General features: G+C 48.9%; 1 protein-coding gene across 1 annotated transcript; it reads right to left on the minus strand.

The window, feature by feature from the left end:
* Positions 1–20,657: 20,657 nt before the first annotated feature.
* On the minus strand, positions 20,658–55,549 carry LOC142476781 (sialic acid-binding Ig-like lectin 13; the record flags this gene model as incomplete). Its single annotated transcript, XM_075581948.1, has 7 exons — positions 55,218–55,549; positions 49,060–49,168; positions 43,868–44,275; positions 36,726–37,055; positions 29,373–29,408; positions 20,893–21,159; positions 20,658–20,782 (listed from the first exon to the last, which is right to left on the minus strand). Coding segments are annotated over exons 1-7 (1,302 nt in total), but the record flags the coding sequence as incomplete, so codon positions are not given.
* Positions 55,550–61,820: the final 6,271 nt, after the last annotated feature.

A 61,820-nucleotide genomic window follows, 5' to 3' on the forward strand; every position in this document is an offset into this window, starting at 1 on the left:
TAGTGGTCAGCGAGGGTATAGGGTGGGTGGGAGCATTTCCCGGTATTGGTATGGAAGGTGACAAGGCAAGCAGTAAACCAGACATAGAGACCGAAATCTTGGGATACGTACAGAGTATTTCCAACTCAAAGGAAATAACAGGGGCAACAGAAGTTTCCGAGGGGGAAAAACATCGTTTCACAGAGGCAGAGAAGCACTCAGCAGTGGAGCTCTCAAATACTGGGGAACCCTCAGTGGGAGATAGTATTGTCTGGGGAGTAGGAATAGGCTTTGGGGCTTTAATATCAGAAACTTGAGAATCAGGCAGAGCAAGGGTAGCGGAGGGAGGGGAGCTAACCTCAGAAGCTGAAGTCTGTACTTCAGTGACAGGGACCTGAGAGACTACAAAAACAGCAGCGAGTAAAGGAATTGACTCCGGAGCTGGAGGCTCGGAATCCATAACAGAAACATCTCGCAAAGCAGGAGTACCGATAGGAGAACTAGCGTCAGGAGCTGGTGCCTGGGAATCAGTGATTGGTAATGGGAGAGTAATGATGGGAGTTAAAGAGACAATAAGCGGTAAGTTGGAACCGTGGAAACTCTTAATAGCAGAAACCTTTGAAGTAAAAGGAGTCTTATCCAAAACTGCAAGGGCCCTAACAACAGGGGTGCTTGTCATGACAAAAACAGATTTAGGCGTGTTTACTAGTGCAAAAATTCTGATAACGGGACTCCTAGCCAGTGGTGAGGGTGTCAGGGTTTGACTAGTGAGAACATCAGATATAGTGATAAGTGACTTAGAATCAATCACTGAGGTTCTAGGTTTGCTGGACATGTGTGAGAAAGTACCCTTTAAGACAGGAATTTTAATTTTTACCCCGAGTAACCCAACGGTTGCTGGAGCACGTTTAGCTGCAGTGCTGAGGGACTGAGGTTTAACAAGAGCAGTAAAACTAAATAGCTCAGATTTAAACACCAGGACTTGTAAAATAGGCAGAGTGGTCTCAGACTGTACTAAGGGGGTAACAACCGATATGCTGATCCCTGGAGGGTTTGCATGGGCAGAGAAATCAGGGGAAGTAACAGCAAGGACGACCTCTATAGAAAGAGATTCTGAATCTGAAGGGAGGTTTTTACCTCTCCGAGTATCAGGGCCGACAAGGCAAATTTCAGAGAGAGGGGAAACTGTGTGCAGGCTTCTAGCTAGCACATATGAAAAAGCGTCGCTTTTAAGTGATAACAGTGTGTCAGCAAACATTCCTGGGAACACAACATGAACCCCAGGAGGGGCATACTGACCACTGTACGGTTTTAACCCTAAGCTTTGAGAAGGGGAGAACACAGACAGTACACGGGGGGTAATCATAACTGTACTGGTCTCTGAAGTGGGTATTTGGTAAGGAGTGTCTGGCAAACCAGAAATGACTGCAGATTCCACGACGTGGGGACTATGTGCTGAAGCAGGGATCATCGCTCTCTGGGTGACAGACTGGTTCAGCGAAGTACCTGGAAATGGGAACTCTGCGACCAAGCTTAGGGAAAAACTTGGTAACTGAATACATTTAACTGGAATCAGAACTTTAGGCGAAGTTTCAGGGGGCACAGCAGCTGAAACTTGAGCTGAAGCAGGGGTTTTATAGCAAAAACTAACTAAGGATTCAGCAACCTTGGGGAAGTCATTTAATGCAACCTCTGCTGTAGGACTTGGGGACACATTCTCTGAGGCTAGAACGAAGGCATTAGCTTGGAGGCAGCAAGAATTTACAGGAGTTAAAGCAGATAATACCTGAGAGTAGAACATAGAGAGTTTTTCCTCTGTAATAGGTGAGACAAGGGATTTTTCCTCTGGAGCTAGGGACGTGACCATGGCTGGCGGAGAACAGGGGGTTACCAAAGGGTACTCAGAGAGCTGCCCCACAGGATTTAATACAGGAATGACCCTGGGAACAGAACTTAGAAATTCAAACTGAGTACGTGGAGGTAGGAGGGATTTGTTCCCTGACAGGGAAGGCATGCAGAACTGCCTAGCAGGGGTTAAAGCAGGAAAAACTTCGAGGGCTGAAAAGGGAGATTCAGAGTTAGGAATAGAGGGAAAAATGGACTTGTTCTCGGATACTAGAGCCTTAGTGTTGGCTAGAGAAATATACGTATACTCCAGGGGAACCTCACAGGACTGATCAGCAGGGCTTAACGTAGACGTATCATTGGTGTCAGAGTACCCGGGTGTACCATCAGGGCTAGGGACCGTGGCAGCTTCTATGTTAGGGGGCAGAGATAGTGGGTCAGTTTGGTCATTTCCTGGAGAGGGAGATACGTCCCCAGGTTTAGCGACAGGTCTGGCAGCACAGGTGGACTGCCAAGCGGCAGCGTAGCTGGCGAGGAGAGGGTCCTGTTCCTTTATGCAAATGTCCAAAGTCAGGGAAAGTACACGGAGTGTGTCTTGAGCATGAACCACCATGAAGAGAGGGTCCTGTTGTACTAGGTGAATGTCCAATGATAAGGCCAAGGCAAGGAGTGCATTTCGGGCGTTGGCAAGTTTGATAGGATGCACATTATCCCAGGTTAAAGGGGAACCAGAGGAGCAAACACAAGCGGCCAGAGACTGTTTTAAGTCCTTGAGGCAATAAGCCTTACAAATGAGATCGTTACGGCATTGTCTTTGCAACGGGGTTAAACCTTCATACATAATCTGATCTTCAATCAGGGGTAGTATTTCGCACAGATACTGGTTTTCAAACTGGGACTGGTCTACAGGCCGGGACAGGATTTCAGACAGAAACATACCAACCCTCACCACAGGGCGGTCCGAGTTTGTGGGGCCGAGCATACTGTCATGACTGTGCTCGCCACAAACCTGGGTCAGACCGCGTGGCTGAGGTGGGGTTGTAAAAGCACCGACCTTAGACCGCGCAGGCTGATCCGGATTGCGCAGTTCGTAGTCGTACGTAGCAGGATCAGGATAGGAGAAGACAGCATCGTCGGTGGACACGCCAGGGTCAGGACTAGAGACATCAGGGTAAACGTTGTTCAAGCAGGAGTTCGGCAACAGGTAGTCAGGAGAGCACCGCTTCAGCTTAGGAGCGCGGGAGTGGCCTCTGCGCGTGCGGCGACCATGGCCCATGGTACTGGTCTCAGGAGGTGGTAGACAGACCAGAGTATCACACCGCCTAGCTGCACTGGTAAACCAGTGCTTCAGCGCAAGAGTCCTGAGCGGGCTGGGGAATCCTCCGTTTCAGCGCAGGAACCAGGACACGGCCTCTCTAGATTAGGGAAAGAGTAGGCCCCAGGAACCAGGAAGCTTAAGATACACAGGGAAACCTCCGCTTCAGTGCAGGAAACCAGGAGGCTGAAGACGCAGGGGGAATCCTCCGTTTCAGTGCAGGAACCAGGACACGGCCTCTCTAGATTAGGGAAAGAGTAGGCCCCAGGAACCAGGAAGCTGAAGATACACAGGGAAACCTCCGCTTCAGTGCAGGAAACCAGGAACAGACCGCTGCATGAATATAGCAGCCGGTCACAGGAAACAAGAAGCTGAAGTAACAAGGAGAGTACTCAGCTTCAGCACAGGAAACAGGAACTGACCGCTGCATGAGACTAGCAGCCGGTCACAGGAACCAGGAAGCTGAAGACAACAAGGAGAGTACTCCGCTTCAGCACAGGAACAGACCGCTGCGTGACACTAGCAGCCGGTCTCAGGAACCAAGGAGACAGACAAGACAAGGCTTATGGCAGAACACAAAGACATCCAGGAAGGACTATGCTCGGCAGGGAGCATTGTGGGAAAGCAGTACTTAAAGGTCAGAGAACCAATGGCAGAAGGGGCGTGTGGCAGTATTGCTTTGGTGAGTGAATCCAGGCTGCAGTAAATATCAGGGGAAGTGTTCCAGGACTGCGCCTGTCTGCAAGGTAAGGCAAACATTAAACCGAGGAGCGGATTCCTTACAGACTACTGATCTGATTCGGCGAACCTTCTAGTGACCCAATATGTTAAAGGACATTAGAGCTTTAACCTCCTCTTGCCCAGTCTGCGCATAAAATAAATCTGTCCGTCAAAAGCCTTCCGGTCTTCTACAACCCCTCCCGGTCCTGGACCGTCCTTGGAATCACATTGCTATTGACTTCATCGTGGATCTTCCCCCGTCTAATGGTATGACTACTATTCTAGTAATTGTTGACAGATTCTCCAAGCAGAAAAAACAAAGGAGTACAAATGGTTGTACTCCTAAAAGAATTCACTATACTGCACACCACTGGAGTTAAAATATACCTTTTAATAATAAACTTAAAACATATATTACCAAAGGAGTGTGTAACGTAATTAAAAGAGAATTAAATCAACAATACTTGGCGCCTGGGTCACCTAATAATTATGATGGAGAAAAAACCCTATTACCCAATGGAATATAGTAGGGTATGAGGGACTCAGAGTACTATTAGTCAGGGTAAAAAAAACCTCTGTATCAGCTAACAGAACAGATGATGAAAAATATATGAAAAGCAGTGAGGAGAACAGTATAACAGTAGAATTAGTTGGAGCTCCACCTAGTATAATCAAAGACCCCAATAGTATATCAAATTACATCCAGAATCAGGGGTGTTGGCACCATGAGTGTAAAGTCAATAACTGACACTCATGGAACAGCTAACAGAGCAGCAAAATAAATTCACAGCAAAGGAGCTGCAAGGTATGTCCATAACTAGGTAGAGAGATAACAGCAGACCTCCCTAACTGAGCGGCACTAAGCTATAATAGAGTCTTGTCATGAACTGTATAAGCTGAAACAGGAGACTACAAACACTACATTAAAACAGCTCCAAGTAGGAGACTTAGAAAACAGAAAAGATAGGGTAGCAAGGGGTTAACACTATCCAGACAGAAACTTACAGATAATATAAGAACCACAACAGGGCTGATCACCCCTAATATGGGACCGATAAAACTGATGTGATGATGATATCATTAATAAACTTACACAGCCTTATGTAAGCGTAGGTATATAATGGTATCTGTGGTATATTCTCCAAACTGTTCCAGAAGGAATGGTAGGGGTATTATTGATATAATAGCAGAATACTTACACGGCTCAGTGTAAGTAAGGGTGTAGTATAATGGTCTGTGGGGTTCAGCTTAACCCTTCCAGGATGTAGACCAAAGTAAAGGCACCAGCATGTGTTCTTAAATAGGAGCTGCAATCAAAACTCCCCTTTTGGTGCCTGGGATCAGGCAATCCTATTCGTTCTCCCCGGTTCAACAATCAAGGGGTAAGTGAGGCACAGTTTCAGTATGAATTTTTTTTTTTTTTTTTAACTTGTCATTTTTATTGGTTTTTCAAGTAGGTTACAGTCATAATACATTGCCGGATCAAAATTGTGTCATGCATTTTCAATATCTGATCTGTATAACGACTGTGGAACATTCAATTAGAGTAGCGTTTTGACGGTGTATATTAAAAATAATAAAGAACTAAAAGAAAAGGGGACGGTAGGGAGGAGGAGGGGGTGGAGGGGGAGGGGTGGGGGGAATGTTGGATTGCCACGATACCATACCGGGTCTTCGGGGTCGCTCTGTTATCCTTAATTGCCTGGGATATAACTGTTCTCCGCTGGATCCTTGTGGGCGTTGTATGTGATTGAGCATCTCCGAAACTCCTATCTGATACTGCATTATAGGAAAATATATATATATCAAAGCAGTATTGTGGATCTTACTACCCCTGGGATGTCTGTCTGTGCCAGCCATGGTGACCAGACTTTTAGAAAATTTTCGCCAGAGTCGTTAACTAAACTTGTTAACTTCTCCATCTGGCAGACGAACCAAATTCTGTTTTGAATCTTGGGAATTGAAGGAATTTCACATTGTTTCCATAAAGCCGCGATCTCGCACCTCGCTGCTGTTGCAAAGTGAGCAATAAGTTTAAGGTCTTCTTTTGAGATTCCCCTATGGGCTCTGCCCAATAAGAAGAGCCCTGGGTCGAATGGAATTTTGAGGCCCAAAATCCTCTCTAGCCAATCTCTGATTGTATGCCATAACGGAGCCAGTCGAGGGCAGGACCACAGCATATGTAACAGATCCGCAGGATCTCCGCATTGTCGAGAGCACAATGGGGAGATCCCCTTGGAAAATTTCGATAATTTGAGTGGGGTCAGATACCACCTCATCAGGACTTTATATGCGTTCTCCTTCAATGTGGTACATATTGAGCTCTTGGCTGCTGCCGTTGCTATTTGAGTCCATGAATCTTCATCTATGGTCTCACCGAGATCTGCTTCCCATTTTAACATGTACCCTAATTTTTGGGTGACTTTGGCCGCTGAACCGACTACTTCTCTATACAACTGCGATGTGAGTCCCTTAGTTGTTGTCTCTTTGAGACAGAGCTTTTCAAATATTGTCAATGGGGGATGTGGGCTTGTTTTATTATAAAATGCTCTGATCTGGAGGTACCTAAAAAAATTCGGAGTGCGGGATCTTTTTGTGTGTTCTAACTTGGTCAAATGTTAAAATTTTGTCTCCTCCCTCCAGATCTTTAAGTCTTGAGATATTATTGTGTTTCCATAGTATAAAGTTTGCACTATCTAGACCTGGAGCAAAGTGTGGGTTCCCCCACAGGGGCGTCATCAATGTGTTTTTGGTGGTGAGGCCACATTTGAATTTGACAGCATCCCAGATTGCTAATGAATTGGTCATTGAGGATAGCGACTGATGTATAGCTTTTAATCTCGCTATTTTTGGGGTCCATATTAGATGGCTTAGCTCCAATGGGGAGCAGGACGTGCTCTCGACTGCTACCCATCTTTTCGAATCGGGGTTTATCTGCCATTGAGAGATTTGACATAATTGGGCCGCTCTGTAGTATGATACCAAGCAAGGTACTGCCAAGCCACCTTCTGTCGGTTGTTTCAGTAATGTTTGTTTGTTAATTCGTGCCTTTTTACCCCCCCCATATAAATTTGGATAAGGTGGTTTGTAACTTGTTAATTTCTGTCAAATGTAAGGGAACTGGGAGTGTTTGGAACAGGTACAAAATGCGTGGGAGTAAATTCATCTTTATGCTGTATATTTTGCCTATCCATGATATATTAAATTTTGACCAGCGCCTTAGATCTTCTCTCAGAGTTCGAATGAGCTTGGGGTAGTTAGCTTTGTATATTTCCCAGTAAGTACGGGTAATAAAGACCCCCAGGTATTTGATCGCTTTATTTTGCCACCGGAAGTTAAAATTAAGTGATATAAGCTTTTCTTCAGCTTTCGGGATCGTGATGTTTAAGGCCTCTGATTTCGTTTGATTGATCTTGAACCCTGATATTTTGTTAAATTTATCCAACAAGCTGAAGAGATTGGGGAGAGAGGTGAGGGGCTTGGTCAAAACCAAAAGGACATCGTCCGCATATAGGGCAATTTTGTGAACTTGGGATTCAATTTCAATCCCTGAAATATCCGGATTTTCCCTTACTTGAGCCGCGAATGGCTCCATACACATGGCAAAGAGCAGGGGAGAAAGGGGGCAACCCTGTCTTGTTCCACTTCTGATCTTGAAAGGATCCGAGGGGAACCCTTGATGGATAACTCTAGCTATTGGGCCTGCGTAGAGCGCCATTATGGCTGTGATTAAGTGACCATCGAATCCAAATGCTTCAAGCGTATCTTTCAAGTATGCCCAGTCGATCCTATCAAACGCCTTTTCGGCATCTAGACTTAACGCCATAACTTTTACTTTGTTGCAATTGGCTATTTCTAACAGATCAATGATTCGTCGGATGTTATCGGCCGCTTGTCTATCTTTAACAAAGCCAACCTGATCTGGGTGTATTAGTCTAGGTAGGATCTGACTTAAACGGTTGGCAATTAATTTAGCATATATTTTGATATCTGTATTGATGAGTGAGATGGGCCTATAACTCTTACAATCTAGGGGATCTTTTCCTGGTTTATGGATTATTGATATCGACGCTTGGAGCATATGTTCGGGGAAGGGGCTACCTGCAAGAACTGTGTTGAATACTTTGAGCAGGTAGGGGGCTAATATTTCACTATATTTTTTATAATATAGGCCTGAAAAGCCGTCTGGCCCCGGCGCTTTTGACGCCTTCAAATTACTAATGACTAGGGATATCTCTTCTAGGGTAAAGTCTCTGCCCAAGACCTCTCTCTCCTCTGCCATCAGTTTCGTTAGGTTAGAGTTGGCGAGAAAATTCCCACGTGCTCTGTCTGTTTGAGGATTATGCGCTATTTTATCCCCATTATAGAGATTTTCGTAATATGTTTTTAATTCCTCCACAATAATTTTAGGGTTACCTGAAATGATGCCTGATTTCTTCCTAATAGCTTGGATATTATAATTTGGAGTTTTGTATCTTAATTTGTTTGCAAGCATAGTATCTGGCTTGTTCGCTTTATCAAAAAACATCCTCTTTGACCAGTTCAATGAAGTGTCAGCCTGGGAGGTTAACAACAAATTGAGTTCGATTTTTACGTCTTTCAGTTTTGTAAGGATACTGGGGTTATTGGTTTGTTTATGATCATCTGAAAGCTGCTTTAGTTTAGATTGTAGTGACCGGATCTTGGCCATTCTTATTTTTTTCTTTCTGGAGGCTAAGCCAATGAGAACCCCTCTCAGGGTCGCCTTATGGGCCTCCCATAAGGATAGCTGAGAGTCCACTGAGCCTGTGTTGCTCTCATAATATTGCTTTATTTCTTCAGCAATTAACTGAGAGAATCCCGGGTCTTTCAGGAGGGACTCATTCAGTTTCCAGTTTGCTCCCGGTCTATCTAGAGTTAGTTGTGTGCATCTCAGCTCTATAGATGCGTGATCTGACCATGAAATATCATGGATCCCAGTATGGGAGATCTTAGGAACCAGTCTGCTAGAGACAAAGAAGTAGTCGATTCTGCTATATGTTGAGTGTGGGTGTGAAAAAAAGGTATAGTCCATATCGTGAGGGTGCTGTTCCCGCCATATATCTAGTAGGTGATTCTTTTTTAGACCCCTACGCAGGGCATTTGGTATAGATTTGGGATAACGCTGTGCTGGGCCCGATCTATCAAGTTTAGGATTAAGGGCGGTGTTGAAATCACCCGCTACTATTATTGGGCCTTGTGTGACTTTATGTAGCTTATTGAAGAAGGTTGTGAAAAATTGTGGGTCATGACTATTGGGGGCATATATCGTTGCTAATGTAAGTATTTGACCATTGATAGATCCTATCAAGATTAGGTATCTGCCCTCTTTGTCTTTGAATGTTTTCTCCACTTGGAATGGGAACTTATTATGAAAGATGATCGCTACCCCTTGCTTTTTTTTGGTAGAGGATGAGGTATAGAATTGCCTGAAGTGCTTGTCCAGGTATTTTGGTGCACTATTAGCGCTAAAGTGTGTTTCTTGGACTAGAATAATATCTGCCTGCCGTCTTTGATAATCCGCACACGCTACCTTCCTCTTACTCGGGCTATTCAGGCCTTTCACATTGTGGGACAAGATGATCAACCCCATGACGAGGTGATTTGGAGAACTAGTATAAGTGATATGTGTTGGTTGTGGTGTGGTGGGGTGCATTGTACCTTCACATCCAACGTCCTTGGTTTGGAGGAGTCTTTGGCATGGGCATCAACACCAAGCGGGCATCGCGGCAATCCAGCGGATAGGAAGGGGGGAGGAAAAGAGACAAAAAACAACAACAAAAACAACTGCGGAGATGCACTTAAGGTCAGAGACCTCTGTGGATCTCTTGCCTTTGGGAGAGCAAATTGTAGACAACTATCTGTACGCATTGTACAGCTGCCCAAGCTATTCTGGGCATGCTCTTCCCGAAGGACTTTGTGGTATGTCCTGTAGTTAGTCAGGGCATACCGTGTCGGCCACATAGCGGCAGCTAGGGAAGGGGGAGTCCCCCCCTTCGACTCTTTTGAGAAAAATAACCAGTACAAACTGTGTACTTTTAACATTTGAATGAGTAAATTTCTAACAACTCTGTTTGGGACAGGGGAAATCTAGGATTAGTTGGGTATACTGTGTGACATAGTCCAAAGATGTTAGGCAGCTTTCTGCCCCGTTTTAGAGCAGAAAGTGCAGGAATAGTTAATGATCCGTTCCACAGCTTCCCATTAACTCAGGCAGCTGGATGGAAAATCCAGACCACAGATTACAATGGCTCTAGTTCTCCCTCACCTGCTCTTCTAATCACATGCACAGGTACTTAGAGCAGAGAGGTTTTGCATTTCACTCTCTCTCCTTGGAGCCTGGGGGCTGGGGGTGTCGCTGCTCCCCTGCATCCAGTATCGGGGTTGACGGCCCCTCCACGTATCACAGTACCAGAGGATTTGCCTGGACTCCACGAACAGATAAGACAAAACAAATGGTTACTGCTGTTGCTAAAAGACTGTACTGTATCTTGTGACCCTAAATGAGAGAGCATTGTTTTAAGCTGGGGAACCAGTTTAGTTGGCCAGCAGCTGTTAGAGAGACTGATTCTGATGTGTAGTTAGATCCCTGAAAGGGATAGGATTTTGCTTATATGATTTTGGTTTTATTTCTTGAAATAACAGTGTGGGAAATATGGTAACACTGAAATATGTGAACTGCTGAATGAAAGTATCTGAGTACCTCTAACCTTCACATGTTAAAGCTGCAGTACCTTACTTGGATGAAAATAAAGCAGGCAGAAGCCTGAGTTAAGCAGCATAATACTTTGCATGATCCTGTTTGTTGTATAATTAACCCTAGAAGACTGTGTCGGGAAGAACCCAGACAGACGTCAGCACTTCAAAAGAGGGGCGTTTGTCACATATGGTGGAGAATGCGGGTAGACACTAAAAAGTCTGTGGGTTTGCAAATAAATGCGGGGGTTTAAAATGGCCGCCGAGCTGAACTAAAGTACAGATGCTATGAGTGAAGTCTGTCCCACTGTGTATATCAGTTGTGCTTCTAGCATACACAGAGAATGTGCGAAGTGTGGATGCAATAGCACCCTGAACCCAAACAGAAAACCAAAATGTTTTGCTGAAAAAAAAAAAATTTGCATCTAGCAAGTGCTGTTTGTAAAGCTAATGCCTTTTGCTGAAGTGAGTGAATTTGCAGCTAGCAAGTGCTGTATGCAAGTTGCTGAAGTGAGTGAAATTGCAGCTAGCAAATTGTCCCTGCCGGGTTTCTAAAATGGCCGACGTGAAATGTTTGTTGTGTAATGTACGTAACCATACAAAACAGTGTCCCTTCAGGCCATACTATGATCACGACCCTGGAGGAGAGCCGTACCCACAGATGAATTTAGTATGCGGGGCCTGTCGTGAAGTAGGTCACATGGAAGATGTGTGCCCCAAAATTTTCAAAGACAAACAGCTGCAAAAGCAAGCAACGCCCTGTGAGTGCAAGCAAGATGTGGAAGCTGATAACAGTGAGTGTGTGCCCAGAACCACTGATATCTCTGGAGCTAATAAAGCAAAAAGAAAGAAAACTGTTCCTCAAGTCACAGGGGAAGTGAACGAGCCACTTGAACCTGCACTGTCAGGACATGCGTCAGAAAGGCGCCGAGATGAGCAACAGCCCATAGGGCCTGGCGCAATCGTCCCAGGAATGACGACACGCCTAGAGATGACAAAGGCTACTGCTACCATCATAGGCAGAGAGCCAAGCGAATCAAAGAAAACAAGAACTGACTGGAAACTATGCTATGAGATGTCCCAGAAAGATGTGCAAAACTTCATCACAGAGTTAGGGGTTTCTCGGCAAGAGGCTAGCGCGCTTAAAGCAGAGCTGGAACTCTCACGCCATGAGGTCTACGCTCGCAGCACAGAGCTGTGTACATTGAAGGAAACCTATGAGAATACCCTGAGTAATTTAGAGACTGTAAAAAGAGAGAATGTAAGTCTGACACAGAAAAATTCAGACTTGACTGACCAGATCAGTGAAGGTGATGAGAAGCTTCACCAAGCAGAAAAAGTGGAGAAGCAATTGATCCAGGAAAAGTTAGAAATGCAGGAAGCACTGCAGAATACAGAATCAGCGGCGATCCAGGCGACACAAACTGCAGAGCTCCAAAAAATGGAGGCGCTGATGCAAACCCAGAGCAAGCACCAGATAGAGGTGAAGACCCTGAGGGAGGTCTGGCACGATCAGGTTGAAGAGCTGCAGAAGCAGATGGCTGAGCGCGAGATACAGTGCGCCAAGAGAGAGGAGATCTCCGTCCGTCAGGTGGTCTGCCTGACATTGCGCTATGAAAGCGAGATGGCCGATATCTACAAGCAGCTGGACCACACGGCAAATGAGGGGGCCCGGCTGCAGCTGGAGCTGGACAAGACCCAGAAGGAGCACCTGCAGCTGCAGGTCAAGAATAGAGAAAATGAAACAGAGTTAAACCTCGCTCTGAAACAGATGACGGACATGGGAGAAGCGGCTAAAGTGGTTCAGTCGGGCTATCAATCCTACCTCCTAACCAAGCAAGCTGTACGTTCCTATACGTGTATCTTCAATGCTGTTGCAATATTACGATTTGCTATAAAGATGAAGTTGGAGAAAGAGATTCCAAGGCTAAAAGAGACACGGTCACAAAAGGAGACCAGGGAACGTAAACTCAATGCCCTCACTGATGACAAAGAGGAAGGAGAAAGAATTGACTTTGATTGTGCTGCTGTTATTCCAGAAACAGATAGGCACCCTCCTGAGAATATTCTCCCTGATCTGGGATTCAAAAATCCAGATCCTCAATTTCATTTACGTTGTCCAGAAGATTATCAAACTAGTGGACACACCCAGGACACCACAGAAGATGTTTTAGCCAAGTGGGTGGCAGTTCCTGAAAACACAAACTTGTTGACAGATCCTGATGACGTGGTTAATATGGACTACGTTTGTACAGAGGCAACTAGGTCTCCAAAACCCAAAGGCCTGGTAATGGCCACAAAAGGGAAATCAAAGATTGAAAAGAAAAAACAACGAAGGTTAACACGGCGCCTGAATAGTTCCATATCTCACCAATCTGGACCACACTGTGGAGCCAAGGAGAATCCGGTCCAAGGGTCTCATCAGAAGCTAAAGAAACAGTCCAGTCATTTGCAGGTTGCAGCGGGCTATGAAATAAAGTCAAAGGATGCAATAGACTGGAAGTCAAAAAAAAAAATATGTTTGGGGGAACTGACCGATTTATTTTTTTTATTACACGTGTGGACTATGTCACGGACACTTAACTATGCAAATAAGCATTTTGTCAATATTACAATGTTATATTGGTTCTCTGTGTTGAAAATGTAGCTAAACTACAAATTAATATACAGGGTTGATGGCCCTTAAGATTACAAGGCTGTAGTATAAGGAAAAAAAATATTGGTTGCTTACAATATGGAAAAAAAAAAAAAAAAAAAAAAAATGCCCTTTTCGGTTGGTAAATTTATAATGAGGTTCATATTCTAGAGTAGAAAAACCCAGGGAGGTAATAGAAATTGTCTGGTTTTGTGAATATATTTAGCAGATCCTGGGTTGTAAGAATGTGTGCTAGACATTTATTTTTCAAAATAGTTCCCTAACAGAGAGCAAAAAAAAATATGTTTGCCAAGTATAGTCTCTTATGACGAAACCTATTGTCCATAATTGCCGTGGAAAAAGTTCATATTCGTGTCATGTGAATACTTAATGTTGTACTGAGGAGTTAGCTCAAGTATTTCAGGTAGGACGCTCACCCCAGTGAGGTCCATGGCCGCTCACCCCAGTAGGTGTGAGCTGGGGAGGGGGATATGTGACATAGTCCAAAGATGTTAGGCAGCTTTCTGCCCCGTTTTAGAGCAGAAAGTGCAGGAATAGTTAATGATCCGTTCCACAGCTTCCCATTAACTCAGGCAGCTGGATGGAAAATCCAGACCACAGATTACAATGGCTCTAGTTCTCCCTCACCTGCTCTTCTAATCACATGCACAGGTACTTAGAGCAGAGAGGTTTTGCATTTCACTCTCTCTCCTTGGAGCCTGGGGGCTGGGGGTGTCGCTGCTCCCCTGCATCCAGTATCGGGGTTGACGGCCCCTCCACGTATCACAGTACCAGAGGATTTGCCTGGACTCCACGAACAGATAAGACAAAACAAATGGTTACTGCTGTTGCTAAAAGACTGTACTGTATCTTGTGACCCTAAATGAGAGAGCATTGTTTTAAGCTGGGGAACCAGTTTAGTTGGCCAGCAGCTGTTAGAGAGACTGATTCTGATGTGTAGTTAGATCCCTGAAAGGGATAGGATTTTGCTTATATGATTTTGGTTTTATTTCTTGAAATAACAGTGTGGGAAATATGGTAACACTGAAATATGTGAACTGCTGAATGAAAGTATCTGAGTACCTCTAACCTTCACATGTTAAAGCTGCAGTACCTTACTTGGATGAAAATAAAGCAGGCAGAAGCCTAAGTTAAGCAGCATAATACTTTGCATGATCCTGTTTGTTGTATAATTAACCCTAGAAGACTGTGTCGGGAAGAACCCAGACAGACGTCAGCACTACAAAAGAGGGGCGTTTGTCACAACTGTTATTAACTTTCTTAGCTGCGGTAACGCCATCATGTTGTCTAATCAGCTTCTGTGTGGAGAGATTTAGGCCACGCGTGCCCCGGTGGTGAACCACGTAAACAGACACTAACAGGGTGGGTGGCATCGGGAGGGAAGGTAGTCCATAGGGTAAGCATCCCATTCTCTCTCATCCGGGTGCATTGATCAATTTGAGCCCTGTATATGCCTAGCGTATTGATATGTGGATGTGAGGATGTCACAATCTTATGCCCCCCTCCCAGATCTGCTGGTGGACCTGTCTGGTGAGATTCCCTCTCCCTCCCCAACCTTCCAGTAAATTACATATATGAGCCTGAGGAAGCCGTGTGTTACGGCGAAACGCGTTGCTCCAACCTCACTTGTTTTTGTTCAACCGAGGCTTCCGTAGCCAGTGGACACATTGACAGTCGCAGTTTGCTCCTGAGCAGAGGCGCGTCATCTCCCTGCACTCCGGACGCGGAGGCAGAGCAGCTTTTGCGGCTAGAAGGTTACACTGGCATACGGCAACAAGCCTGATTGTCGTTCTATGTGAGTGCTATTTGTATGTTAAAGTATGTAGATGTTTGAAACTAATAAATGTCTTGTTAAAAATTTCATACTGAAACTGTGCCTCACTTACCCCTTGATTGTTGAACCAGGGAGAACGAATAGGATTGCCTGATCCCAGGCACCAAAGAGGGGAGTTTCGATTGCAGCTCCTATTTAAGAACACATGCTGGTGCCTTTACTTTGATCTACATCCTGGAAGGGTTAAGCTGAACCCCACAGACCATTATACTACACCCTTACTTACACTGAGCCGTGTAAGTATTCTGCAATTATATCAATAATACCCCTACCATTCCTTCTGGAACAGTTTGGAGGACATACCACAGATACCATTATATACCTACGTTTACACAAGGCCGTGTAAGTTTATTAATGATATCATCATCACATCAGTTTTATCGGTCCCATATTAGGGGTGATCAGCCCTGTTGTGGTTCTTTTATTATCTGTAAGTTTCTGTCTGGATAGTGTTAACCCCTTGCTCCCCTATCTTTTCTGTTTTCTATGTTTCTCTAAGGCAGGGTTTCCCAAACTTTTTTTTCCGTGACCCGGTTATTTTTGAACTTCTCCTTCGTGACCCACTAAAAATTTTATCGCCTATACTGGCCTATAGGGCCTGCACAGACACACACACAGCCACTGATACACACACAGACACACACACACAGCCAATGATACACACACACACACAGCCACTGATACACACACACACAGCCACTGATACACACACACACACACACAGCCACTGATACACACACACACACACACACACACAGCCACTGACACACGCAGCCACTGACACACACAGCCACTGATACACACACACAGCCACTGATACACACGCAGCCACACAGAGACACTGCTACACACACACACAGACACTGATATACACACACACACACACACACACACTGATACACACACAGAGACACTGCTACACACACACACACAGCCACTGACACACACACACACAGATACACACACACCCAGACACTGATACACACACACAGACACTGATAAACACACACACACACTGATACACACACACACACTGATACACACATACACACACACACTGATACACACACAGACACTGATACACACACAGACACTGATACACACACTGATACTGATACACACACACACACACTGATATACACACATACAGAGACACTGATATACACACACACACAGACACTAATACATACACACTGATATACACAAACACACTGATATAAACCCAGACACTGATACACACACTGATACTGATACACACACATACAGAGACACTGATATACACACACACACACACACACACACAGACACTGATACACACACACAGACACTGACACACACACACACACACACACACACACACACAGATACACACACACACACACACACACACACAGATACACATACACACACACACTGATACACACACAGACACACTGATATACACACACACACTGAGACACTGATACAGATACACACACAGCCACTGATACACACACACACACACACACACACACAGCCACTGATACACACACACACACACACACACACACACACCCACTGATACACACACACTCCCCTATACGCACACAGACACAAACAGTGAATTACAGGCAACAACGAATGTGAGTGACTGGAGGGGGGACAGGTACTGGGTGGGTGGGTGGGAGGGGGGGGGCAGGGATTGGGTGAGTGGGAGGGGGGGGACAGGGATTAGGTGGGTGGGAGCGGGGGGACAGGGACTGGGTGGGTGGGAGCGGGGGGACAGGGACTGGGTGGGTGGGAGACAGGGTCACTTGGGTGGGAGACAGTTACTGGGTGGGTGTGTGGGAGACTGTGGGTGAGTGGGTGAGTGACTGGGTGGGTGGGAGACGGTGGGTGGGAGAGAGTGACTGGGTGACAGTGGGTGGGTGACAGTGACTGGGTGGGGTGACTTACCTTGCCGCCGGACGCTTTCCCCTGCTGCCCCCGATATCCCCTGCTGCCCGGGACGGGAGGTGGGCTTGGGGGCACGGGAGGTGGGCTCGGGAGGGGGTGCCACGGGAGGTGAGCTCTGGAAGCTGGCCGCGGGGGGAAGCGGGCCGCAGTAGGAGTTTGTACTTCCCCTCTCCGTCCCACATACCGTGTGGGCCGCAGAGGAGCTGGTACTTCCTCCCCCGTCCCACGTTGGGAGCGGGGGGAGGAAGGGAGCGGGCCCTGCTTGCCCTGCGCAAGCGCGCGGGACCGCGGGGGGAATCGCCGCCATTTTTTTTTAACTTGAGCGGGCGGGAGAGGGGGACGGGAGGGGAGGACGGGAGACACCGCGCGGCCAGCCTAGCTGCGACCCGGCAATTTTGGTTCCGTGGCCCGGTGCCGGGTCGCGACCCACCATTTGGGAAACGCTGCTTTAAGGGATTTGGATGATCCTTACATTGGGTTGAAGCAAAGGGGATTGAAGACTGTCTCTCGGTATTCTGGAGATTACTTATTGGCTGTATCATTTTTATTTTATTTTATATTTGTTTTTCATCTCTAATTCGTAACTTGGGGTAAGCGCCAGGTTTTTTGTTCTTTACCAAGTAGGAGACTGACAACATTGCACGTCCAACACGCGTTTCCCTCCAGCTATGGAGCTTCGTCAAATTTGTCCCTGCCGAAGCTCCATAGCCGGAGGGAAACGCGCGTTGGACGTGCAATGTTGTCAGTCTCCTACTTGGAGCTCTTTTAATGTAGTGTTTGTAGTCTCCTGTTTCAGCTTATACAGTTCACGACAAGACTCTATTATAGCTTAGTGCCGCTCTGTTAGGGAGGTCTGCTGTTATCTCTCTACCTAGTTATGGACATACCTTGCAGCTCCTTTGCTGTGAATTTATTTTGCTGCTCTGTTAGCTGTTCCATGAGTGTCAGTTATTGACTTTACACTCATGGTGCCAACACCCCTGATTCTGGATGTAATTTGATATACTATTGGGGTCTTTGATTATACTAGGTGGAGCTCCAACTAATTCTACTGTTATACTGTTCTCCTCACTGCTTTTCATATATTTTTCATCATCTGTTCTGTTAGCTGATACAGAGGTTTTTTTTACCCTGACTAATAGTACTCTGAGTCCCTCATACCCTACCATATTCCATTGGGTAATAGGGTTTATTCTCCATCATAATTATTAGGTGACCCAGGCGCTAAGTATTGTTGATTTAATTCTCTTTTAATTACGTTACACACTCCTTTGGTAATATATGTTTTAAGTTTATTATTAAAAGGTATATTTTAACCCACCAGTGTGCAGTATAGTGAATTCTTTTAGGAGTACAACCATTTGTACTCCTTTGTTTTTTCTGATTCACGTTTCAGCTCACAGTCTGCACCTACTTTACAATTATCAATATATATTTGTGTATATTTTTCCTCAGGCTATCATCCCCAAACTAATGGGCAGGCTGAACGCATGAACCAGTCCCTCGAACAGTATTTGCGTGTTTTTCTTCAGATTCTCAGGATAATTGGGCAGAGTTACTTCCTTGAGAAGAATTTGCGATTAACTCTCACAAGAATGAGTCCACTCAAGAATCACCGTTTTTTGTAAACTACGTATTTCATCCTACCTGCCTTCCCATGCATTCTTCCAAATCCGGAGTTCCTGCAGCTGATGAGAGGGTATCCACCTTACAGGGGTCATGAGGATTCAAACAGTTTTACAGGATTTCGTTCTAAGACAGAAGAGACAAGCAGATAGGCTTCGGCAGAAGGCCCATAAGTTTGTACCTGGAGAGAAGGTCTGGCTTTCTTCTAAAAATATCAAACTGAAGGCTCCAACCCCTAAACTGTCTTCCAGGTTTCTGGGTCCTTTCTCTATTCTGAGACAAATTAATCCTGTGGCCTATCAGCTCCGCTTGCCTCCCTCTATGAAAATGTCATCCGTCTTCCATGTTTCACTCTTCAAACCGTTAATCCGAGGCACACGATTCGCTCATCCTTCACTTCGGCCTCCCCCCCTATTGTACCAGGACAACAGGAGTTCGAAATCCAGTCCATCAATGACTCTCGCATCTCCAGGGGCAAACTACAATTTTTGGTCCGCTGGAAAGGATACGGACCTCAGGATCGTTCTAGGGTCTCTCATGCGGATCTTCACGCCTCGTTTCTACTCAAACGATTCCACCAAAAAATTCCCCTCAGACCTTGGATGGTTCGTCCGGAGTCCGACCCTCGAGGGGGGGGGGGTACTGTAAGGATCCGCGCTGTTGGTATCTCCGCTTCCAGCGCCTCCTTACCTTGTCTCCATGCCGCTCGGGCTTCCCGGCGGCGTGCCTCACTCCTCACAGTCCCCCCCACGGCTGCTCCCGCAGTTTTGGGGCATGCGCGGACCCAGGCTTCTATGTACTGGCGCCGGGCGCCTGACCCCGCCCCCTCAGACGCAGCACGCGCATCATACGCTTCCCTGCCCCTGCTCTATCAGGTCCACCCCCCAGGCCCTTCTCCCCTATCAGGTCCTTCCTCTGGCCGCTTCCCGCTCCTCCCCTTTCTCTGATAGGTCCCAGACCCCTATTTAGTCTCCCCTCACCATTACCTCCTTGCTCTGCATAGCTTCTGTACCTTGGTGCTGTCTGCTCTTGCCTGGCTCTCTTATCTTTCAGTCTCTGTTCCTGTCCCTGGATATTCTGCTGACCTCCCTGGATTTTGACCCCTGGCTTTGGACTTCGACCACGCTGCCCTCTGGAACCCCTTGGACTTGGCTTTGGACTCTCTACCTTGCAGAATTCTGTATCCCCTGGACACGGCTCACGGATCCCTACTACGTTGCTCTCTCTGCTCCACGACCCAGGCTTACGGACACTCTACTACGCTGCTCTCTCAACTCCTTGACCATTGGCTTTCGGACTTTACCATTCTACGCTGGAGTTGGCAAGTACTGTACCCTTTCTATTTTTGTTACCTGGACCATCTACGCTACTTCCACACTCCGGCCGTGCCCCCGTTTGCTGCTAGGTGTGTGGTATTTCTCCTATCCACCTCAGGCCTGGGGTCTCGTCTGGCTTGTGGGCAGGCAGAGCGTTACACTTCTTTTCTGTGGATCTTTATTCAGCATAGGTGTGCAGACAGCATACAGCATGATATCACAGGCATGGTGTAATCTCTGCCTCTCTGCTCATGGCAGCTTGAATTCCCCCCTCCTTGCCCAGGTGGGGCAAGAGGGGGAGACCTCTTCTTGGCTTCTTATCTCTCTCAGCTCTCTCTCTAGACTAACTCACACTAACTGAATTTGGGAATGTCTCAATTTGAATATCCTCAGGGAGTGTCTCTAGCTTTGAATCATTACAACTCAAAGCTGGATACCGATTGGCTCACACACATACATCAGGGGGTGTTCCAACCCATATCCACCCTTTGGATTAACACATTCAAATGTTGCTCAGGCCTGCCCATGAATATTGCTACATACTCTGAGCTGAAATGCAAAACAGGCCAACTGAAGGAATTAACCTTTCCACTGCCTGTTCTAACAGGACTGACAGAGGAAAGGCCCAGAAGAATACATAGCTGCCGAAGGCCAGGCTATACAATAAACTAATTTATCACATTATCACAATAAACTAAATTCTCCCCGTTTTACTACTTTGTAATCAATAATCTCAGTGGGATCTTTCTCTTCTTTGCATTTCATGAACTTTCTCCCTAGATCTATTCCCCAGTCAATATCTTTGCTGTATATGATCGCAATAAGAATAGTAGATGTTTTATCTGAAGTGACACAAAGTCAGTAGAAATAGAGATGAGAAGGATTTCCTTGTCCCGTGTCCCAAGTGTATTAAAGCTGAGTGCAGCAGGGAAGTTACTAACTCCATACTTACACTCCACAATGATATTCACTGCTCTGTTGATTTCCGCATATGCGTTCCATGCTGAGCACCTGTATGTATCAGCCTCACTGGGTGTTATGTTTCGCAGCAGCAGCAGCAATCTTTTTCCAGACACAGAGCTGGCAAAGATTTCATTTCCTTTCATCCAGGATATATTAGACTGTGGGCTACTATCCATTGAGCAACTCAGATTCAGGGAGTCACCCTCCTTAACAGTCACAGGTTTGAACAGTTTAATGCCAGTGAGTGGGAGATCTCCTAAAAACAAATTGAAAACAAAGAAGCAGGCTGTGTAAGGAATACTAATGAGCAAGAGAAAAGTGACAGAGGTCACAGCAGTCCCCTATTAGTTGCACTCTGGCAAAATGATGGGCTACCTAACTTATTTGAAGGAAACACATGGAGAGTGATGTGTTATAGTACAGCTAATCCCTAAAAGTGTCACGTTAAAGACACATCAATTTAACTAATCTTATCAAATTTGTGCATTCCTGAATATATCTGCCGCTGAGTCAATAGTATCACTCAACAATAAAAGCTGACAGACCCATGTACAGATCTATAACACGCAGAACGGTTAAATACTGAAAAGATATAGGTATCCTCAGTAGGTCCCAGATAGTAAAAGATAATTAGAGGATACAATATCCACTAAAAGACTAATGTCTAAACAGTAATAAATGATCAAATGAATAATGTGTAGTATAATCCAACTAAAAAGACCATATATATACACAGAAATGTCTAGTAGCCAAAATTATAATAGTGACATCCACAAATAAAATAAAAAACTTTAATTAACCAAATTATCGCCGAGAAACAAGTGACATGAATATAAACGATGTGTACAACATTAAAATACCCCTGTAGGGGGAGCGGGTAGGAGAAGGGTAACAACAATACGTATAGGGAAAAACTTGATATATGATGGTATATATAATATAATAATATAGTAATATCCCTAATGCGGCTACCAAATAGCTAAATCGCCCTGCTGGTAAGATCAACAGTTGGCACAGTAGGTAAAGGAGCATGTATCAGTAACTACATATAGACAACATGTAGCAGATGGTATACTGATAAGTCTGTCATGGGGGAGCATAAGTGGCCACAACTCACAGCCAATGTATAATGATGTGCCTAAGAAATCAGCAACATCAATGGCAAGCAAATAGATATAGACAGACAAGCTGTATACAACCGTGCTCCTAATATTCCTAAGGCCTGGGACATAGTAGGATCAGTCTTGCTGACCCGTGCTGAGGCGCGCTCACGCTCAGCACTGAGCCCCTGAGAGCGGCTTTAGCAGGGGCTCGCGCACGCTTGTGGAAGCGTGTGTCTTAAACTTTAGATTTGGCGCTCGCCGGAGCGCAGGGCCGGTCACGTGAGCGGTTAGCCCAATGAGGGCTCCGTAACGTCACTGGGCCAGACACGCCCACGGACGGCGCGCGCTCTAAGGCCAGGGAAAGCACCGCTTTCCCTGAGCCTCAGCGCGCCTCCATACGGGCAAAGTGTCTATGCCCGAGGCTTATGGCTGCGGTCCCACTAACTACTACAGTGCACGCCACGGCGTGCGCTGTGCGATCAAGTCCCGCCCCCCCAGGTCCTCCGGTCCCAGTTCCTACCTTGTCGCGCACCTTTCTCCAGTGGCGCGCGACAGGTTTTCAGGCAGGCAGGAGAATTTGAGATTGGCATTTGCCACGGAGGCGTGGCCACGCCCCCCCCCCGGCGTTTCAGCCATTGAGGGCGAACCAGCTGCGGGACATCATGGCCACGCCCCGCAAACCTACCGCCACGCCCCCTCCCGTCGCAAATGTTCTCTCTCCCCTCAGACCGCAGATCGCGGTGTAGCGCTGTACACGCGCCGCCCCCTCCCCCCCGCCGGGCGCGCGTGCCACAGTGCTGACTGGGGACTTAGCCTAATGCTGCAACCGATCTGTAGTATGTCCCAGCAGGACTTGAGGCCCCCAGGCTAGTCTGGACATCCTCACACCATGAGGGACAAAGCAGGAACACACCATCCCAAGGCTTGGACTGAAACTCTCCAGAAAGGGAGGGCACCTACCTTTTATATCTGGGGAGGGGTTAATCCCTCAGCCCCAGTATCTGGGCAGGACTAGATGACTCAAAAGCATCACACCACTATACATGTGACCCAGTTAGTATCCTACCAGGCAGACATGGCCTGTAACTGAAACAAAGTAACGCGGGATGAGGCTCACATGCTAGGCCACGTGAGAGGGAATTAACCCTAGCACTGCCTGCTGTTACCAGGATTTATAGTACTAGTGCAGAAATCTATATAGCCAGGGGCTACATGGCTACATTCTTCCCCTGGTGAAATAACCTCATCGCCCCGAATGTGGCAACATTATATAAACCACATACCATCAAAATTTATATAATAGAAAATATAATGTGCATGGTACAAACATATACAGTAACAATCACTTTGATAATAGGTCCCTTCCCTAGGAAGAACCAACATAGCAGCATATTATACCTGTGAGCACAGGCACTCAATAATAGTGAGCCGGATCTGGCTTCGTAATTAGTTTGCCGGTATGGTCAGGCATGGTTACTGAGTAGCAGGGCTTCTTCCCATTCTCACTAATATACTTCACCCTGTCCATATAGATTTTTCTGCTGACGTGCCACACCTTGAGCAAATAGCCACCCTGTAAGCAGTATAATGGGCCTTGCTGCGGCATTTGTGTGCCATGTACTCTAATACTGCATTCCTGACCCATTCTTACCTATGCTCCTCTACCTCCCTCATTAAGGGTTCTGAAAAGTAGGGATAGTCATAACCGTGGGACTTTATGAATCTTTCAATTATCACCTGGTCAGCTCGGCTATTTTTAATAAGATTTTGATCACATGCCTGCCTTGGCAATACCCAGAATAACGGTTCCTCATGGGAATCTTCAAATATGGCTTCCTCCAAACCTGGAGAGGATTCAAGCCCCATCTCACAATCCTTACTGTGGTTACGCCTTTTGCCTTTTGCTTTGGGGTATATTCTCCTTCCTCCCACAAAAGGGGTCCGGTCCATGTGTGGATCATACCCCCGAAACATAGGATCCCATCATTTCCTCAAATGCATCCCCCACAGTAGATTTACACACATCATCAGCACATACAGTTGTATTGACACATTTGGGATTTACTGACATTATGGGCTTGCATTCCCCACTTATTCCCGGGAACACAGTTCTGGGCACCTGGGTTGTATAAGGGGTATTACCACTAGATTGGGCCGGCACTACAATGTTCCGCTTTGTTGTAGAAGCAGCCTCATCCGTCACTGGAGCAAGTAAAGCATCCTGGCTCTCAACCTTAACGGCTGAAACATAGGTTTGTCCCAGTCTTACAGTTACCTTAGAGCGACCTCGGCCGATTGCCACAAGCAGCTTTGCTATGTCTTCCTTAGGCTGCACTTCTAGTGCCAGTGACGGCGACGCGACAGGCAGGCGACGGTCGCTGTAAAATCAAATAGAGATGACTTCCAGCGATCGCGACCAATCCGTTGCTCTGTCGTGCTGTCGCGTGGTGCTTACTATAAGCGCACGCGACGGCGGCAATGCATTTGGTTTGCCGTGATGTTGCGTCTCTGTCGCCGGCACTATAAGCGCAGCCTTACTAGGTGGTGAACGTCCTGGATCTAGAGCCTCCATGTCTGCTTCCACTGCCGCAAGCGCTCTGGACATTAAGTGCCTGGCACCGCAGCAGGAGCGGATTGGCCTCAGCGTCGCTCAACACCAAAGACAAGTCGGTCTCTGGAACCACCAGCAATAAACAGTTGACGTCGGGAGCAGGAACGGTGGAAGTACCGGCCGGTACCTCTGTAGCCGTTGCTCCACGCCGCTCTGCCATCCAGAAGCAGGTATCACTGTCTCTCCGCGAGGATCCTCCGCAAGCCGCAGACGCCTCTCAATCGGGACTGGTCAGCAGGGATGGCGTAGATGAAGGTTGCCGCGACTTCTCCATGCAATGACAGGCATCCTGGAAGAAGCGGGCTTGCTCCTGCACCATCAAGGAGAAGAAGGACTGGGCATCTCCAACACTGGCCGGTGTGGAGACAGGTTGTCCAACTTTGGTTCACAGGGCAGAGCAGTACACACACACTTGGGAGAAAGGAGGCTCTCTTTCCGGGTGTCAGGTCCTAATGATTCCGCTCCTGAGTCAGAACTCACATAGTAGTGCTCCCTGCAATTATTGATGACCGAAGCTCTTTGATCAGGGAGGAAAAGATCATATATTATCTCCATATAGTCTCTCTCTGTGTCCGTAGAGGAATTCTCCACCAGTGTCTTTAACTTACGGACCAATGCATAGAGGCTCTGTACTTCCTCTAGTCGCAGTGTAGAAACAGGCTGATCACAGGCCTTCAGCACCAGCTGATGGTAGGGCATATCACATAGCCCACAGCGGGATGTGACATTCAGCTCTCCTCCTGGTTGGTCACACAGTAGGCACAGGAGCTGTAGGAAGTCTTGGCCATTGATTTGAAGCAGCACGAGCCCTGGCAGCTCGAGTGCCAGCATTAGTACAAACAGGTTTATTGCAGAAACAGCAGACACATACAGTATCCATAGTCTCTCTCTTGCAAGAGAGGTGCACCATCTCGACCCTACTTAACCCAGCGATAGATAGCTTGCTTTTGGACTAGGGTCAGAGCCTTGCTCGCAGAACCCCTAGTATGGACTGCCTTCAACCCCAGCCCATGGTTAGTACAGAACTTGAACATAAATGGAACTTAACTGGAACATAACTAGAACAGCTGACAAATAACACTTCAATCTCTGCATGACTCCCAGCACAGGGGTATCATCCTGTCCCTAAGCATGGTAGGACTAGGCTCCCCATGGGCTTGAGGCCCCCAGGCTAGTCTGGACATCCTCCGCCCATGAGGCGCAAGGCAGGAACACACCAGCCCAAGGCTTGGACTGTAACTCTCCAGAAAGGGAGGGCCCCTGCCTTTTATACCTGGGATGGGGTTAATCCCTCAGCTCCAGTATCTGAACAGGACTAGATGACTCAAAAGCATCACACCACTATACATGTGACCCAGTTAGTATCCTACCAGGCAGACATGGCCTGTAACTGAATCAAAGTAACTTACGCGGGATAAGGCTCACATGCTAGGCCATGTGAAAGGGAATTAACCCTAGCACTGCTGTCACGGGAGACCAGGCAACTTACACCTTTATAATGGGATCATTCATTGAGCAAGACCAAGAAGTAAAACAAATTCTAATTTATTCCATTGAAACAGACGTACACACAGTGCGTTACAACACCTTTACTGGGAGATCTGGGTTAAAAAAACTAACCTTTGCTAACTCAGATAGTCCTTAAAACAAAGTCTTTAGGTTACCAGGATGTACTCGCAAAAGACCTGGAACTCAATTTGGCATGACATACCAGACACCACCGCTGTATCCGCTCCAGAGCTGCTGAAATCCCTTGACCGGGAGATAGTAACAAATGCCCTGGCACTCTTTTGGGCTTGAAGCTCCAGCCGCGACCACTACATTCTATTCTGAGAACTTGTCCTTGGAAAGCTGGACTTAGAAAATTTATTGACTTGAAAATCTCTGAAGCCGGACGCTGCTATTTCTCACCGAGCATCTTTTGGTGTTTTCAAATTTGCTGCTGCTCTCTTAGCGCTTAGAATCTGAGGTCTGGAATGGCTGCTGGGTTTCTTATAGTATTTCAGATTAATTTATGAAATACTATAGCCAATCCAAACGTGGGAATTTTAGAACCAGCCAATCAGCTGCTTGTCAGTCTTCCAAAGCTGGGCAGTGGGTTCTTCTGAATGGAATAAGGGTATGCGTGAGTTTGCCACCATAGCCACTTTTTATTTAGAATCCATCCGCGGGGCTAGGTGCCTCTACGTCTAGGGAGGTGACTACTTGCCGGAATGGCTTGTATTCATCCCAGGACGCGGATTCTCCACCCAACCATTCTCTAATGACTTTCACACATCTGGGGTAAGTGTGGCTTTCAAGTCCAGACCTAGCCCAGACCTGCTGGCACTAACTTGGTAGCCATTTGGTCTCTTAGGTTCCCGGACTTGAAAATTCCCTGCTCATATTACAGTGCACAAAGCATTATACATTTTAAACATACTCGTTTAATAAAATATACTTTGATACTGTGGTAGAAAGGGGGGGGGGTGATAGACAGCACTCTGACACAATGACTCAGCAAGGTTGCAGGGTGCACGGAACAGGAAGGGACCCTAATACCCTTCAGAAGTACTAACAATCCAAAAAATAGTACCAGCACTCTCTGTCTCACAGCTACAGATATAAGCGAATACCAGTGTAGGGCAAATGAATAATTTAATGACACTAATAATAAACTGAAAATATAGCAACAATAGCCAATACGCCAATGCAAGAATAAATATCACCATAGAGGAAATGAAAATATAGGGGGTAGAGGGGAAAGAAGGAGAAGGAGAAGGGGAAAAAAACACAAAAGAAAAGCAAAAAATCACAAAAATGGACCTCTTCATCTGGCCCATTCCCCCTGGTCCCAAAGGGTCCCAGAGGTACTTCCCTAAGCCTTCCCTCCCCACTGTCAAATGATGTGGGATCATTTGACAGTGGGGAGGGAAGGCTTAGGGAAGTACCTCTGGGACCCTTTGGGACCAGGGGGAATGGGCCAGATGAAGAGGTCACCCCTCGAAACGTCGCCCCCCTAGTTTGCTTTCCTTTTTCCATTTTTGTGATTTTTTGCTTTTTTTTTGTGTTTTTTTCCCCTTCTCCTTCTTTCCCCTCTACCCCCTATATTTTCATTTCCTCTATGGTGATATTTTCTTGCATTGGCGTATTGGCTATTGTTGCTATATTTTCAGTTTATTATTAGTGTCATTAAATTATTCATTTGCCCTACACTGGTATTCGCTTATATCTGTAGCTGTGAGACAGAGAGTGCTGGTACTATTTTTTGGATTGTTAATACTTTGATACTGTGTCTTGCTAAAAATGTCTAAGTCCTTCTTTGGTGTCAGCGATAGAATCAGAATGTATATTCTCTATTCTCACTAGCCATATCCCGCACTGCAAAAACCTGACTTAACATTTTTACACAAAATAAACCTCACAGCTTTATCCTATAGCTGGAGTACACCCTGAACCCCTATACCAGGATCAGGGTGACTTGGGCATGAACTCGGCATCCCCCTTTATTCTAGGGACCCCTATACCATTCTGGGGATACCTTGATCCCCTTTTACCTTTCTGGTCTGTGCTGAAGCAGGGACTCCTGGCGGTGAGCAGCAAGAACGTTTTCAGGGTAGGATTTTGACCACATGCTTCCATGTATCCGAGAATCTTACCTAATTCTCGGATACACTTTTGGGGTATCCAGTAACTCTGGAACCACGCTACATAGCCACAATCTGTAAGGATTTTCTCCGCAAAACCCACCCTGAAACTCGTAGCCTACCAATCTCTGCTTGCTAGCACTCCTGGAAAGGCAAAAACATAAAACTTCTTTATTGTCCCATATTTTACATGCAGGCACAGCAGTACATATACAACAGTCAGGTCCAAGAGCTGACACCAGGACCCCAAAACATGGATCAGGGGCAACCAAGTGGGCTTGACCTTTATTAGTGAGCCTGGTTACCCCTTCACAGTTTCAACTGCCTGCTGCCACTGGGACTTATAGTACTAGTGCAGAAATATATATAGCCAGGGGCAACATGGCCACACAAACAAAATCATGTAACCCAAGGCACTCATCATACAAGAAGAGCTGTGTTTCCTTGTCGGCTACAGGTCATTCCTGTCAGAGATTTGCTGGAGTCTCGGACTGAATAACTGATGCAGAGAAAGAGCACCAGGATATCGGCTTCGGGGTGATCCTAGGTCCCAGTGCACATTTAGCAGCAGCACTAAGGGATCTGTCTCCTCTACTCATTATACACTCACAGTACTTGTGTTTGTGATTGTCACTATTGGGTAATTCTTTTCCTTTCACTTAGTAAAAACGTTGTACAATATTCCATGCATTTATTGTGCGTTTATTTAGGTATACCAGATTAATGAGGAAAGAAAATCCCATTTACTTTATTATTTTATTACTAGGCTGTTTTCGCACTGGCTTTTCTACACATTTCTTTTAGATGAAAGACGTTGATAAATAACCGACTAGGTGTAAAGAGAAGAAGACAAGTGATAGTGTATATATGGAAATATATAGTGTATATCTGTGAGTAAGGGAGAGTACAGGTTACAGAGAGCAAGATGAGATGTGAGTGCAGAAGGATTATGGCCATGTGTAAGAATGAGTTGGAAATTTTAGTGCAGAAGGACAATTAAGTTGCAGAGTATGTAAAGAGTGACATTTTGTGAGGTGTATTTAAACACTGTGTGGAAAGATGAGGGGTGTTAACACTGGGTGATTAATTAATAGTTTGGTATAAGAGTCAGAAATATATACAATAGTACCTGGAATTTCAATGGTGATCAAGATGGAGAGTTCATCTGTAATACAAATATGTGTACATTACAGGAATAAAATAGCACACACATTAGTAACTAGAGTTGCAAAGTGTCAGGTGGGTCTTGCTGCATTTTCCTCACTTCCTGCTTCCCCCCCCCCCTTCCCACCGTACCCTACATTCATCCCCCATGTGACATGGTACACACTTCTATGTTTTCGGTAGCACCCGGCCGAGGGATGTCAGCAGGTGACCACCCTGCCTGGCTTTGTTTGGCCCTTTGCAACTTTTCTGCATTGTGAGGTGTGTGAAAAACATTGGCAATATGTTTTGGCGGTAGCCCAATATCGCCAACGTATTGGAAGTGGAGACAGGGGGAAGAGAGAGAGAGACACGTGCAAAAAAATGGGCACAACTCATAAGCCGTACCTGGGAAATATGGAGTCAATAGCATATCCGTTCCGGCAAGTATTCGCCTTTCCAGACTTGCGGGTGGCTTCTGCATGAAAAAGTGGCTAAGGTGACAAACTCGCGCATGCCCTTGTTTCATTCAGAAATCAGCTCGCCCAGCTTCAGAAGACTGGCAGACAGCTGATTGGCTGATTGTAAAGTTCCCAAGCTGGGATTGGCTGTAGTATTTTGTGAATGGACTCCAAAATACTATAAGAAACACAGCAGCCAATCTGGAGTTGAGATTCTCTAGGACTTTGAGCGCCAAGACTAGAGCGGCAAATTCAAAATCACCAAAAAATGCTCTTGGAGAAATAGACGCAAGCCGGCTTCAGAAATTTCAAGGCAAGACATTTTCTAAGTCCCACTTTTTAGGGCCAAGTTCTGAGTAGAGAACGTAGCGGTCCGGGCTGGAACGTCAAGTCGAAAAAAGTACCAGGACATTTGGTGCTATCTCCCGGTTAAGGGATTTCGGTGTCTCCGGAGCGGATACAACGGTGACGTCAAGAACTTCATGCCGATTTGAGTTCCAGGACTTCTTGGGCTAAGTCCCGGTCAACTACAAACTTTGTTTTATGGACTGTAGAAGCTAGGAAATTCTAGTTTCCCCCCCCAGACCCCCAGTAAGTGTGTTCACCTCTTGTATTTTGTGATCTACTGTGTGTACATCTGTTTCAATGGAATAAATTACAATTTGTTTTATCATTTGGTTTTGCTTAGTGATATGATCCCAGTATAAAGGTGTAAATGCCTGGTCTCCCGTGTTACAGTGCTCCATTGATCACCTTCAAACAGTACTGGAGATCTCTGTGGAGGAAATTGACAGGCTTAATACAGAGCTTAAAGCCTATCAAAAGGATTTTCACAAGCTTAGAACAGAAATAGGAGCCACTCGGGAGGAGAGACGTTCTGTGAGAGAGGCCTTCAAAGAGTTAAATAGTAACTAAGGAGAAGAGACTATTGATAGAAGAAAAGTCAAGGATGCAATTGGCACTGGAAAGAGCAGAGGCTGTCTTGGAACAAGAAAAGGATCAGTTGGAGATTGTTGTCAAGTAAGCTGGAGAAGGCATACGCTGATTCTGCCCACGACCAGAGTTTCATGGATCAAGTTGGCGCAGCACTAGAAGCGTCTCAGAAAGAAGTTAACAGGCTTAGTACCGAGCTGGAACACTCTTGCCAGGAAGGCCACGGTCTAGACACAGAGCTGTGTACAGTGAGGGATGCCTGTAAGACGGTCCTAAGGGACATAGAGTCAGTAAAGAAGGAGAACATAAACCTAAAGGAAGAACAGGAAGCAAAACGGCGGTGCACAGCCAAAGTAAACTCCACCAGGCAAGGTAACAGCAGTTAAAACTACTATTTATTGGCACAAAATAATAAAAAAAACACTCAAGCGCGTTTCGCGCAAGAGGCGCTTTATCAGTCTTTTTGATAAAGCGCCTCCTGCGCGAAACGCGTTGGAGTGTTTTTTTTAATTATTTTGTGCCAATAAATAGACGCTTTAACTGCTGTTACCTTGCCTGGTGGAGTTTACTTCGGCTGTGCACCTCCGTTTGCTTCCTGTTCTTCCTGTGCTGCTGTTTGGATTGGAGCACGCCGTGCAGTTCAAGCAACTCTGCCTACAAACAAGAAAGACAGTGAGTACTGCCACAATGTGTATGCATCATGTAACTAAGCTATACTATTGGCTACCATTACTTATTCAATAAGATTGCGGTTCTTCAATCAAGCTTATGTGATACTCACTCACTGGATATACTTGTTATAATAGTTGGGACAGAGGAACTGCTGCCTTATGCAATTTGGATCATTGCTTCATTTTCTATGGACATATGCCTGTGCTGTGGGTTTGGATGCACTGTTTGGGTTTAATCAATACATAGTAGAAAATTCGGGAGAAGAGCTCCCGTAAGTATGCTCCAATCAGCTGTAGTGGATGTGGTAAAATTAATTGGACAACATGAATGTTGTAGTAATGGGACGGCCAAATGACTCTATAAATCGGTGGAAGTGGCCACGGTAGGTGTATATGTCCATCAATCATATAGCTGAGATCCAAAGAGTGTCCCCCAATGGTATATAACCTAGATTAACCTCTCCGTGTTTGGACCAAGCACTGTGATGATATACTCTGTGCCGGTCCTGATTACACGGTATATAATGGAGGTGTCCTCAATGTGTGGATATGGCAATGGGAGAGGAAGGAAGTGGGGGGGGGGGGGCACTTAGCTTGGGACTGATGTCCTCGATTCTGGTAATCCAACAGGGAAGGATGTCCGGTCACTCGGGAGGCTTCCAGAGCGCTGAGGACTTCTTCTCCTGGCAAACTCTCACGGAGAATGATGGCACTGTTGTGACGTCATCAGTCAGCGACTCGCCTACGCCGGTATCCTGCTACCGCACCACAATCCCCACGAGAACTGCAGATGATAACTCCTCACTGTGACCCACTCCGTCTGTCGAAATCCACAAATGCCCAAGAATTATGGGTAATAGCCGTGTGCCGTCCCAGAGCGTGCTCCAAAGTAAGAACAGGAGAAGTTGTGATGGGAGAAAAATTGGGCATCGCAAATACTGGAAAACGAGGCTGGTCTTGGATGATAAAAAGTCACTTTATTTGGGCATGATAGCCAACATTAAAAAGCACAAGGTATCCCCTGACGCGTTTCTCACCTCTTAGGGCGCTTTCTCAAAGAAAGGTGAGAAATGCGTCAGGGGATACCTTGTGTTTTTTAATGTTGGCTATTATGCCCAAATAAAGTGACTTTTTATCATCCAAGACCAGCCTCGTTATCCATTATCTGCGGTGCCAAATTTTTCTCCCATCACAATTACTCAATACATAGTTTAAACCTAAAGGAAGAGGTTATGAATCTGACTAGTCGGGTCAGTGGAGAGACTGAGAAGCTTCACCAAGCCCAAAGAGTAAAGAAACAATTGGCTCAGGAAAAGTTAGACGTACAGACAGCATTGCAGAATGCAGAGAGAGTGCTGCAAGAAGAACATGTCTCCCTGGAGCAGCGCACACAAGCAGAAAATATGCTGCAGAGCCAGCTGCAAGAAGTGCGTCCGAGTCTGCAGGACGCCAAGGAAAGACAAGTGGATGCTGAGGAGAAGCAGCGAGTTCTGCTGGTAGAAAGTATCCAGACTGCTAACAAAGTAATGATGCTGCAAGAGCATTTGAGTACCCAGTGTGTTTCCCCAGGGAGCAGCATGAGGAGCTTAAGGCCACACTGAACATAACCAAAGCCTCACTGGAGGAGGATCAGCTTAGAGGCAGTTATATCTGTATAAGACGGGCACAAGGCACTCCATAAACTGATGCAAGAGCTAGAGGAGCAGGGACACTGCTCCATCCCCAACAGTCAGTACTCCCAGGAGAAAGAAACCTGGAAAAGGCAAGCTCCTGGGACCCTAGCAAAGGAATTGTCAGAGTTCCAAAACGTAATGAAGGATGCATGGAAGCAAGCTCAGAAGGAGCACAGTGAAGAGATGAAGGCCCTGAGAGAATTGCAGGATGCACTCAAACAGTGGTCCCTCGCTGAGGAGTGGAACTTGCAGCAAAGCCTGGAAGTGGAAGAGCTAAACCTGGCAGCTGAACACACATCCCAGCAACTCACAGCGCTGCAGGCGCAGATCGCTGAGCTCAAGATAAAGAGATACATAAGAGAGAGAGGAGGTGTCCATCCGTCAAGTGGCCAGCCTGACACTGCACTATGAGTTCAAAATGTCCGATTCCTGTGGACTGCTGGACCACACAGTCCGTGAGAAGGCCCGGCTGCAGCTGGATCTAGAGCTGGACAAGGTCCGGGAGGAGTACCGGCAGCTGCAGATCGGAAATAAAGAAAAGGAGACCGATTTAAGCCTTGCTCTGTGTCAGCTGGAAGATATGGAATCTCGACTCCATTCCAAAGAAGCTGAACTGGCAACTGCATTGAGTGGGAAAAGAAATGCAGAAAGACAGCTTCAAGAACTGAAAACGCAAATAGCTGGTCTTAAATGCTCATTAAGTGTTACCACGAAACGGCAGTCACAAAAAGAGACCACGGAGAGTAAACTCAATGTCCCCACTGACTCGTATGGAGAGTCTGATGCATCCATTCCTGATACCCATGTTCCTGATGTCCATGCCCTTGCGATTGAGTTGAACGTACCCATCGGGAAGTTCCTGATTCCCAAACTAAAAGAAATATGTTGGTCACAAAAAAACAGCAACAAGAAAAAGGATTCAGGGCTCCACGGGTTTCTTTAGGAAAGAATTTATTCAAAATACACCTGGAGCCTGGTGCGCCCATTTCTTGTGCCCGTGTTCCTCATGTCCATGCCCTTGCATGTAAGTTGGACGCACCCATCTGGAGGTTCCTTGCAGCGCCCTATATGCCAGTTGTTTTGTTGTCAGACTCCTTACTCCTATGCCTCTGTTTCTGTTCTGTGTTGGAGTAATGTACATTATTAAAGGCCCTTGCTGGTAATCTGGCTTGTCCCTGTTTGTTCCCTGCTCCCTGTTCTCAGTCCTTTACCTACTGTAGTCTCAGTTCCTGCTACCCTGTCCTGCTCCTGCCTTCCTGTTGCTGCACCTCTGTTTGCGACCCTGACCACGCTACCTGCCGCCTGCCTCCGACCTCAACCTGTGACCCCAACAATCCTTGCCTCCCCTACTGTTCCAGCCACCCAGGTCCTACCCGCTACAAGAGTTCCCTGTGACACATTGGAACTAAGGTAGACGAATGTCACATTTTTAAAAATCAAGCGTCAAATATTCACATGTACGAATAAACGCATTATAATATAATATTACATAGTTACATAGTTACATAGTAGATGAGGTTGAAAAAAGACATAGGTCCATCAAGTTCAACCTATGCTAAATTTAGACAACAGATACTTTATCCTATATCTATACTTACTTATTGATCCAGAGGAAGGCAAACACAAAACCCCATTAAGGGAAAAAATTAATTCCTTCCTGACTCCAAGAATTGGCAATCAGATTAATCGGTTGTAACTTAGAATTTTTGCTAAAAATGTGTACATCTTTAGTGGCCCCAAAGGCAAAATGGAAAAAACAAACTATCACAATTAAAAAATATTAGTGTAGTCTCCTGCTAAATGTGTCTTCCTTGATAGGGTAGCAGGCTTAATATCTTTGTGTTCTTTTGTTTTTTGAGATGACTAAGATTGTTTATTTCGGAGCTGTGTGTTTGGGTCTAAGCACACACCTGCTGTGGTAGATTTACAATTTTGCCGCCCGGGCCTCCTTCTCTTGCAGCTACAGTGGCGGCCGCCTTTATCCTAGTGCGGCCGTATCGGCGCAACTTTGAAAACCGCGGGCAGATGCAGTATTTGATGCAGTATGTTCCGATATTTTAGCCGCGGCCGCCTTTATCCTAGTGCATTTTATTAGCGCTATCTAGGCATGAATGCGGCATGAACGCGGTGAAGTGCGGTAAAGTGCGTGGCATTCGGAAAAAATCCCCGAAAAAATTTGGAGATGTTAGAGAATACAAGGGGCCGCGGTTGTACCCGTAATGTTTCCATGACAACGCTTCGCTGCAGAAGAAGGAAGACGACGCGGCAGTAGAAAGTAAGAGACCTTTACAAAGGCCGCCTCCGGCAATGAGTTTAGTTGTTGTGGGGAAGAGAGCGGGTGTCTGTAACTGCAGCACAGCCCCTCCGCAGCACCGGCCGTACCAGGCCTATCGGGCCTTTGGGTAATCCGGCACTGCCAAAACGTAATAGTTGTAGTCACTGAGAGATTTCCTCCCTCAAGAGAAAGGTGAAAATGATCTTTGCAACAGCAATGAGATGGAAAATATCTACAATTCCCATTTCACACCGTATGATTGTAGATTTGTTAATATTTCATTAACTCCCCCCGCGCAGCACCTGCCACCCTTTCAGGACGGCCCCCTCCAACAGCACCACACTGCAGCACTGCCCCCAGCAGTACCGACCCTCTTCCCCACACAGCTCCACCCCACCCGCAGACCCCCTGCAGCACCACCCCCACCGCAGGTCCGGCCCTCTGCAGTACTGCCCACCCAGCGCAGTACTGCCCCCCACTCAGCATCAACCCCCGCAGCACCGCCCAACCCGCAGCCCCAGTCCACAAAAGCACCGGCTATCCTGCAGCACCGCACCTCCCTGCAGCACCTAATAAGACCGGACAGAATCCATGATGTACACGTAATAAGGCTGAATACAATTATAAGGCCACAATTATAGTGCGCACAACATGAACAAAATACAGCAGCTCTATCGGCCGGCCATAGTGCACGCGACCGCGCACCCGAGGAAGCACGTCGGTGCGGCATAATTTTGAAGTGACAAACTTTTTTGTTTTTTCGCGCCACGTGAGCAGTTTAACCAATGAGGGCAAACCAGGCTGGTGACGTCATGGCCACACTTCCCCATCAGAGTGTGCGACAGGCGCCTGCACTATAAATGAAGCCTAAGAAAGATAAAGGCTTAGTATGTGTAGGGTATAAGTGAGGGAACAGTTTAGTACAGCTGCAGCGGCCGTTATTCAAACACCACGCGTTGTGTACATCGGAATACCGATGTCATGACACGGGAGGTATTCCAACCGTACCGCCTTAAGACGTGAGTGCGGCAAGTGCAGAAAATGGCATTTTAGAGTTCTGTTTTTTAAACACCTTAAATTGACACAGTAGCACAGTATTGTACACATTACAATTCATTCATTTCATTGCACCCAAAGAAACAGAATCCATGAGATTCAACAAAGCAATCACGATAAGTGTGGGAGCCTGGGGCGATTGGCTGCTTTCATGCTGTGTGGAGTACAGCAGAGCACACAAAATCAGCACCTAGATTTGTTTGAATATCGGCCGCTGCAGCTGTATGTGTAAGGAAACTTACGGGTGTATATGGGAGGGAATATACTTACATTGAACACCCAGTATGATGGTTTTCTGGGTAGACGTTGGCACAGCTGGGAAAGTGACCCTGCAGGTTATAGATGACTGGTGATCCTTCAGAGATGGGGTAAACGTGGCCTTTGAGGAGTAGGTCCAGGTGCCAGTCAGATTATCCTTCATTGCTTTGTTCACCCATTTGAGCCCTGGGACAGAGACAGTGTTGTCTTCCCTTACACTTCCCTCCCATGTGATTATTGGAGCCGTCCCGGAGCATTTCCCAGGAGCTGTGCATGCCAGTGTCACCTGTTTACCTGCGATGAGATTCCCCAAGGAAGAGATACTGGGCGTTTCTCTTAGATCTACAGGATGAACAAGAAATGATTTGTAGAGTAATATACATTTACCCTGAACAAACTAATACAGTACCCCCTGTATGTGTCTCTGCCAATGCAGGCTGCCACCCTGACACAGAAACAGAGTACCTGAATCTCTCTCCCTGCCGCAGGCTGACATAATGATGAGATACAGAATGACTGGATAAATAAATGTATTCTTCCCGCTGCAGGGTAAGGAGGGGTCTGGGTGTAGAAAGGAACTATGGATTTTTAACTTTATACTTTCCACTATACGGTGACGTGACATGAATATTTAATCTCATTGGGACGTCGTGTCCTACATGTTATTGGGCTAGAATTTATGTTAATCTGTTTTTTATGCTGGTTTTATCATTTCCCCCATTGTACTGCGCCGTAGGACATATTATCACATTACAGTGGCGACACACTTTATTCTCGCTCGGCTAGTCCCGTGAATTCGGGTATACCCGGGTGTATTCAGGTTTCTGATCGTTTTCTGCCAGAGTGCATTGCGTTATTTTCCCGGCAGGGATTTAAGCATTTTATTCCGGCTGGCTGAAATACTGCAATGCCGTGTAAAAACACATGGCTTGCGAGCTGTTCTCTTTGAAGCCGTCTCCTATAATGAATTGTAATGCAGTATATATACTGTATATATATATATACTGTATAACAACTACCCTATAACCCCTAACATACAGTACTGTACACATACAGTACTGTATATGCACATACATAAATGATACTACTGTATGGGCGGCGGGGGCGAGATGTGTTTGCAGCAGAGAGAGAACCGCTGCTCTCTCTCTGCGCAAACATCGGCACATTAAAAATTATTTTAAATACATTTCTATTGATAGTGTAGATGTGCAGGGGGTCTCCGGAGCTGAACCGCGTTGGTTTCAGGTCTGGGGACCCCCTGCTCCCCGAGATACAGCCCCCTTTATGAGGTGCCGGTATCCCTCTGCTTGGTTTAAAGGGCCCGATCACGTGATCGCGGCCTGTAAACCAAGCAGAGCAGAGGGATACCGGCACCCCCTAAAGGGGCCTGTATCTCGGGGAGCAGGGGGTCCCCAGACCTGAAACCAGTGCGGTTCTGCTCCGGAGACCCTCTGCACATGTACAGTATAAATAAAACACATACAGTATATACAGTAAATAAACACTCGTTCTTTACCTTAGCGGCTATGCGCTATGGTAAAGAAGTAGCATTTCTGTATTTTAATAATATTGTACAGTGAGCAGGGGGTTCCCTGAGCCAGAAATTAATGCTCAGGGACCCCCCCTGCTCCTGCTCAATATTATTAAAAATACATATGTACCACAATCAAAGAAAATATTTACAAAATACTGTACCGCTGGTATCTTACCCCAGTTAGAATAAATCAAATCTACCCACTGGCATCCGATCTATGTTGGAGAGGCTGCGGTCAAAAGGGGGACATGGCCCACATTTGGTGGTCATGTCCGGAAATTCAGAAATACTGGGAAACAACACAAAAATTAATAGAGGAGGTCACAGACCTCACAATACCCATTGAACCGCTGACCTACCTGTTGGCCAGGCCCTTAGACTACCTGGACCGGCCTACAGGAAAATTAGTCTCCTTCATTCTAACGGCGGCTCGATGTGCGGTGGCTGCCGCCTGGAAGAAAGTGTCTCCCCCCTCAAAACAAACAATAATAAGAAGGGTGCAAGAAGTAATGGACATGGAGAGATTGTCTGCTTTCCTTAAGAGGTCATCCACCTCATTCACAAACATCTGGGATCCATGGTACACCCACATGGATATAAGGCGAAACACCCCCTAACAAACTAGAGGCAAAAATCACACTAGAGCCCAAACTAGGGGAAAAAAAAAAATATGGAATATGGGATCAAGGCCTCCTCCCGCCATACCCTTTCCAGCCTCCCCCCCACACCCCACCCCCTCCCACACCCCACACCCCCACTCTATTCCCTTTCTGTTTCCACACTCGCGCCTCCCTGATGGACCACAGTAGGTCAAGGGGACGTTGAGTCTTTACTTTTCTCTTTTCACTCAAGAAAAAGAAAAAATGTATACTAGGCTGATATATTGCTTGCAATGTTTATACCATGTAATGACTTATCTGCCTAATAAAAAATTTGGAAAAAAAAAAAATACAGAAATGCTGCTTCATTACCATAGCGGATAGCCGCTAAGGCAATGAAGGGGTTAACCCACCGTGCCCGCTTTATTGTGGGTACTGACTGGGTGGTTAGGCCTCACGGGGGGGGTTAGTGTGGGAGGGTATGTAGGCATCCCGAGTGGTTGGTGAGGGTGGGTTAACCCCTTCATGACTGTAGCGGTTAATAACCGCTATGGTGATTAAGGGGTTAGGGGACATTACTTTGGATGTTTTAATTTTTGTCTCTGTTTTGCAGAAGCGGAGGGGCCATGGCCAGGATGGGGGGGGGGGGGGTAACGGTATGTGGGTAGGGGGTGAGGGTGGTTAGACCTCACAGTATGCACATTGGGTCCCCCCCTCCCCACATTTACATACACTGCACTGACAGCAATGCAGGGAGGGAGATTTACTGTAACAGAAACATCTCTCTGCCTTCAGTGTAATCTGTTTAAAGACCCCTCCCCCCTCCCTAATGTTTCTGTTAAATCTCTCTGCCTTCAGTGTAATCTGTTTAACAGAAACATTAGGGGGGAGGGGGCTTTACATCTCTCTGCCTTCAGTGTAATCTGTTTAAAGACCCCTCCCCCCTCCCTAATGTTTCTGTTAAATCTCTCTGCCTTCAGTGTAATCTGTTTAACAGAAACATTAGGGGGGAGGGGGCTTTACATCTCTCTGCCTTCAGTGTAATCTGTTTAACCGAAACATTAGGGGGGAGGGGGCTTTAAACAGATTACACTGAAGACAGGGGATGTACTGTATTGTTCATCATGTATTTTGTTTATTGCAATGCTGTGTATAATGTATAAGGTTTTTTACAATTAGATAGATGTAATCCTTGGTATTGTAAGGGTTAGCTTTGGTTTTAAATTGTGTTTTCTGGTTGGTACTTACAGTATATATTGATTTTTGTTTACTTGATTGGTTAAAATAGTTGACTTGTTTGGAAGTGTTTGTATTTACTGGTACAGTAGCTTGCAATTATATTGTTAACATTCATTTGCAGAATGTATATGGTGCATAGATTTTATGCATCATTTATACAATGTAAATGCAATGTACTGTGTGGATTGGAATGTTATGTTTTATATTGTAAGATCAGTTAGGATTATTAAATGGATTATTATTATTGTCTGTATAGAGAAGCGTTATTTGTAGGACAGTATGATTTTGATAACCATTCTACAGTACATGTATTTGTATATTGGTTCATCATGTGTGTGTATATACTGTGTGTGTGTATATATATATATATATATATATATATATATATATATATATATATACTGTATACTGTATATATATATATATATATATATATATATATATATATAGATATATATATATATCTATATATATATATATATATGTATGTATACAGTATATATATACACAGTATATACTGTATATGTATAGGGACTGTTATTATATATATACTGTATATATATACAGTATATATATATACAGTATATATTTATTTCTCTTCATGTATTTATTTATTTATTTAGATTTATTTATTAATTGTGGGGCTGCTGTGCGTGAATTTTTTTTATTGGGGGTAGCGGGGGTGAGGGGGGTGTTTGGCCCTTGGTGTGAGTTTAGGACTTGCAGCAGCAGCACAATTAATAAATAAATCTAAATAAATAAATAAATACATGAAGAAATAAATACATTTAAAATACATTTTTATTGATAGTGTAGATGTGCAGAGGGTCTCCGGAGCTGAACCACGTTGGTTTCAGGTCTGGGGACCCCCTGCTCCCCGAGATACAGGCCCCTTTAGGGGGTGCCGGTATCCCTCTGCTCTGCTTGGTTTACAGGCCGCGATCACGTGATCGGGCCCTTTAAACCAAGCAGAGGGATACCGGCACCTCATAAAGGGGGCTGTATCTCGGGGAGCAGGGGGTCCCCAGACCTGAAACCAACGCGGTTCAGCTCCGGAGACCCCCTGCACATCTACACTATCAATAAAAATGTATTTCAAATATATTTATTGTCATTAATTTATTTATTTAGATTTATTTATTTATTTTTTGGCGGCTGCTGTGTGTGAGTTTTTTTTATTGTGGGTAGCGGGGGTGGGTGAAGGGGGTATTAGCCCCAACGGTGCTTGTTTAGGGCTTGCGGGGGGGGTAGCGGGAGGGCTTAACCCCTTCATGACCGTAGCGGTATTAACTGCTACGGTCGTGAAGGGGTTAAGTGCACCCGCAACCCCCCCGCAAGTCCTAAACTCACACCAAGGGCCAAATACATCTCTCTCACCCATCCCCACTACCCACAATAAAGCGGGCACGGTGGGTTAACCCCTTCATTGCCTTAGCGGCTATCCGCTATGGTAATGAAGCAGCATTTCTGTATTTTTAATAATATTGAGCAGGAGCAGGGGGGGTCCCTGAGCATTAATTTCTGGCTCAGGGAACCCCCTGCTCACTGTACAATATTATTAAAATACAGAAATGCTGCTTCTTTACCATAGCGCATAGCCGCTAAGGTAAAGAACGAGTGTTTATTTACTGTATATACTGTATGTGTTTTATTTATACTGTACATGTGCAGAGGGTCTCCGGAGCAGAACCGCACTGGTTTCAGGTCTGGGGACCCCCTGCTCCCCGAGATACAGGCCCCTTTAGGGGGTGCCGGTATCCCTCTGCTCTGCTTGGTTTACAGGCCGCGATCACGTGATCGGGCCCTTTAAACCAAGCAGAGGGATACCGGCACCTCATAAAGGGGGCTGTATCTCGGGGAGCAGGGGGTCCCCAGACATGAAACCAAAGCGGTTCAGCTCCGGAGACTCCCTGCACATCTACACTATCAATAGAAATGTATTTCAAATGTATTTATTGTCATTTATTTATTTATTTAGATTTATTTATTTATTTTTTGGCGGCTGCTGTGTGTGAGTTTTTTTTATTGTGGGTAGCGGGGGTGGGTGAAGGGGGTATTAGCCCCAACGGTGCTTGTTTAGGGCTTGCGGGGGGGGGGTAGCGGGAGGGCTTAACCCTTTCATGACCGTAGCGGTATTAACTGCTACGGTCGTGAAGGGGTTAAGTGCACCCGCAACCCCCCCGCAAGTCCTAAACTCACACCAAGGGCCAAATACCCCCCTCTCCCATCCCCACTACCCACAATAAAGCGGGCACGGTGGGTTAACCCCTTCATTGCCTTAGTGGCTATCCGCTATGGTAATGAAGCAGCATTTCTGTATTTTTAATAATATTGAGCAGGAGCAGGGGGGGTCCCTGAGCATTAATTTCTGGCTCAGGGAACCCCCTGCTCACTGTACAATATTATTAAAATACAGAAATGCTGCTTCTTTACCATAGCGCATAGCCGCTAAGGTAAAGAACGAGTGTTTATTTACTGTATATACTGTATGTGTTTTATTTATACTGTACATGTGCAGAGGGTCTCTGGAGCAGAACCGCACTGGTTTCAGGTCTGGGGACCCCCTGCTCCCCGAGATACAGGCCCCTTTAGGGGGTGCCGGTATCCCTCTGCTCTGCTTGGTTTACAGGCCGCGATCACGTGATCGGGACCTTTAAACCAAGCAGAGGGATACCGGCACCTCATAAAGGGGGCTGTATCTCGGGGAGCAGGGGGTCCCCAGACCTGAAACCAACGCGGTTCAGCTCCGGAGACCCCCTGCACATCTACACTATCAATAAAAATGTATTTAAAATAATTTTTAATGTGCCGATGTTTGCGCAGAGAGAGAGCAGCGGTTCTCTCTCTGCTGCAAACACATCTCGCCCCCGCCGCCCATACAGTAGTATCATTTATGTATGTGCATATACAGTACTGTATGTGTACAGTACTGTATGTTAGGGGTTATAGGGTAGTTGTTATACAGTATATGTATATATATATATGTATATATATATATATATACACTGGCAACACACTTTATTCGAGCTCGGCTAGTCCCACGAATTCGGGTATACCCGGGTGTATTGAGGTTTGTGACTGTTTTCTGCCCGAGTGCATTGAGTTATTTTCCAGCGGGGATTGAAGCATTTTATTCCCGCTGGCTGCAATACTGCACAGTACATATATATATACTGCATTACAATTCATGAATTTATGCCATCTGGTAGACACGCGAAGCATTGCAGCCTATTAAATCCTAATCATTATCATTTAACAGATCAGCCGCCCATCAGCCAGGCATGAACCCAGGCTGGGAAGGCAAATGCAACGGGGCTTGTCAGAGGTGAGGAGCGGCGCATTCCAGGTATCTGCCAGGTACATACCGGGTATTTGCTCGAATAAAGTGTGTCGGTGCAGTATACTGTGTATATACAGTACTGTATATATATACTGCATTACAATTCATGAATTTATGCCATCTGGTGGACACGCGAAGCATTGCAGCCTATTAAATCCTGATCATTATCATTTAACAGATCAGGCCCCCGTCAGCCAGGCATGAACCGTGGCTGGGAAGGCAAACGCAACGGGGCTTGTCAGAGGTGAGGAGCGGCGCATTCCAGGTATCTGCCAGGTACAAACTGGTCATTTGCTCGAATAAAGTGTGTCGCAGCAGTATATATAAAGTATAAATAATAATAATAATCAAGTCTGTGCCTAACATTACATAGTAAAGCAGCTCCGCATGCTTTTTTGCTAATAACAATTACTTAGTCAAATCCAAATGGTCACAAACTCACCTGTCACCTGCAACATGAGCATAGTTGATCTATAAGAATATTTTAAATGACCGTCTTCAATCCTGAAGAGATAGAACCCACTATCCGCTTTACTTGCATCATTTATTATCAGGGAGCAGTCTCTAGCTCTCAGTTTAACTCCTGACGTGTTAAAGCTTCGTCTTTCAACTAACATAGAGTCTGGATCGCAAATGTCAACTCCAGTGCTATTCAAGGCTGCAAGGTATGCAATTGTCTTGTTATCCTCATAATTTAATTCCGGTAGCCAGAATCCCTTGATATTGTCTGACCATGGCACCTTCTTATTAACAGTAAAGTTACAGGGGATGAGCACACACAGCCCCTCCTGCACAGTGATATTTCGTTTCACCTTAATACGATAGCTGTCAAACTTCTGACAAATGATATCTGGGGAGAGAAGAATTTACGTGTAGAAATGTGGAAGCATTTACATCAGTGTTTCTCACTTGGCGCCGTGGGAGGATCAAAAGGAGACGCTGGGTCACAAAGTGACTTTCTTTCCACCTGTCACTTGAAACCCCTTACATACCTTCGCTGCATCGATGACATCCTCCTGATTAGGACTTCTGGCGAACAGGACCTCCTACAGTTCCATGAAAACTTCAATACGTTCCACCCGACCATCAACCTCAAACCCACCAATTCCCCGGACGAAGTATATTTCCTAGACACCACCATCACCATAAAGAACCACCAACTACAAACTTCTGTATACCGCAAACCTACAGACAGTGCCAGATATTTGAGGGACAACAGCTTCCACCCGACACACAATAAGCATGCAAGCATCTACAGTTAAACAGTTAAACTCCAAAAATAAAATGAGGATGTTTAATAGATAAGCTCACAAGGAGATGAACATGACAAACGCACCAACGCGTTTCCTCCTGTAGGACTTTATCAAGGCTTTACACCTTGATAAAGTCCTACGGGATGAAACGCGTTGGTGCGTTTGTCATGTTCATCTCCTTGTGAGCTTATCTATTAAACATCCTCATTTTATTTTTGGAGTTTGTCCGTGATACTTATTTCTTCAGGATTGTCTTCAGTTGCAGTCCACCTTTGCTCTACCTTACTACTATTGCGTCTACACTTCAGGATTGCACGCAGAGGAATCACTATCTATTATTGGCGTTCTGGACTACAATATACCCCCAAGGGCAGGTAATGGGCAATAGCCCTCATATTATTACCGTTGACCCTGTATGGGGATATTTATATTTTAAGAGGGGTTTGCATTTTTGACCACTTCTGCGGTAGTCGGGCTGACTGACCGCTAGGTCTTTATTTTGCCCCCCCTTAAAAACTTACATTTTCTATATGAGCCTATGGACATAATACAGGTAAACCCCGTTATAGCGCGGTCCTCGGGGGCCACCCGATCCGACTGCGCTAGACCCGGGGGCGCGCTAATTTTAAAAAAAAATGGCCGCCGCGCGCCTGATCGGGAAGGAGGGAGTGAGGAGGGAAGGAAGAGGTGGCCTGAAGCCCTACACGTCCCCTAGCAACGGCGAGTCCTCCCACCACCGGCATCCATTTCCTCCCCCCAGACCCCCACACCTACCGGCCCTCCACGGCATAGCCCATGCGGCCCTCCAAGTCCCGGCCTGCTCCTCACTCACCCCCCTCCCAACACCCTCCCCCCTCCAGACACCCCCCCGCTCCTCCTGATGCCAGCTCCGCTCCTTCCGACACCCCCCTCCTCCCGACACCCCCCCCTCCTCCCGACATCCCTCCTCCTCCCGACATCCCCCCCTCCTCCCGACACCTGATGCCAGCTCCGCTCCGATCTCAGCAGCCGAAACCAAAGGTAGGGAGGGGGAGTGGGAGGTGTGGTGTAGTGTGCTGTGAGAGTGTGTTGTGAGTGCTGTGAGAGTGTGCTGTGAGAGCTGTGTGCTGTGAGAGTGTGCTGTGAGTGCTGTGTGCTGTCAGAGTGTGCTGTGAGTGCTGTGAGTGCTGTGTGCTGTGAGAGCTGAGTGCAGTGTGCAGTGTGTGCAGTGAGAGTGTGCTGTGAGTGCTGTGTGAGTGTGCTGTGAGTGCTGTGTGCTGTGAGAGCTGAGTGCAGTGTGCAGTGTGCAGTGTGCAGTGTGTGCTGTGAGAGTGTGCTGTGAGTGTGTGCTGTGAGAGTGTGCAGTGAGTGCTGTGTGAGTGTGCTGTGAGTGCTGTGTGCTGTCAGAGTGTGCTGTGAGTGCTGTGTGCTGTCAGAGTGTGCTGTGAGTGCTGTGTGCTGTCAGAGTGTGCTGTGAGTGCTGTGTGCTGTCAGTGTGCTGTGTGCTGTCAGAGTGTGCTGTGAGTGCTGTGTGCTGTGAGAGCTGAGTGCAGTGTGCAGTGTGCAGTGAGAGTGTGCTGTGAGAGTGTGCTGTGAGAGTGTGCTGTGAGAGTGTGCTGTGAGAGTGTGCTGTGAGAGTGTGCTGTGAGTGTGCTGTGAGTGTGCTGTGAGTGCTGTGTGCTGTGAGAGCTGAGTGCAGTGTGCAGTGTGTGCAGTGAGAGTGTGCTGTGAGTGATGTGTGCTGTGAGTGTGCTGTGAGAGCTGAGTGCAGTGAGAGTGTGTGCAGTGTGCAGTATGTGCAGTGTGGAGTTTGCGCAGTGTGGAATGTGTGCAATGTGGAGTGTGCGCAATGTGGAGTGTGCGCAGTGTGGAGTGTGCGCAGTGTGGAGTGTGCGCAGTGTGGAGTGTGCGCAGTGTGGGGTGTGCGCAGTGTGGAGTGTGCGCAGTGTGCGCAGTGTGGAGTGTGTGCAGTGTGGAGTGTGCGCAGTGTGGAGTGTGCGCAGTGTGGAGTGTGCGCAGTGTGGAGTGTGTGCAGTGTGGAGTTTGCACAGTGTGGAGTGTGCGCAGTGTGGAGTGTGCGCAGTGTGGAGTGTGCGCAGTGTGGAGTGTGCGCAGTGTGGAGTGTGCACAGTGTGGAGTGTGCGCAGTGTGGAGTGTGCGCAGTGTGGAGGGAGTGCAGTGTGGAGGGTGTGCAGTGTGGAGGGTGTGCAGTGTGGAGGGTGTGCAGTGTGGAGTGTGGAGTGTGTGCAGTGTGGAGTGTGTGAAGTGTGGAGTGTGTGCAGTGTGGAGTGTGTGCAGTGTGGAGTGTGTGCAGTGAACAGTGTGTGCAGTGAACAGTGTGTACAGTGAGCAGTGTGTGCAGTGAGAGTGTGTGCAGTGAGAGTGTGTGCAGTGTGGAGTGTGTGCAGTGAACAGTGTGAGTGTGTGCAGTGTGGAGTGTGTGCAGTGAACAGTGTGTGCAGTGAGCAGTGAACAGTGTGTGCAGTGTGTGCAGTGAGAGTGTGTGAAGTGTGCAGTGTGTGCTGTGTACAGTGTGTGCAGTGAGCAGTGTGTGCAGTGAGAGTGTGTGCTGTGTGCAGTGTGTGCAGTGAGCAGTGTGTGCAGTGAGCAGTGTGTGCAGTGAGAGTGTGTGCTGTGTGCAGTGTGCAGTGTGTGCAGCGAGCAGTGTGTGCAGTGAGAGTGTGTGCTGTGTGCAGTGTGCACACTGTGCAGTGTGTGCAGGGAGCAGTTTGTGCAGTGAACAGTGTGTGTAGTGAACAGTGTGTGCAGTGAACAGTGTGCAGTGAGCAGTGTGTGCAGTGAGAGTGTGTGCAGTGAGCAGTGTGAGTGTGTGCAGTGAGAGTGTGAGTGTGTGCAGTGAGTGTGTGCAGTGAACAGTGTGTGCTGTGAACAGTGTGTGCACTGAACAGTGTGTGCAGTGTGTGCAGTGAGAGTGTGTGCAGTGTGCAGTGTGTGCTGTGTGCAGTGTGTGCTGTGTGCAGTGAGCAGTGCGTGCAGTGAACAGTGTGTGCAGTGAGCAGTGTGTGCAGTGTGCAGTGTGCAGTGTGTGCACTGTGCAGTGTGTGCAGTGAGAGTGCGTGCTGTGTGCAGTGTGCAGTGTGCAGTGTGTGCACTGTGCAGTGTGTGCAGTGAGCAGTGTGTGCAGTGAGTGCAGTGAGTGTGTGTGCAGTGAGCAAATTTTTTTTTAATAAAAACAAAAAATGGGAGCCCCGTGAAAACCGCGTTATAACCGATCGCTTATAACGGGGTTTACCTGTATAGTGTTCCATTTTGCAATATATTTTTCAATTACCAAAGATGATTTTGTGTACACATGGATATTGAGCGTCATTCTCCACATTACTACTCGGTAGGCAAAATAGGACTTTTTCTGGAGAGACCAATTAAATAATTGTCCCATTTTCTTATACACCCCCAAATGCATTAACCTGTGTAGCCCCCTTCCCCCGTGACTAAGGGAACTACTGTACGCATGCTGGGTAGCTGTCTGGCATACAGGAGGCCTGATCCTCTGCTACTGGGAGCCAGGGGTGATCGCGTTCGTTGGTACACAGCGCCCCCACCTGAGAGGGATCCTAGCGAAGCAGGATAACCCCTCACAGGAACCAATACAGCAGTAAATAGACACACATGATATATAAAAGGAGTATTTACTGAACACGCAACTCTACTAAATAACTATACCATACAGAATACACAATAATAACACAGGGGAGTATCCCCACAGTACATAATGTGCGGTGGTACCAATATCCCTGGTGTCTTTCCCCAATGTCAGTCCCCACCCAAGTGAAGGGAGTAGCGCTACCCCTGTGGACCGTTGGTGCACTTCCCCTCCCTCGGCACACCTGTACCCAGGTACCGCTGAACAAAGCAAAGGATCCGTCTGATCCCACAACGGGGGTCTCTACGAGGCCGCTGCTATTTGTGCATCCGATCCACCTCTGAGGGGGCTCCAGCTGGAGGGTGACCCTGTAACTGTCTATTATAATGCCTGTGGTCTGGTCTCAGATGCCGTCCGCAGCTCACCACGTGGCATCCTGTCACCGGTGTGCTGACACTGTTGGGTGCTATTGGGGAAATGTTCCTATCTAAGGGCCTTCCCTACAACACACAAGCTGGAGGGAATGGGACCTATCTGGAGTCTACTAGGCAATCTGGACTAGTCCAGGGGAGCACTGCTCCCTGGACACTACTTGCTATGGAAACACTTTGCGAAAAAATTGCCAAATATTAAAAGTTAATTTGCAGGCCCCGAGACCCTAAATTTAAGTTACATGTGCTTTATATTAATGCCATTTTCTGGAAATTGTGGCAAAAATGTTGAATATTTTCAGAAAACACTAACTGTAAGAGACAGTCACAGTAATGCAAACCTTCACACATCCCCAGTGATACTCACCCTTCCACATCAGGTACAGGATGAAGGTCACAGGATATGTCCAGTAACAGCAGTTTCTTCTCAGCCACATTGTATCACAGAGCGGCACTTTCTGCTCGGGATCTGCAGACTGCACGGAGAAGGGGAGTTATGGGAGCAGTGAGGGTATATACAGTAATTCCCACCTCCTACACAGCACGGGACAGATTTAACGGCACCTATCTTGCGGTCTGACTGTGCGCTCTCTGCATATCTTACTCTCTATCTGACCGCGCTCTCTGTATTAGAATCCTTCTCTCACTTCTGTCCACTTTCTTCTTTTTCTCATTGATTTCCCTTTTCTGGTATATTTAAATCCTATTCCCTCTCTTATTATATTTTACACTTCTGTCTCCTCTTCCTTTTCTCAGTGTTTGTTCTCTTCCACTATTTTCTCTATTTCTATCTCATTCTCTCTGCTGTTATTGTCTGTTTGCTGCTTGTGTCTCTGCGTCTCATTTTAACTCTTTTTTTAAGTGAAACTTCTGTGCTCAGGGTGCCGGCGTCGCAAGGCCCACCCTTGCGCGCGACCATCTCCTGCATGATGTGTGAACATCCCATGTACTGGGCTGCAGGAGATTGGGGAGGTGATCGGAGGCGTGGAGGGGAGTGTGGCGAACGCGTTACGGAGCTGGTTCGCCCTCAGTGGCTGAACCAACTCACATGATGCTAATGTTACGCGATTGCAGACTGAAAAACAATTTCACCTGTCATGGCAAAATGTTGCAGCACAATGCACTGCTTAACCGCCAGGAGGAGCATTTAGTTGGCTATACAGTACCTCATTGTCTAACATTAGAAAGTCCCGATTGTGCGTGCGCGTGCGCGTCGCAACGCCGGCACCCTGAGCTCAGCCTTTAGCGGCACCTACCACATGAAAATTTCCCTGGCGGTAAATTGCCTTAATGGTGACAGAATTACAGTGCAGGAAGTGACGTCACTCCTGGCAGAAGAGGCCATCAGCGAGGTCATTGTTGCCAGCTCCCACCAGTCACCAGAGGAGGACGACGACACACACACACACACACACAAACACCACGCCCCCGCCTTACAAAATCTTCTGTGCCACGGCTCACTCGAGATCTCCTCCTCTTTGGACGGGGCTGCGAGATCCGGACGCTGTGTCACCTCAGCTCCGTCAGGGGCGAGGGGAGAGGGGGGGCTGCTCCGGGCTGGGAGACTCGAAAAGCTTGTGTCAGGTAACAAGGAGGAGAGAGAGGGGAGCGGAAGGGGGAGATGGGAAGAGAGCCGTGAGGACTGAATGACGTGCACACACACACACACACACACACACTGACTGATGTGCGCCCACAAAGTGACGCACACACGAGGAATTCACAGTTACTATAAATATAGAAGTGCAAAAACACACGTTCTAAGTCAAACTTCTTTGCGTTTTGGCACTGAAATTGTGTTTTGATTTTTAATTAAAAATATCACCATCACAAATACAATTTCTGTGACAAAACAGTGACACGAGACAAAGACATTTCACGTAAAACATGTGTGCTCGCGCACACACACTTTTTTTTTACAAGGACATCTATAATTTCTTAAATCCCCTGGTGTTCTTTACACATTTACTCGCAGCTGGAATAAAAATTACAATTGGCCGGAAGTAACTGCCTTGACGAACTCTACTGGGCTTGATGGATATGCTTAGTACTGTAACTCCTTGCAAAAGGCAGAGGTGGGCTTTAAACCCACACTCCTTGAGAGACTTGAGCCTAAATCCGGTGCCTTATACTGCTCGGAAATGTTACCTGCAGCTTTCCATTTATTGTCTCTCTTTATTCTAAGTCCCTCCCTTCAAGGTATATAATCTCCCAGTAAGGTCCCGGTAAATTCACTTTCCACTTTACAATTAGTGGATGTTTTAAGACTTGAGGAAACAAAGAAATAATTCGGCACCTAAAGCAAAAACAAATTTTGTGACAGATAATTGTATCTGACCATATAGAATGTCCAGTCCTGTTATCCTGGAGTCCTTCAGGTGTTTCTTGCTACTTTAAAGTAGGTTTTCAATTTTTCCCAACCGGAGCAGACACCATACGTCATTAACCCCCTGTGTATGCTACAATTTATTTTATTGTTTATGCTTTTTTTAAATTAAATTAGTCTATATTTAGCTTATCATCAGGCGTTTGTTTAGTTCTGTTATTCTGAAGCCAGGGTCACGTGTAATGTGTGAATAGCCCCAGATAGCTTAACTCAGCCCCCTTTCCAAATCACACCAAGTCCTATAATATTCCTGGAAAACAGCAGTGAATACAGGCTCTTGTGGATGTTTTATAGTTGTGAGTTTGTAGTTGAGGGCAGGTAGGAAGAGATGGCCGTGCCATGGGAGTGTGACAGGAAGGTACTCACTCAGCCAAGTCAGGAATGAAAAGGAAGTGAGGGGGTATATGGGTAAAGGGAATAGTCTTGGGACAGACTATCTGTGAGCAAAACGGGGGAGGGCAGAATAGCCCATTCTAGGAGAGATCTCAGAAGCTGCAGTAGCAACTCACTGATTACATGCCCAGAGGCAGGGAAGTCAACATTGTAACATGTCACACAGGCACAGTGTGTGTGTGTGGAGCAAACTACATGCAGTTGAAAATAAGAAACTGACAGGCAGAAGCTGCAAACAAGGGGGGAGGGGGGTGAACAAAGAGTGCAAAAAGGGGGAAACTTGTTCCATGACATCTGTGTTTATGTTGATTGATTTGTTTGACTGTGTATGTTGGTTTTTTGGTTTGTGTTTTGTCTTATGTCTGTACTATTGCATCTACAGTATAACTGGTATACACTACAGTATGATCGGTTGTTTTATTTTCCTTCCACATATTGTGAGACAACCGGCAAGAAACACCTGAAGGACTCCAGGATAACAGGACTGGACATTCTATATAGTCTGATACAATTATCTAAACACAGAACCCCAGTAAGCTCTTTTTGGGAACCCCTGAGCCCCCACAAAATATATATATATGTATATGTCAAAATGGAGTGCTATTGAGCGTGGCATATGTATACAACAGACGACAGAGAAGCCCAATGCAACATCCAACATGACAGAAATACACAGTAAAATACTTATATATTCTCTTGAAGTAGGGTCATTTAGTTTAACCCTTTGGCCAAAGCGTTGTAAGCTTGCGAGCCACGTCAAGGCAGACACCTGTTCGCAAGTCCTAACACTACCTGATAAAATATTAATATACCTCTATTAGGATTAAAATTCTCATTTACCTCTATTAGGAGGGAGAAAGACGCTTTGGCGTCTGTCGTCTGTTGTATACATATGCCACGCTCAATAGCACTCCATTTTGACACATATACATATATATATATTTTGTGGGGGCTCAGGGGTTCCCAAAAAGAGCTTACTGGGGTTCTATGTTTTGTTAACCCATTCTCAGCTGTTCCAGCTGGTGGAGGTTAGTGGCTCCTCCTTCCCAGGTTTTAAGCCCGCCCCTCCCCACTTCCCTAGTTTGCAAGTGCCTCATTCTGCTGGATATAGACCCACTGTGGTCTTTCTCCCTCCTAATAGAGGTAAATGAGAATTTTAATCCTAATAGAGGTATATTAGTATTTTATCTGGTAGTGTTAGGACTTGCGAACAGGTGTCTGCCTTGACGTGGCTCGCAAGCTTACAACGCTTTGGCCAAAGGGTTAAACTAAATGACCCTACTTCAAGAGAATATTTAAGTATTTTACTGTGTATTTCTGTCATGTTGGATGTAGCATTGGGCTTCTCTGTCGTCTGATACAATTATCTGTCACATTTTATTTTTGCTTTAGGTGCCGGATTATTTCTTTGTTTCCTTATGTGTATGATTTGATTAATCATTTATTCCTGGCAGCCTTCCCTATAGGTATGTAGCCAGGTCCCCTCTGGTCCCCTGGTGTATTTATGTATTCCCCTTACCTCCGCTGATGTGTGGGATACTGCGGGAGGCATGGGGCTGCTGCTGGGGGCGAGCGCGTCGCCGGCGGCTGTCTTTGAAGGGCGCCGCCATGTTGGTTTGCGAGCGCACGCACTCACGAAGGTTCGCGTATGCGCAGTGAGCCTCGCGGCGGCTATGACATTTGCGCATGCGCAGTAATGTTAGCGCAGTAATGTTAGCGCACGAGGCAGCAATAGGAAAAGGCTGCAGACAGAACAACACTGCTGCCACGTGACTCACCACAAAGAATGGGATGGCTGGGTTGCTCCTGAAAAGGGAGGATAGATATGGCATGCTGGGCAGGAAGCTGGGAATAAAGACCTGGACCTAGAGGGTGCAGGTAGGGTCCACGGAGCTGTGCTCCAGGGACTAGGCCAGACGTTGCCCCAAGGGCCTAGTTAGTCCCCTGAGACACAGTAGAGGAACTTATATGTAAATGCTGTAGGGAAGGCCTTAAGGTAGGGACTTTCTCACAGAAGCATTAGTGTGAGAGATGCTGCAGAACACTGCCTGAAGGAGAGTGCAGCTTGCTATCTGAGAGCAGGTCAGGACTCCATATTAGAGACTGCATGTAAGGTGCCATCCGGCCGGAGGCCCCTTCAGAGAAGTTAGCCTGAAGATCTACGCAAGATAGGAGCATCAGACCGTGCCGCGGAATCACTTTGGGGGGGGTGGTGTCTACAGATCGCTGCTGTTTATCCTGGTCTGGACAAAGACCAGGGAGGTAATTCAAAGTGCACCAAAGGGCCCCAACACCAGGAAGCGCGCTATCCTCTCACACACTCTGGGAAAGAGACACTCAGTGGTTAAGTGACATTAGACATTCAGTGTTTTGGGGCTGGACATTCACCTGGACAGTGTTACTATTGGGTCATATTCTGGGGCTGTGTTACTGTGTTACGATATGGTACATGTGTAGCCATGCTGTGAAATGGTCTGCAGTTGTCTCCCTGCTGGCAGCAAAACCTGGTAAGTTACAGGGATGCCAGCAGTAATCATGGAGGTTTGCCCTCACACCCTGGTGAGGTGCCCTATGTATGGATGGGAGTGGCTGCATACTCTGAGTCCATTATTAGTGACATCAGAGCTGTGACAGTTCCTGAAGTATATAAGGCACAGCACTGCCCAAAGTTAGGTGGTTGGTGAGGATTGCTGAGTTGTTGGAGGGCATTGGGGAGGAAGGATCCACTAGTGCAGTAATTAGTGTTCCATTTCTACATCAGACTTATAAGAGCCACACTGTGTCCAGGGACCTGGCACAGGGGTGATCTCCCTACGGGGAGAGGGGATCCCACTCCATTGGGAGGGCGTATCTATCAAAGGGACAGCAAATCAATATGTGCGGCTGAGACGGCTGGCTGTGAAGGGCAGCTTGCCCATACGAGATCAATAAAGATGTCCTGTTTAAAGATACCCCCACTGTGTGAGTGTGAAGTTACTCTCCAGTGGAAGGCACCACCAAGAAGGAGTTCCTCATCAGGACACTCTCCCTGCGGACGCATAGATTCTGATGAGGTGGAGGCGCTGCACATGATATAGGTAGGACTCGCACACACTACCTCAGCTGCCTGTCTGGATTGACAATCCCGAATACCATCATGCGGGAGACACAGGAGTACTGTTGCCAACAGGTGCACCACCAGACACGACCATGTAATGGGGGCTGGTTAGACCACACGGGCCAATATGAGATTGGGGGGGTCAGACTAAGAGTGAATACCCGTTACACATGCATTATATAAAAGTTTAGTAAATACTGTTCTTATACAACCGTGTGTAATTATTGTGTATGTTGGTTCTGGTTCTGGGATCCCCTACCGGTAGAGGCGCTGCACCGTGAAGTAAGTATACCCCAGGCTCCCAGTGGCGGAGGCTCAGGCCTTTTGTTATCCAAACAGGTGATCGCAGCACAGGTAGTTTCAGTACCCAGGGGGTACAAAGGCTACAGGTATAAGCGTTATAGGTTATCACTATTAGTGTGTAGGTTACATTTATTTTTATTTTAGCATTAGCGCTACCAGCACATACTTTTTCGCACATTGTCTTAAACTTGCCTACATGTAAGTATCTTTACTGGTATATAACAATTTTTAACCCCACTAAGTCACATAAGCATATGCTTAGCTTATTAATCCCTTCAGGGTATATTTCACATAATTCACAATCATTTGTATGAATTTAGCATAGGGACCTGCTATTGGGGCTTACCTTGACGCTGGTTAGCAGGCTTGTCATTATTTGATCAAAAAATGCAACCAAAAGCCTAAATTTTCATACAGACTTAGGTTTCACTGTGTATATTTATTTCCCCATTTATTGTTAGCCCAATGGGAGAAGCGCAGGGACTCACTTTCTGTTTTTCCTCTTTATTCTAAGTCATAACATAAATGTTAAGAGACTGCAGATTGCTTCATTGGAAAAATAAAATGGCCCCTTGAAAAACAAAATGGCCACTCATCATCCCTAATGTAAGAACCTCGTCTAATTTAGTGACCATGTTATAGCACTTTTTTTTCCGGACTGCTGTGTAATATGGTGAGAAACAAGAACACACAGATAATGATGCATTATAACCTTAACTTAATTAAATGGAATGGAAGTTACTATACTGTTAACTAACCCTACTGTTTATTTAAGGAAGAGAACTGGGGCATCTTCCACGGCTGAAACCCTCTATTTTCAGTTCCGTGGACCCCCTGCTTCCTGAAATACTTACTGGTGAAGTTACCGGCTTTAAATCTTCCTCCGGGGGAGGGGAGGAGAGCGAGACAGGCTGGGGGGGGGGGGGGGGGGCGAGGGGAGGAGTGCGAGACAGGCTGGGGGGGGAGGGGAGGAGAGCGAGACAGGCTGTGGGGGGGGGAGAGTGAGACAGGCTGGGGGGGGAGGGGAGGAGAGCGAGACAGGCTGGGGGGGAGGAGGGCAAGACAGGCTGGGGGGGAGGGGAGGAGAGCGAGACAGGCGGGGAGGAGAGCGAGACAGACTGGGGGCGGGAGGAGAGCGAGACAGACTGGGGGGGGGGAGGAGAGCGAGACAGGCTGGGGGGGGGAGGAGAGCGAGACAGGCTGGGGGGGAGGAGAGCGAGACAGGCTGGGGGGGAGGAGAGCGAGACAGGCTGGGGGGGGGGCGAGGGGAGGAGTGCGAGACAGGCTGGGGGGGGGAGGGGAGGAGAGCGAGACAGGCTGTGGGGGGGGAGAACGAGACAGGCTGGGGGGGGAGGAGAGCGAGACAGGCTGGGGGGGAGGAGGGCAAGACAGGCTGGGGGGGAGGGGAGGGGAGGAGAGCGAGACAGGCGGGGAGGAGAGCGAGACAGACTGGGGGCGGGAGGAGAGCGAGACAGACTGGGGGGGGGAGGAGAGCGAGACAGGCTGGGAGAGAGGAGAGCGAGACAGGCTGGGGGGGAGGAGAGCGAGACAGGCTGGGGGGGAGGAGAGCAAGACAGGCTGGGGGGGGGGGGGGCGGGGGAGGAGTGCGAGACAGGCTGGGGGGGGAGGGGAGGAGAGCGAGACAGGCTGTGGGGGGGGAGAACGAGACAGGCTGGGGGGGGAGGAGGGCAAGACAGGCTGGGGGGGAGGGGAGGGGAGGAGAGCGAGACAGGCGGGGAGGAGAGCGAGACAGACTGGGGGCGGGAGGAGAGCGAGACAGACTGGGGGGGAGGAGAGCGAGACAGGCTGGGGGAGAGGAGAGCGAGACAGGCTGGGGGGGAGGAGAGCGAGACAGGCTGGGGGGGAGGAGAGCGAGACAGGCTGGGGGGGAGGAGAGCAAGACAGGCTGGGGGGGAGGAGAGCGAGACACGCTGGGGGGGGGGGAGGAGAGCGAGACAGGCTGGGGGGGGGAGGAGAGCGAGACAGGCTGGGGGGGGGAGGAGAGCCAGACAGGCTGGGGGGGGAGGAGAGCCAGACAGGCTGGGGGGGGGGAGGAGAGCGAGACAGGCTGGGGGGGGAGGAGAGCCAGACAGGCTGGGGGGGAGGAGAGCGAGACAGGCTGGGGAGGAGGAGAGCGAGACAGGCTGGGGGGGGAGGAGAGCGAGACAGGCTGGGGGGGAGGAGAGCGAGACAGGCTGGGGTGGGGGGTTTGGAGGCAGGCTGGGGGGGGAGGAGAGCGAGACAGGCTGGGGTGGGGGGTTTGGAGGCAGGCTGGGGTGGGGGGTTTGGAGGCAGGCTGGGGTTGGGGGGAGGGAGGCAGGCTGGGGTTGGGGGGAGGGAGGCAGGCTGGGGTTGGGGGGAGGGAGGCAGGCTGGGGTTGGGGGGAGGGAGGCAGGCTGGGGTTGGGGGGAGGGAGGCAGGCTGGGGTTGGGGGGAGGGAGGCAGGCTGGGGTGGGGAGGGGGGCAGGCTGGGGTGGGGAGGGAGGGGGGCAGGCTGGGGTGGGGAGGGAGGGAGGGGGGCAGGCTGTGGGGGAAGGGAGGGGGGCAGGCTGGGGTGGGGAGGGAGGCAGGCTGGGGTGGGGGGGAGCGAGAGGCAGGCTGGGGTGGGGGAGCAAGAGGCAGGCTGGGGTGGGGGGGGGGGCGAGAGGCAGGCTGGGGAGGGGGGGGGGGGCGAGAGGCAGGCTGGGGAGGGGGGGGGGGCGAGAGACAGGCTGGGGTGGGGGGGGGGCGAGAGACGGGGTGGGGGAGAGGAGAGAGACCGGCTGGGGGAGAGGAGAGAGACAGGCTGGGGGAGAGGAGAGAGACAGGCTGGGGGAGAGGAGAGAGACAGGCTGGGGGAGAGGAGAGAGACAGGCTGGGGGAGAGGAGAGAGACAGGCTGGGGGAGAGGAGAGAGACAGGCTGGGGGAGAGGAGAGAGACAGGCTGGGGGAGAGGAGAGAGACAGGCTGGGGGAGAGGAGAGAGACAGGCTGGGGGAGAGGAGAGAGACAGGCTGGGGGAGAGGGGGGGAGAGGCTGGGGGAGAGGGGGGAGAGAGGCTGGGGGAGAGGGGGGAGAGAGGCTGGGGGAGAGGGGGGAGAGAGGCTGGGGGAGAGGGGGGAGAGAGGCTGGGAGGGGGGAGAGAGGCTGGGAGGGGGGAGAGAGGCTGGGAGGGGGGAGAGAGGCTGGGAGGGGGGAGAGAGGCTGGGAGGGCGGAGAGAGGCTGGGAGGGCGGAGAGAGGCTGGGAGGGCGGAGAGAGGCTGGGAGGGGGGAGAGAGGCTGGGAGGGGGGAGAGAGGCTGGGAGGGGAAGAGAGGCTGGGAGGGGAAGAGAGGCTGGGGGGGGAAGAGAGGCTTGGGGAGGAAGAGAGGCTGGGGGGGGAAGAGAGGCTGGGGGGGGGAGGAAGAGAGGCTGGGGGGGGAAGAGAGGCTGGGGGGGGGGAAAGAGAGGCTGGGGGGGGAAGAGGGGCTGGGGGGGGGAAGAGGGGCTGGGGGGGGAAGAGGGGCTGGGGGGGGAGGAGGGGCTGGGAGGGGAAGAGAGGCCGGGGAGGGGAAGAGAGGCCGGGGAGGGGAAGAGAGGCCGGGGAGGGGAAGAGAGGCCGGGGAGGGGAAGAGAGGCCGGGGAGGGGAAGAGAGGCCGGGGAGGGGAAGAGAGGCCGGGGGGGAGAGAGACAGGCTGGGGGGGGGGGGGAGAGACAGGCTGGGGGGGAGAGAGACAGGCTGGGGGGGAGAGAGACAGGCTGGGGGGGAGAGAGACAGGCTGGGGGGGGAGAGAGACAGGCTGGGGGGGAGAGAGACAGGCTGGGGGGGGGAGAGAGACAGGCTGGGGGGGGAGAGAGACAGGCTGGGGACAAGAGAGACAGGCTGGGGACAAGAGAGACAGGCTGGGGACAAGAGAGACAGGCTGGGGGGGGAGAGAGACAGGCTGGGGGGGAGAGAGACAGGCTGGGGGGGGGAGAGAGAGACAGGCTGGGGGGGAGAGAGACAGGCTGGGGGGGAGAGAGACAGGCTGGGGGGAAGAGAGACAGTCTGGGGGGGAGAGAGGCAGTCTGGGGGGAGAGAGAGACAGTCTGGGGGGGGAGAGAGACAGGCTGGGGGGGAGAGACAGGCTGGGGGGGGAGAGACAGGCTGGGGGGGAGAGACAGGCTGGGGGGGGGAGAGACAGGCTGGGGGGGGAGAGACAGGCTGGGGGGGGAGAGACAGGCTGGGGGGGGAGAGACAGGCTGGGGGGGGAGAGACAGGCTGGGGGGGAGAGACAGGCTGGGGGGGAGAGACAGGCTGGGGGGGAGACAGGCTGGGGGGTGAGACAGGCTGGGGGGTGAGACAGGCTGGGGGGAGGGAGACAGGCTGGGGGGAGGGAGACAGGCTGGGGGGAGAGACAGGCTGGGGGGAGAGACAGGCTGGGGGGAGAGACAGGCTGGGGGGAGAGACAGGCTGGGGGGAGAGACAGGCTGGGGGGAGAGACAGGCTGGGGGAGAGGAGAGAGACAGGCTGGGGGAGAGGGGGGAGAGAGGCTGGGGGAGAGGGGGGAGAGAGGCTGGGGGAGAGGGGGGAGAGAGGCTGGGGGAGAGGGGGGAGAGAGGCTGGGGGAGAGGGGGGAGAGAGGCTGGGAGGGGGAGAGAGGCTGGGAGGGGGAGAGAGGCTGGGAGGGGGGAGAGAGGCTGGGAGGGGGGAGAGAGGCTGGGAGGGCGGAGAGAGGCTGGGAGGGCGGAGAGAGGCTGGGAGGGCGGAGAGAGGCTGGGAGGGGGGAGAGAGGCTGGGAGGGGGGAGAGAGGCTGGGAGGGGAAGAGAGGCTGGGAGGGGAAGAGAGGCTGGGGGGGGAAGAGAGGCTGGGGAGGAAGAGAGGCTGGGGGGGGAGGAAGAGAGGCTGGGGGGGGAAGAGAGGCTGGGGGGGGAAGAGAGGCTGGGGGGGGGAAAGAGAGGCTGGGGGGGGAAGAGGGGCTGGGGGGGGGAAGAGGGGCTGGGGGGGGGAAGAGGGGCTGGGGGGGGAAGAGGGGCTGGGGGGGGAGGAGGGGCTGGGAGGGGAAGAGAGGCCGGGGAGGGGAAGAGAGGCCGGGGAGGGGAAGAGAGGCCGGGGAGGGGAAGAGAGGCCGGGGAGGGGAAGAGAGGCCGGGGGGGAGAGAGACAGGCTGGGGGGGGGGGGAGAGACAGGCTGGGGGGGAGAGAGACAGGCTGGGGGGGAGAGAGACAGGCTGGGGGGGAGAGAGACAGGCTGGGGGGGGAGAGAGACAGGCTGGGGGGGAGAGAGACAGGCTGGGGGGGGAGAGAGACAGGCTGGGGGGGGAGAGAGACAGGCTGGGGACAAGAGAGACAGGCTGGGGACAAGAGAGACAGGCTGGGGACAAGAGAGACAGGCTGGGGGGGGAGAAAGACAGGCTGGGGGAGAGAGAGACAGGCTGGGGGGGGGGGAGAGAGACAGGCTGGGGGGGAGAGAGACAGGCTGGGGGGGAGAGAGACAGGCTGGGGGGAAGAGAGACAGTCTGGGGGGGAGAGAGGCAGTCTGGGGGGGAGAGAGACAGTCTGGGGGGGGAGAGAGACAGGCTGGGGGGGAGAGACAGGCTGGGGGGGGAGAGACAGGCTGGGGGGGAGAGACAGGCTGGGGGGGGGAGAGACAGGCTGGGGGGGGGAGAGACAGGCTGGGGGGGGAGAGACAGGCTGGGGGGGGAGAGACAGGCTGGGGGGGAGAGACAGGCTGGGGGGGAGAGACAGGCTGGGGGGAGGGAGACAGGCTGGGGGGAGGGAGACAGGCTGGGGGGAGGGAGACAGGCTGGGGGGAGGGAGACAGGCTGGGGGGAGAGACAGGCTGGGGGGAGAGACAGGCTGGGGGGAGAGACAGGCTGGGGGGAGAGACAGGCTGGGGGGAGAGACAGGTTGGGGGGGGGAGACAGACTGGGGGGGGAGAGACAGGCTGAGGGGGGGGAGACAGGCTGAGGGGGGGAGACAGGCTGAGGGGGGGGGGAGACAGGCTGGGGGGGTGACAGGCGGGGGAGAGTAGAGAGACAGACTGGGGGGGGAGAGGCTGGGTGGAGGAAAAAGACAGGCTGGGGGGGGGAGAGACAGGCTGGGTTAGAGGGGGAGACAGGCTGGGGGAGAGGGGGGAGACAGGCTGGGGGGGAGACAGGCTGGGGGGAGACAGGCTGGGGGAGAGAGACAGCCTGGGGGGGGGAGAGACAGGCTGGGGGGGGAGAGACAGGCTGGGGGGGGAGAGACAGGCTGGGGGGGGGAGAGACAGGCTGGGGGGGGAGAGACAGTCTGGGGGGGGATAGACAGGCTGGGGGGGGGGATAGACAGGCTGGGTGGGGGAGAGACAGGCTGGGGGGGGGAGAGACAGGCTGGGGGGGAGAGACAGGCTGGGGGGGAGAGACAGGCTGGGGGGGAGAGACAGGCTGGGGGGGGAGAGACAGGCTGGGGGGGGAGAGACAGGCAGGGGGGGGAGAGACAGGCAGGGGGGGGAGAGACAGGCAGGGGGGGGAGAGACAGGCAGGGGGGGGAGGAGAGCGAGACAGGCTGGGGGGGGAGGAGAGCGAGACAGGCTGGGGGGGGAGGAGAGCGAGACAGGCTGGGGGGGAGGAGAGCGAGACAGGCTGGGGGGGAGGAGAGCGAGACAGGCTGGAGTGGGGGGAAGGCTAGACAGGCTGGGGTGGGGGGAAGGCTAGACAGGCTGGGGTGGGGGAAAGGCTAGACAGGCTGGGGTGGGGGGGAAGGCTAGACAGGCTGGGGTGGGGGGGAAGGCTAGACAGGCTGGGGTGGGGGGGAAGGCTAGACAGGCTGGGGTTGGGGGGAAGGCTAGACAGGCTGGGGAGGGGGGAAGGCTAGACAGGCTGGGGTGGGGGGAAGGCTAGACAGGCTGGGGTGGGGGGAAGGCTAGACAGGCTGGGGTGGGGGGAAGGCTAGACAGGCTGGGGTTTATGGGAAGGCTAGACAGGCAGGGGTGGGGGGAAGGCTAGACAGGCAGGGGTGGGGGGAAGGCTA

Source organism: Ascaphus truei, unplaced genomic scaffold (assembly GCF_040206685.1).
Source record: "Ascaphus truei isolate aAscTru1 unplaced genomic scaffold, aAscTru1.hap1 HAP1_SCAFFOLD_1734, whole genome shotgun sequence".
Classification (NCBI taxonomy): domain Eukaryota; kingdom Metazoa; phylum Chordata; class Amphibia; order Anura; family Ascaphidae; genus Ascaphus; species Ascaphus truei.